Here is a 69,475-nt window from a genome sequence, read left to right on the forward strand (position 1 = left end):
CCCCCAGAAACTTCAGCCCGGCACACAGAGCTCATCGCACTAACAAAAGCCCTAAAACTTGGAAGAAACAAGTCAAAAGTGCCTTGGAGCTACCGATCTTCACAGAGCCCTTGCTTCCACCGGAGCCCAGTTACACTCCTAAAGATTTGGAGTGAATTTCAAGAAAAGGGGGAAGGAAGATGCCGGGACAAAAGTGGTTTCAGGATCCTGAAGGTAAGATACTCTTCCCCGTGGCACTCGGGTGGCGGGAGTGCTGGAGAAAAGAGAGACGCTCTCCTGCTCCAGGAGCCTGTAAATCCGGGACCATTTCAGACCTGAACCCACAAAATCCTTGGAGGAAGACAATGGCTTTCTTTGTTGAATTGGATGAAAGCTGTGAATGGAACATCCCTGCCCATCTGCCGAGCTTTTCATGACTCTAGGACACAGGTGGCTCAAATGGACAATCCCACAGAGTTAAACCTGTGTTCGGTTTGGGGTCATGTGTTGCCCTCAGTTCCCAGGGCAGCAGAGGCACTATCTGTCTGTCTGTGCCCCATCTCCTTCCTCCACCCCTTTGTCACCAAGAAGCAAGGAAAGAAAATCTCTGTGAAAGTTATAATGCTTCTAAGACTGTTGATGAGATGTGTGACTCTTTAAAGTAGATAAAGCTTGTGATTCCCACCCTCCTGTGACATCAACGTGCAGCCGCTGGTGATGAGGGAAGGAAGGAATCCAAGTTCACATACAGGCTGGGTTGCATAGGTCGCTGGAGGGAATGCCCACGTTGTGCCCAGGCCAGCCCAATGTGGCTGCATGTTTGGAGCTGCACGCCTGTGGCCGGCAGACGGTGGGCGTCTTAACTCCACTGCTAGGCACCGTCACCTACTCCCCATGGCTGTCCATGCCTCTACGCCAAGCCACCGAGGGCACTTTGTCTCAGGAGAGAAGGAGACGCTAAGCCAGGCAGGAAAAGTGTGTAATTTAGAGAAGGAACCAGAAAGTAGGAGACAGGTGTGTTGAAAGTAGAAAAAGAAAGATGGTGGACAAGAAAAGGGGCAATATGGAGGCCGGGTCTAATGTACTGATGCTGGGAAATCTTAAGTGGGCTGGGCTTCCGGCTCTAGGTAAGAACCAGGAAGGCTGGATTACCGAAGGTGCCATGGCTGGTGCTTAAATTTTCTGGGTTTATATAATGGTAAGTGTGGGGGACTCATGGGGGACTTTATAAATGTGGACACAGGGATCAAGAACAAAAACTGGCTCAGAGTTTACTCTCTTAGTCCCCCTGGCTCATATCACTGCTCACCGCCATAGCTGGGCCACTGCTATTGTTATTTCTCGGGTTAACTATTGGCCCATGCATTATCAATCGATTAGTACAGTTGTCAAAAGGCGAGTTGAGAAAATAAAAATTATGATTAGGTTCAACTATGTCCCCTTAGTTCCTAATGATGAATCAAGGGATTGATTCACTGACAAGAAAAGGGGGAAATGTAAGGATTACATTGTACTGTAGGGCTAACGCTTAGCTTGAAAGATAACAACTTTGTTCTGACCCTGAAGGTCAGAAGATAACAACCTTGCTTTTTACTCTTGTAAATCATACTTCATACTCTTGTGAATCAGGCTTTACCAATGAAGGAAACAAAACCTCAAAAAGAGCATCAGAGACAAGGTCAAGGAGATCCACTGGTTGAAACTTAGTGGCAAAAGTCTAAAATAATCAACTCATTCAATAACTGTTTCTGACTCATCTGGCAACTGTTTCTAACTCATCTGGGAACTGTTTCTCTGTTCTGTTCCCAGATAACGATAAAATGATGTGATCGGCTTTAAAAACTCTGTACCCCGGCTGTTCGGGGCAACGGTCTTGACAAGAGTGTTGGTCCTGATCTGTCGGCCCCACTCTCAACAAGAGTGTTGGTCCCGATCAGTCGGCCACACTCTTAGCAAGAGTGTTGGTCCCGATCGGTTGGCCACACTCTTGTCAAGAGTGTTGGTCCCGATCGGTCAGCCTTGCCTCTCGTTGTAATAAACTTTGTTTGAACTGTCACTGGTACCCGTAGCATTCTGTTTCAGGAGTCGTGTGGATGCAACAATTGGGCGAGGGAAACAAACATCCACATCCAGGAGACTAGAGAACTCCCATCAACATCAACAAAATCAGGCCAACACACAAACATATTGTAACCAAACTTGCAAATTACAGTGACAGTAAAGAAAAACTCTTACAAGCAGCAAGACAAAAGACCTTAACTCAGAAGGGAAGACCCAAAAGGCGAGCTACCCGATTTCTGAACAGAAACTCGACAAGCCAGAAGCTAGTGACATCACATATTCGAAGTGCTTCATGGAAAAATCAGCAGCCAACAATATTCTATCCAGCAAGGCTATCCTTCAGAATGGAAGGAGACACAGACTTTCCCAAACAAAAACTAAAGGAGTTTGTACCACTAAACCCGTCCTGCAAGAAATGTTAAGAGGGATTCTTCGAGTGGAAAGGAGAGACCAACAGTGACGGTTTAGAGACAGAAGACACAAATCAAGTAAAAAATGAATATGTCTGCAAAAAAAAATCAGTTAAGGAACTCAGAGAAATGGATTTGAATTGTAAAAACCCAAAGAGTCCACCCAATAACTGCTAGAACTGATAAATGAATTCAGCAATGTCACAGGATAAAAATCACTGTAGAGAAATCTGTTGTAAATGGAGAAAACAATACTGAAGCAGTAGAAATAGAAATTAAGAAAACAGTCCTATTTACACTTGTACCCCAAATAATAAGATGTCTATGAATAAATGTAACCAAAGTAGTGAGTGATCTACACTCTGAAAAGTATAAAACAGTGATGAAATTCAAGATGACACAAAGGCATGGAAGGACATTCCTTACTCATGGGTCGGAAGTACAAACATAGTGAAAATGTCTATACTTCCCAAAGCAATGGACACAATTAATGCAATTTCCATCAAAATACCAACAACATTTTTCACAGAACTAGAACAGTCCTAAAATGTGTATGGAACCACAAAAGACCCCAATCTTCAGAGTGAACAACCTTTATGGGAAGTGGTAATTATGGATGGCGTTATGCCTCTGGATCTTCTGCTCCACAACACGGTAACTCTGGCCTAAGCATTTGAACAAACGTTAGATATATCCCAACCAGGGATCATTCTATAAAATACATCCTACAAACGTACCCTCAACACTTTGCAGATTATGTAAAATATGGAAAAATCTAAAAATCGTCATGGCCAAGTGGAGCCTAAGGAGACAGGATGACTCTAATGTGCCAGCTGGGATGAGTCTGGGACAGAAGAGGTTCAAACCGAAGCAATCTGAACACAAATACAAACTTTAGTTAATACTACCATATCTCTTCGGGATACTGATTGCGATCATGTACCAACTCGTATGACATCCATAGTAGAAAACAGTCTGTTGTATGTAGAGACTCAATAATATCTTCCCCATTTTTCTGGTAGCTAGAAACCCATCACGAATGAAAAGATTATTAGTAATCATGGTTTTATGCTTGCAACACATGATATTATATGACTAGTTCTAATATTAGTTACTAGTGATGGCCATGTACCTATTCTTGTTGTTCTTACTCTTGTTTAATTGAAATAATAGCATTCACGGTAGAGAAAACTGAATGCATGACAAACACTTCATAGAAACATCTACTTTACATGGTTTAAGATAATAACGTATGTATATACCACTCTATTATGTGGTATGTAAATTAAGTGTTTTTCTGATCTTCAACGAGCATGTCATTGAAAGGCTTTCCATAAAGGTGGTTATCCTGGATAATGAATGATACTCAGATTTTACAGGATATACTTCACTTCATGCCTGAATGCTGTCAAAACTAAAAATGTACACACGGCCAGAGGAATCATTGTGACTGGCTCACTGATTGTAAAGAATCCTTGGTTGAATATTTTCACACATATTTTTTATCAGGAATACAAGAGAATCAAATGTTTCCAAATCAAAGAGATATTCAAAGACTGGAAGAACAATAGGGAATTCGAGGGGTTTCAGAAGGATAAGATGTGACCATGAAGTGGCAGTCACAGGCAAGCAGCTTTTTCTGGTCCACTTTGACAGGTTTGCATGAGGATATGTGACCCGCCAAAGGGTAGGTCCCGGAAGTACCAGAGGGAAAGACAACGCTTTAGGGAGAGGTGACTTGGAAAGGGTGCTTCTGTGCCTAAATGATGGCTCAGCAACCTTGCTGGCGGTCGGTCCCTGGGTGAAAGACCTCGAAAGGCCAACAGTAACCTAGACTCACAAAGATCTTAGTAACATAGATCAAAGTAACTTAGAGCCACAAAGATCTTAGAGCCACAGAGTTGATCTTCCTCTATGATTAGGAGATAGTTACAGTGTCACAGGATACGATCATCGGGCTGGCAGTAGATGGCTAAAATATTATTTAGGGCTACACATGTAATAAAAAATGCATACATAAAATTTGGCTTTGGAATGTTAAGAAAAATCACAGGCCCACCATGGAGTTACTTATGCTAAGGTCCCATGTCACTAAACCTAATTTCATTCCTGTAGGAATGTAACCTTTAACCAGTCAGCAAAGAATTTCCTAGCCAGTGCTGGAAGTACATCTCATAGATCCTTGCCATTCCCCTCAGAGAGGCAGTCTTGCCTAAATAAGGTATTCCATGCCCCTAATTTTTTAAAGTTTATTAATTCTGACAGAGAGAGAAAGAGAGCACACGCAAGGGAGGGGCAGGACAAGAGGGAAAGAGACAATCCCACGACCAAGAGGTCATGATCTGATCCAAGATCAAGAGTCAGACACTTAACAAGCCATCCAGGCACCCCGAGAATGTGGAGTTTCAAAGCTTAGAAGCCTTGGCTGGGACACAGCCCTGAGGGCACTGGCCTACTCCTGAAGAGAAGGCAGCCATCAACCTGCAGGCAGATGGCATGGAAACAGTGATCTGGACAAAGCCTGGTGCACACAGTGGGGAGATTATACACTCATCGTGGAGACCATCCCTGAGAAGCAGTGTTCACAACGAGGCGACAAAGAGCTAGGACAGAGGAGCTGCGTGGTGCCATTTCCCTGCTCTGCCCCCTGCCCCCTGTCCCCCAGCATAAACACAGAGCCATCTGCTGGAAACAAGGCAGTTCCCACACTGGCTGCCTAAGCTGCTTACACCAACTCCACCTTCCTGTGCTCTGGCGAGACTGGCCTTCTAGGTCATTCAAGGTTGCCTCAGTCCCAGTGGAGCTGGCCCCTTCCCCAGAAGACCAGGTGGACCCCATGACCACACCACCTCTCTTGACCAAAGAGTTGTGCAGGCCTTCACTTCTAGGAGCAGCCGTTTCAAGTCCATTTAGCAAGCAGATCAGAGCAGACCTAGATCAGACTCACCACATTCTGGCCAAGGACCCTACCTTTCCCATACAACTGCCCTGAAGGATAGTGCAGCCAGAACACAAAACAGGGCACGCAACACACACCACAGACACTCCATGAAGTGCCAGGCCCTGGACATTGGATGACCTCCTCTTCATAAAAAAATTCAACTCACAGGCAGGTAACACAATGAGCTTTGGTAACACAGAGATGGCAAATACTCAACCAAAATTCCAAGACAAGAGGAAGGCATCCCAAATGAAAGAACAAGATACGGTCATGGGCAGAGAAATGGAGGGAGCACTTCCAAACTCATTCTATGAGGCCAGCATGGCCTTGAGTCCAAGCTGGACAAAGACCCCACTAAAAAGGAAAACTACAGACCAATTTCCCTGATGACCATGGATGCAAAAAATCTCAACACAAAGTGGCAAACTGGATCCGACAATACACAAAAAGAATTATTCAGCACAATGAGGTGGATTTTATTCCTGGGATGCACAACCGATTCAATATCCGCAAATCAACTGATGTGATATATCACGTTGATAAAAGAAAGGATAACAACCACATGAGCCTCTCCATAGATGCAAAATAAACATTTGACAAAATGCAGCAGCATCCTTTCTTGATGAAAAAAAAAAAAAAAACCCTCATGAAACGAGGGATAGAAGGATCGTGCCTCAATATGAGAATGTCCAGATATGAAAGTCCCACAGCTAATAACATCTTCAATGGGGAAAACGTGAGAGCTTTCCCCCTAAGGTCAGGAACACGACAGGGATGTCCATTCTCAGCACTGTTATTCACCATTCTGTTGGAAGTCCCAGCCTCAGCAATCAGACGACAAAAAGAAATACAAGCTGTCCAAATTGGCAAAGAGGGGTCAAGCTTCCCCCCTCACAGATATGATGCTCTCCGTGGAAAATCCAAACGACTCCACCAAAAAACTTTTAGGACTGATACAGGAATTCAGGAAAGTCTCAGAATATAAAATCAATATACAGAAGTTGATTGCATTTCTATACACCAATAATGAATCAACAGAAAGAAAATTAAGGAATTGATCTCACTTACAACCGCACTGAAAAGCATAAAATACCCAGGGATAAATCTAACCAAAGAGGTAAAAGATCAGTACATTAAAACAATAGAGGGGCGCCTGGGTGGCTCAGTCGGTTAAGTGCCGACTTCGGTACAGGACATGATCCCGCCTTTGTGGGTTTGAGTCTTGTGACGGGCTCTGTGCTGACAGCTTGGAGCCTGGAGCCTCCTTCAGATTCCGTGTCTCCCTCTCTCTACCTCTCCCCTGCTCACGGGCTCTTGCTCGCTCACTCACTCTCTTGAAAATAAATAAACATTAAAAAAATTAAAAGAACAAACCATACAACATCTATGAAAGAAGGTGAAGAAGACACAAAGAAATGGAAAAACATCCCATGTTCATGGATTAGAAGAACAAATATGGTGAAAATGTCAATACTACCCAAAGCAATGGACAAATTCAATGTAATTCCTATCAAAATAACACCAGCATTCTTCCAGAGCTAGAACAAACAATCCTAAAATCTGTATGGAACCTGAAAAGACCCCAAAGAGCCAAAGTAATGTTGAAAAAGAAAAAAACAAAACTGGAGAGATTACAATTCTGGACTTTATGGTGCATCAGAAAGCCGCAATCATCAAGACAGTATGGGACGGGCACAAAACAGACACATCGATCAAAGGAACAGAATAGGGAACCCAGAAATGGACCCTCAAAATTATGGCCGAGTCATCTTTGACCAAACAGGAAAGAATATCCATAGGAAAAAAAGAGTCTCTTCAGCACATGGTACTGGGAAAAATGGACAGTGAGAAGAATGAACCTGGACTATGTTCTTAAACTCTGGGTCTCTCTCTGTCTCTCTCTCTCTCCCTCTGACTCTCTGTCTCTCTCACACACACACCTCAAAAGGGATGAAAGATCTAAGTGTAAGACAGGAGACCATCAAAATCCTAGAGGAGAAAAAGGGCAACCTACCTCTTTGATCCTGACTACAGCAACATACTGCTTGTCAAGACTCCAGAAACAAGGGCAATAAAAACAAAAATGAACTATTGAGACCTCAAGATAAAAAGCTTCTGCACAGCAGAGGACACAATCAACAAAACTAAAAGGAAACTGAATGGAATGGGAGAAGATATTTGCAGGTGACCTATCAGATAAAGGGTTACTATCCAAAATCTATAAAGAACATATCACACTCAACACCCACAAACCAAATAACCCCATGAAGAAATGGGCAAAAGACATGAAGAGACACTTTAACAAAGATGACATCCAGATTGGTCATACATGAAAAGATGCTCAACCTCATTCGTCATAAGTGAAATACAAATCAAAACCACAATGAGATATCCCCTCACACCTATGAGAATGGCTAAAATTAACATCTCGGGAAACGACAGGTGTTGGCAAGGATGCAGAGAAAGGGAACGCTTTTGCAACGCTGGTGGGAATGCAAAGTGGTGTAGCCATTCTGGAAAAGAGTATGGAGATTCGTTACAAAAAACAGTAAGAGAACTACACTACGACCCAGCAATTGCACTAAGAGGCATTTATCCAAAGGATACACTAATGCTGACTCGAAGAGGCACATGCACTCCAATGTTTATAGCAGCATTATCTACAACAGCTAAATTATGCAAAGAGCCCAAATGACCACTGAGAGATGAATGGATAAAGAAGATGTGGTATATTCATACAGTGGACTATTACTCGGCGATCAAAAAGAGTGGAATCTTGCTATTTGCAACACAGTGGATGGAACCAGACTTTATTATGTTAACCATAATAGGTCAGAGAAAGACACACATCATATGATTTCTCTTGTGTGTGGAATTTAATACACTGAAGAATATAGTGAAAAGAGAGCAAAAATAAGATACAAATAGGGAGGGAGTCAAACGATAAGAGACTGTTAAATAGAGGGAAGAAGCTCAGGACTCCAGGAAGGTTTCTGAATAGGGGTATGGGCTAAATAGGTGATGGGCACTCGGGCGGGGGGAGCACTTGGGATGAGTACTGGATATATTTTGTAATTGATGGATCACTAAATTCTAATCCTGAAACTGTATTCCACTACAAGGTAACTAACTTGGGCTTAAATGTTAACAAAGAAGAAATACAGAAATAAGTAAAGAAATGTACTACCAGTCAAAAGAAAAGAATATTTAAATCAGACTCTTGGAGTGGAAATGAAAGACCAAACGTGTTACAGACAAGAAAGGATCAGAGAAAACATCAAGAAACAATGGCGAAACAACTAGTAGAATGTCACTAAATATATACCTATCAGTAATTACTCCAAATGTAAATCGACTACATGCTCCAATCAAAAGACAAGGATAGGGTGTCAGAATGGACAAACAAACAAACAAAAAAAAAATAAAGAAACAAAAACAAAAAGACACAAGGCATATCTAGATGCTGCCTACCAAGCCTTATTTGGACGTATGTCACCTGCACATTTAAAAGGAGGGAATGAAAAAACATTTATCATGAAAACAATGTCAAAAGAAAGCCAGTAGCAAAACTTGTATTAGGCAAAATAAACTTTAAAACCAAGAGTGTAGTTTGGAACCCTTTGGGTCAATACCTAGTAGTAAAATTGCATGCACCCAATATTTATAGCAGCATTATCAACAGTAGCCAAACTATCCATCAACTGATGAAGGTATAGGGAACTTGTGGTGTGTGTGTGTGTGTGTGTGTGTGTGTGTGCATGTATACACATATGTACTCACGTGTATGCTCATATACACATACATATATACATATGTACATACAATGAAATGTAACTCAGCTTCAAAAAGAATGAAATCCTGCCACTTGCCACGATGTGGATGGACCTAGAATGTATTATGCCAAGTGAAATATGTCAATCAGTGAAAGACACATATATGATTTCACTCGTGTGGAATTTAAGAAACAAAACAGATGAAAACATGGGAAGGGGGCAGGAAAAGAGAAGAGTGGTGACAAACCACATGAGTCTCTTAACCGTAGAGAAGAAGAGTGAGGGTTGATAGAGGGAGATGTGTTGGCCCTGGGCTAGATGGCCGACGAGTATTGAGGAGAGCACTTGTTGTCATGAGTACTGGGTGTCGTATGTAAGGGATGAATCACTGGATTCTACTCCCGAAACCGAGAATGCACTACATGTCAACTAAGACTTATATTAAAAAAATAAATAAAGCTGTAACAAGAGATGAAGACAGACACTATCTCATGCTCAAGGGGACAGCCAAACAAGAAGATCCAATGGTTGTAAATTTTGATGCGCCCACTATGCAATCACCAATATATAAACACTTAACAAAACCATAAAGGAATGTATAATAATATAACGAAAATAGAGGACTTTAACACATCAGTCACATCAATGGACAGAACCTGTAAACAGAAAATCAACAAGGAAACAATGGCTTTGAATGACACACTGGACCAGATGCGTTTAACAGATATATTCAGAACACTCCATACTAAAATGGCAGAGTACATATTCTTTTCAAGCGCCCATGGGGGATTCTCCAGAAATGATCACATTCTACGTCACTAATCAGACCTCAACAGGTACCCAAAGACAGAGCTCAGACCAAGCATCTTTTCTGACCACAAAGCTAGGAAACTTGAAGTTAACCACACTCATACACACACACACACAAACACACACACACACACACACACACACACACACACACAAACACACACACACAGGGAAAGGCCACAAATAAAGGGAGGTTAAATAACATGCAACGAAATGAATGGGTCAAACAGGAAATCAATGAGAAAATACACTGAAACAAATGAAAATGAAAATACGCTGGTAAAAAACTTTGGAATGCAGCAAAAGCAATCTGAGATGGAAGTATATAGCAATACAGGCCTACCTTAAAGAGCAAGAAAAATCTTAAACACTCCTAACTTACAACTAAAGGAATGAGAAGAACAGCAGAAGGAAGGAAATAATAGAGATTTTTGTTTTTACTTTTTTTTTTAATCATCCCTTCAGTTTCAGAAACTCAGAGGTAATACTTTAAAACGCTTTCTGGAGGTTAGTTTTTTTTTTTTTCCAATATATGAAGTTTATTTTCAAATTGGTTTCCATACAACACTCAGTGCTCATCCCAAAAGGTGCCCTCCTCAATACCCATCACCCACCCTCCTCTCCCTCCCACCCACCATCAACCCTCAGTTTGTTCTCAGTTTTTAAGAGTCTCTTATGCTTTGGCTCTCTTCCCCTCTAACCTCTTTTTTTTTTCCTTTCCCTCCCCCATGGGTTTCTGTTAAGTTTCTCAGGATCCACATAAGAGGGAAAACATATGGTATCTGTCTTTCTCTGTATGGCTTATTTCACTTAGCATAACACTCTCCAGTTCCATCCACGTTGCTACAAAAGGCCATTATTTCATTCTTTCTCATTGCCACGTGGTACTCCACTGTGTAAATAAACCACAATTTCTTTATCCATTCATCGGTTGATGGACATTTAGGCTCTTTCCATAATTTGGCTATTGTTGAGAGTGCTGCTATAGACATTGGGGTACAAGTGCCCCTATGCATCAGTACTCCTGTATCCCTTGGGTAGATTCCTAGCAGTGCTATTGCTGGGTCATAGGGTAGGTCTAGTTTTCATTTTTTGAGGAACCTCCACACTGTTTTCCAGAGGGGCTGCACCAGTTTGCATTGCCAACAACAGTGCAAGAGGGTTCCCGTTTCTCCACATCCTCGCCAGCATCTATAGTCTCCTGATTTGTTCATTTTGGCCACTCTGACTGGCGCGAGGCGATATCTGAGTGTGGTTGGAAATAATAGACATTAAGGCAGAAATAAGGGATATACAAACCAAGAAGACACTAGACCAAATCAATGAAACCAGGGGCTGGTTCCTTGAAAACAGTAATCAACATGAAAAACTCCTAGGCAGAGTTTTCACAAAGAAGAGAGAAAGGACTCAAATAAATAATCACAAATAAGAAAGGAGAAACAATAGTCAACACTACAAAAATACAGTTAGAAGATAATATTATGACCTATATGCAACAGATTGGACACTCTGAGAAAAATGGACAAATTGCTAGAAACACAAAAACTACCAAAACTGAAACAGGAAGATACATAAAATCTGAAAACAGAAAGAAATCAAAGTAGTAAGAAAAAAAAATATCTCCCCCAACACAAGAGTTCAGGGCCAGAGGGCTTCCCTGATGAATTCTACCATCCATTTAAGGAAGAGGTAATATGTATTCTCCTCGAATTATTACAAAAAGTCAAAAAGAAGGAAAACTTACAAATTCATCTTCTGAGGCCATCATCACCCTGATACCAACACCAGATAAAGCCTCCACCAAAACCGAAAACTGCCGGGGCTCCTGTGTGGCTCGGTAGGTTTACTGTCCAACTCTTCATTTTGGATTAGGACATTATCTTGCGGTGCGTGGGTTCGAGTCCCACATTGGACCGTGCATTGACAGTGTGGGGCATGGCCAGGATTCTCTCTCTCCCTGTCTCTCTGCCCCTACCTCACTTTTATGTACTCTAAGTAAAGAAATAAACATTTAAAAAATGTTAAAAAATTTTTTAATAAAACTGCAGACCAACAGCCTGATGAGTATGTATGCACAAATTCTCATTAAAATACCTGCAAATTAAAGTCAACAATACATGAATAGAATCATTTACCATAATCAAGTGGGATATATTCCCGGGCTGCAAGGGTGGTTCCACATTCACAGATCAATCAACATGATGCACCACAGTAATAGAAGAAAGGATAAGAACAATATGATGCTTTCAACAGACGCAGGAAAACCATCTGACAAAATGTCACATCCATTCACGATAAAAACCCTCAGCAAAGTACATTGAGACTCAACCTACCTGCAAATCATAAAGGTCATCTAGGAAAAACCCACAACTCGTCTCATCCTCAATGGGGAAAAACTGAAAGTGTTTCCTCCAAGGTCAGGGACAAGACAGGGATGACCCCTCTCACCACTATTATTCCACATAGTACAGGAAGTCCTAGCCACAGCAATCAGACAAAAAGAGAAACGAGGCATCCAAATTGGCAAGGAAGAAGCAGAACTTTCGCTGTTTGGAACTGACATGATGCTCTCTATAAAAAACAGGAAAGACTCCAATGAAAATTGCTGGGATTGATATACGAATTCGACAAATCACAATATACAGAAATCAATGTACAGAATTCTATTCCATTTCTGTAGACGAATAATGAATTAACAGAAAGTAAGGGATCCATCCCATTGACAGGTGCACCAAATACCCCAAGATACCTAGAATGAACCTAACCAAAGAGGTGAAAGATCTGTACTCTAAAGGCTGTGAAACACTGATGAAAGAAACAGAAGAGGACACAAAGAAAAGGAAATAGATTTCACCCTCATGGATGGGAAGCAGAAAATACTGTTAGAATGTCTACACTCCTCAAAACAATCTGCATATGTAATGAAATCCCTTTCACACTAACAAAAACATTTGTCACAGAACTACAACAAATAATCCCAAGATTTGTATGGAACGACAAAGACTCCAAACAGCAAAAACAAAATTGAAGAAGAAAACTAAAGCTGGTGCATCACAATTCCAGACTTCAGGTTGTATTAAAAAGCTGTACTGAACAGAACAGTATGGTCCTGGCAAAAAACAACATCATCATCATCATCAACAACAACAACAACAACACAGACGCAGAGATCAATAGAACGGAAACGCAGAAATGAACTCACACACCTATATGGTCAATTAATTCTCAACACAGCAGGAAAGCATATCCAATGGGAAAAAAAAAGATAGTCTGGGGACTCGTGGGTGGCTGCAAAGTGTGTGATTGTGGGTTCAGCTCAGGTCATGATCTCAGGGCAGTGCAGAGCATGTGTGGGATTCTCAGTCCCCATTTCTCTCTGCCCCTCTTCTGCATTCTCTCTGTCTCTCAAAAATGAATACATAAAGAAAATCTCCTCAACATATGGTTTTGGAAAAACTAGACAGCAACCTGCAAAACAAAACAAGACCAACAACGGACCACCTTCTTACAACATACACAAAAGTAAATCCAACATGGATAAAGACCTATGTGTGAAACCTGAAACCAGAAAAATCCCAGAGGATGATTAACACAGGCACTATCTTATTTGACATTGGCTGTGCAAACGTCGTAAGTGGAGGGAAACACAAGCAAAAATAATGGGACTTCGTAAAAATAAAAAGCTTCTGTCACCAAGGAAATAATCAACAAAACTAAAACACCTACAGAATACTATTTGCAAATGACATCTGATTAAGGGTTAGTGTCCAGAACAAATAAAGTCATACAGCACCCACAAAAGGAGAAATCCGATTAAAAATGGGCAGAAGACACGAATGGACATTTTCCCAAGGAAGACATACACATGGCCAAAGCCATGTGAAAAGATGCTCAACAATACTGATCTTCAGGAAAATACAATTCAAAAGTCCAACGAGATAACACATCACATCCGTCAGAATGACTAAAATCAATGAAGGATGAAACAGCAGGTGTTGCCAAGGATGTGAGGAAAGAGAAACCCTTTTGCACTGTGGGTAGGAATGCAAACTGGGGCAGCCACACTGGAAAACATCACGGAGATCATAAAAAAAAAAAAAATGGAAATGGAACTACCTTACGATCCAGCAATTTCACTACGAGGTATTTCCACAAAGAATACAAAAATAATCCTTCAAAGGGATACATGCACCCTGATGTTTACAGCAGCATTTTGTACAACAGCCAAATTATGGAAACTTCCCGAGCATCCATCAACTGATGAATAAGTTGAGATGTAGTATATGGAATGTGATATTATTTAGCCGTAAAAACAGGAAATCTTGTCATTTGCCACGAGGTGGAGGAGCGACAGAATGTTATGCTGGGTGAAAAATGCCTGTCAGAGAAAGACAAATACCAGGTGATTTCACTAACACGTGAAAATGAAACAAAACAAAGGGGGGGGGGGAGTGAAGGACACAGTGACAAACTGGGAAACAAACTGAGGGCTTCCACAGCGAGGTGGGGAATGGGTGAAACAGCTGCTGGGGATTAAGAAGTGCACCTGGGATGAGCACCAGGTGACGCGTGCAAGGGTTACTCTATATTGCACACCTGAAACTATTCCACTGGGTCTTCACTCACTGGAATTTAAATTAAAGGATAACCTAAGGTTAATGACAGGTACGAACCAGGTTTTCTGTAGTTTTCAATCACTTCACTAGGTTGGAAAATAACCATGAAATTTTTAAAAAAGCATGTATGATGTGGGGGACAGTTGTGCCCTTACGTCCGTCTCTGGTTCCAGCAGGATGCAGAAACTGGGTCCCAGCTCATTCTTCTAGAAGGTCCTGAGACGAGCATTTCATGTGTTCACGTCCTAACGGAATGCAGCTCCCGTGCTTCTCAACTTCTGTCAGGGTTTCTTCCCGGAAACGAGCCTGAATCTGGAACAAACCATCAACTGCATCGATGAGGTGATGTCGTGGGACCCCGCAATCCACGAGTCCTTCAGTAAAATATGTCTTGTTCAAATACTGTCCGGGAAGGGGAGGAATGAAACACGGGAACAGCCCAGAAAATGCAAGGGCCTGTGCTGCCCAGCAACCAGCTTGCCCAGGGAAGCCACCCAGCGTCCCCTCCTCAGCACTCAGTACAACAAGGCAGCTCCTCTCTGGCGACTCAGGAGATGCCAAGTTGCTGCAAAGCTCCCAAGGTCTCCCCTGGGGTGGGCGGCAGAACGCGCTGGAAAGGCAGCTCTGCTCTCTGTCCTGAGGCAGCAGCAGAGGCCCTGAGTCCTCTGGGAGCAACAGCGACCCTTACTGCTCTGAGGTGTCCTGGGTCAGAAAAGCCGATGGTGCGCCCTCTGCTGGCCATCACTGCCCAGGCAGAGGAACCCGCCCCTCCGGGTCTGTGGTGCTCGAGCTCTCTCTGCTGGTCATCATGGGAATTCCTGCAATGTTGAAGGCCCTGGGGGCTCAGCTGAGGGACCGAAGGTACTCTGGGCAACCCAGACTGTTCTCCACATTGGGAAGGGTCTTAGTGACAGGGCCTGGGACACAAAGAAATCTTTTCCTTCTCCTTTCTTGTGAGTGAAGAATGAAACCGAATTTATTAACGTAATGACATCATTTGTAATGCTTTAAGCAATGTTCCCAGAAAAATAGACCGCCAAATTACACATGCTGAACAAGAGGTAATGGTGTTGACCACCTAAGTGTCTAGGTTAGATAAAGAATGGACACCTTTGAGAGAGAGATACCGGCTTCCAGCTATGGAATGAATGAGCCTAGGGATACAAGGGACAGCCAATGGAAGAGAGTCAATCCTGTAATAATACTGTTGCATGCTTTCACAGGATAGCTACACTTGTGCTTAAGGACAACATAATTTGGCCCCAGGGATGTTGAGTCTTAGAGTCATGAAACTATGATGCCCATGATACCAGCCCTTTCTGCCCCAACACTCAGAGCCACTTCACACATCCCCTCTCCCCTGGCCCATCTCGCCCCGTCCATGTACCTGGACCAGGTCTCCACTTTTCTCCTTGTACTTCCTCTTTGTCTCTGTTTCTCTCTAACCAACCTCTCTGTGTTTCTTCCTTTCACTCTCTCGGTCTTGCCCCATTCCCCTATCACTCATCCAGTTTCTCTCTCCTTACCTGTCTCTTTGTCCACCTCTCCCCAGGCTTCAGGCTATCTGCTCTGTGCATGCAGCCCTGTCCAGGAGCACAGGGCACTCCTGTCTCTCTCTCACTCGTCATGTTTTGTCCCAGGCCCTGATCACAATGGAGGAGAATCCCCCATACAGCAGCTGCTCATATTGACATTTGCTAAAGCAAGGCTGGCAGCATGTGGACAGCCAGACATTTAACTTGGTGGCCCAGCCAGGACCCCAAAGCTGCTGGAGGGCTGGCTGCTTCCCTAAGCTGGAAAGAAAAAGGGGCTCACAGGGTTCAGGGTCCCTGATGTAGATTGGATTCGCTGATGTAGAAGGAGCCGTATGCTTACACCCAACTCTCCTGGGTGGTGTCGAAGGAACCTATCTCAGACCATGGACCTCTGCCCTCCCCATGCCTCAATATGGCATCAGGGGGAGCTTTAGGGGACACCGTGTGACTCGCCACAAAAACTGCATCATTTGCCCCCTTGGAGGCCACCTGGATGGGTGCTATTGGTGGCAGCTGGGAAGGTGGGCTGTGAAGCCCGGTTTGTCCACTCAGGATGGGGCGGAGGCCAGGGGACGGGGACCCTGTGCCACGTGCGGGGATCCGTCCGTGGCCCTGACTGCCGGGCCAACGCTTGGGAAGAGACGTGACTGCACTGGCCGGAAGCGGGGCAGGGTGGGTGGACAGCGCCCCGGGCCGGGCCTGCCACGGGCTCTGTGGCCTCTGGTGCTCAGACGTGTCGTGAGAAGCGCAGTCAGCCGAGGGTGGGCGGCCAGGGTGGGAGTCTGGCCTCCCGGGTGTGTGATGGGGAACCAGCTCCCCACCCCCCTGAACACACTCTGCTGATGCTTGGCGGCCTTCTCAGAGGAGCAAAGGTCTCCCTCCTTCTGGAAGCGCCCGAAGTAGGAACGTTGGCCGGGGCGGGGGCGTCCTGGGCCCTGGGAGTCCGCCCACCCTGGGGGAGAAGGTCTGCCCACTGTGTCACCACATGCCTGAGTCCTGGGGACCCGTGCTCCGAGCTGGGGGTGAGGAGGGGTGCCTCCCCGGCCTCCGGGGGTGCAGGAGCCTGCCTTGGGGCGTGCGGGGATCTTCCTCTTTTGGAGACACTGGTGGGGGCCAGTCCGCGTGGCTGAGGGCGGCCGAGTCTCAGGTGGGGCTTGGGCCGGAGACGGCGTATCCAGGTGGCAGCCGCCCCCGGGCTCAGCCTGACACCCGGCTGCCTTTCTTCCCCAACCTCCACCCCCCCCCCCAAATGGAGCACTGCCCAAGTCGCCCGCCCACTTCCTGTGGCCAAAACATAAAGGACCTCGGGGGCCCCCAGAGCAGAGACCTGTGGAGCCTGGCAAGGTAGGGGCGCTGTCTCCTCTCGCACATCTGCAGAGGCCCCTGGCCCCCTCCGGCCCTGAGCTGTCCCTCCGTGCCCTCTCTCTTCGCAGATGCTGTGGCTGTTGCTTCTGACCCCCTTCTTCTCGGGGACCTGCGTCGTGGGGAGCCCAGGTGAGTCCTGATCCCACGGGGGTCCTCCCTTCCCAGAGGCTCTTGTAACCTTGTCTCCAGTTCCAGTCACTGGGGGGCCTTGGGGCTGCCTGTCCGTGCCCTCGGGGGAGGCCTAGGTGGGGACGGGGCTCGGCCCCGGGCCCCGAGGCCCGGCCTCCCTCCCCCCGTCATGTTGCTGCCTGGCCTCCTTCCTCCCTCATGTTGCTTCCTAGCCTCCCTCCCTGAAAACGAGTTGGTGGGCATCGTCGGGGGCCACAGTGCCCCCCAGGGGAAGTGGCCATGGCAGGTCAGCCTGAAAGTCTACGATTATAACTGGGCCTCCTGGGTGCACATCTGCGGGGGCTCCCTCATCCACCCCCAGTGGGTGCTGACCGCCGCCCACTGCCTCGTCCGGTGAGTCCCGCTCGCTGCCGTCCAGCTGTGGGTGAATCAGGAGGTGTGGGAATCCGGGCTCCAGGCCGGGTTTGACCTCCCCGCGGGGCGGAGGGGGTTGCCCTCGAAGGACCCGCCTCCGTGGCTTCTTTGCGACCCCAGGAAGGACGCCGACCCAGCAGCCTACCGCATCCATGCCGGGGACGTGTACCTCTACGGGGGGAGGACGCTGCTGAATGTGACCCGCGTCATCATCCACCCCGACTACATCTACGTCCATCTGGGTGCGGACGTGGCCCTGCTCCAGCTGTCAGACTCTGTGAAATACACGGCTAACGTCAGGCCTGTCAGGCTCCCGTCGGCCCCGCTTGAGGTCACCCCAGAGGACGAGTGCTGGGTGACCGGCTGGGGCAACATCATGATGCATCGTGTGTACGGGGTGGGGGTTGGGAGGGGTTCGGGGCCGCGCGAGGCATTTCCAGACCTGGCCACACGGAGAAGTCCTGGCGGGTGGGCGGCTGCAGGTTCTGGAAAGGAATCGCCTTCCGACACCCTCCCCCACCCACCCCGTGTGCGCCCCAATCGGGAGATCCGACCCCAGAGGCTGAAGGGTCCCTGAAGCACAACTGAGCTCGGGACCCAACACTGTGACAAGGAAATTCATATTCTTAGTTTTTTTCCAACTTATAGGAAGATATTGGGGGACGGGCAGAAACCCTCACCCCCCCCCCATTTTCTTTCCGGTCCTTCCAACTAAAGGCAGAATCCACCTTCCGGGTCTTAGGGATTTAGAGGGAGATGGGAACCCTGCACCCTGGGGTGCCCACGGTAGCGATCCGGGCGGGAACGCAGGCTCGCGGCCGACAGCGGGGGCCACGCTCCAGCCTCCGGTCACGTCTCTCCCCCAGAGTTGCTGCCTCCGCCCTACCGTCTGCAGCAGGTGGCGGTGAGCGTGGTGGAGAACGCCGTCTGTGACCAGCAGTACCACGACGCCACCAGCCACCACTTGGCGGGCAGGAAGATCATCCAGGACGACATGCTGTGTGCGGGGACCGAGGGCCGGGACTCCTGCCAGGTGAGCCCCAGCCCATCCCCGCCCCCACCCCGCGCTGGAGGCCAGCCGGGGCTCAGTGCTCTCTCTCCTTCCTCAGGGCGACTCCGGAGGCCCTCTGGTGTGCAAGACCACGGGTGCTTGGCACTTGGTGGGAGTGGTCAGCTGGGACCAGAGCTGTGCCCTGAGCAACTGTCCCGGGGTCTACACTCGCGTCGAGACGTACGTGCCTTGGATCATGCAGCAAATCGGGAGGGGCCTCTGACCAGGGCCTGCTGGCCGTCTGCCTGGCTGGGCCCGGAGGACCGACGCCTTCCTCCCCCCAGAGCCTGCTGCTTCAGCCTCTGCGCCCCCGTCCCTGGCCTGGGCTCTGCCTTCGCTTCTGCCTCCTCAGTGTCCGGGACTTCCCTGACTGCTGGGGAAGGAGTAAGAAGATGCCAGGGGGCAGGCGGGAAGTCCCTGGGCCCCAGGGTGCCTCGCTGTGCTGTCTGTCAAATTAAAGAGCTTGAGGAATGACCAGAGTGCGGTCAGTCTCTGTGGAGTGGGCTCTCCATGGGAGCGTGTCGGCCAGCCCCGAGGTACAGGGGGCCGCGCTGGGGCTGGTGTCCTACCAGGCTTGGCAAGGGAGAGTGAGGATCTCAGGGTTGGCTCCACTCTGCGGCCACAGCCCCCAGCTCTGTCCTGCACCGGAGGCCACCACGTGGTTCCAACCTTGCATCCATTCCTCCTTCCATCCCCCATCCTTCCAACCATCCATCTGTCCATCCCACTTCTCTCGTAAGGCAAGGTCTCTTCTGGGAATTAACCAGTTGCCACACAAAAGTGACCTGGATATGATGCCAATTTGTCCTCCCCTTTAGGGATGTGCTTGCCCATCTGGGTACCTTCAGGTGAGGGTCTTCGCTGGCTCCCCAGGGGGAGTTGGGTATGAGCTCCAGGTCGGGAGGCCCTGGTTGGGTATGAGCTCCAGGTGCTGGGCAGCAGCCGGGGAGAAATGCCCCGTAGGCAGCCGGGTGAGGGGCTGGAGGCTGAGAAAGGAAGCCGGGAGTTGTCTCGATAGAGCTGACGCTCAGACCCCGGGGAGCAAAGGGGTGACGATGCCATAGGATTCAAGGGGGGCAGGAGGAGGCCAAAACATGGGTGTGCTTTCCTGGGCTGCCCCAGAGCGGGCGGCCCGGCCACACTGGGGGAGTCTCCCAGGATATGCAGATACCCCCTACCCTCCCCCCACCACACGCTGGGTCTCCCACGAGGCACAGCCGGGTGAAGCAGGAGGCTACAGTGCCCCAGGGCCATGATGTGTGTGCGCTGCAGGGTTAGGGGGTGCCCTGAGCCCATGTGCCGGGCCTGGGGTGGGGCAAGGGCCCATTCACCTGCTGTGCAGCGGGGAGGAGGGAGGAGGGAGGAGCTGAGGGGCAGGCTCCGTGGCAGGCCCCACCTGCTCCTTCTGGGCACCGGCAGCTATGGCTGTCCCCACCATTTGTGCCCCGTGGATGCTGCCCCCTGGACTAAGTGGCCGGCTCTGGGCCGCACAGGCCACAGCAGGACCAGGGCGGCCCCGGGTGGCCTGTCTGTAAACCCACGTTTGTTTTTCCTCGTCACCCGGACAGGGGTGGGGATGGGTGTCCCCCACCTCCAGGAAGCCCTCCCCGGTTCCCGGGGGGCACACTGGCTCGTCTCCTCTGTCCTCCAGGAGTCGGGTCTTCGGGGCCGCCCCGGAGGGTCCCAGCTCGAGGCTCAGAATGAGCCAGGAGAGTCAGGCCCTCGTGACAGGCGTCTGTGCCAGCCCACGTTGCCCACGTCCCTGCCCCCGCGCCCGTCTCAGGGTCCCGTGGTCTTCACCGCAGATCAGATGGGCACAGCCCCAGCTGCCCAGCTCAGAGCAGGCGCTTCCTAACCGTGTGGCCAGGGCCTGATGACAGAGCCGATTAGGGGCACTGGGAAGGGGCTGGACTTGTCTGCACCCGGCCCCGGCTCCCGGCCCAGCTCCAAATCGCAGACCAGGTGGGAGGGTCCCTCTGAGACCCTCTAGGTCAGTGAACCCTTTAGGTGTGGGGAAACTGAGGCATGAGGGGGTTTGCCTGATGATCTGGCAGGATGAGGCTTCTCGGGGCACAGACTTGTGTCTCCTGCCAGCTCTTGGTTCAAAAGGCATGTTTGTCATCTGTCCTGATGAATGAGGACAGTGACACCAGCTGTGTGCTGGGGCCTTTGCTGAGGCCATCATGGCCACACGCCAGATGGTGAGCCTCGGGAAGGGGTGACCTGCCCATCAGCCTGGTTGGGGTGGGCGGCAGGGTCAGGCCCAGGAGGCCTGATGTCACCCAGTGCAGGGGCAGGTCTGGAGACACCCAGGCACCACCCCCAGGTCCCCCCAGGCATGACTTTGGGGCCGTCACCTGTGCTGGCTCCACCAGTGGGGACCCCTCTCCCCACCCGTAACCCCTCGCGTGGCTCCCCGCAGAGCCCTCAGCTTCCCTGGACACCTGGGTCTGTCGAGAGAGAACCTGGACACCAGCCTTGGAGCCCCCTGATGTCTCTGTGGCACCGTGCCGCTTCTGCCCCCATTTGACCCGAGAGCAAAGTGAGGCGCAGGGAGGGGTGTCCTGGCTCTAGGTGCCTCCCTCCCCTGGCCCTGGGGATACCCTCCCGGCCCGCTGGGGTCTCCTGTCGCCCGGCGGACACAGTGGCCCTCTGGGAAGGGCCCTACCAGCACGGTGGGAGGGCTGGACCCCCCACAGCTCCCTCTGCCCCTAGTACCCCCACCCCCTGCACCTCTCTGTCCCCCACCCTCTGCAAGCTGCAGGAGTCAGGGTGGGCTGTAGAAGGAACCTGGTGGACCATTCCAGAATCTCACCGCTAAGGACAGAGACTTTAGATTAAATGCATGTGTTTGTGTCTGACAACCGGAAGGAGAGAGGTGAATGTTGATCTAGAAAGCTCCTTCTGGCCCAGAGAGCCCAGAAGACTCCCCGAAGGACGGTGGTGATGTCATTCTCTGTGTGTTCGGGCACATGGCTGTGTCTGAACAGCCAGGAGACCACAGACTCAAAGGCAAAGGTTAGCGCTGTCTACCTCATAGAAAGACCCGGAAACGAGTAAACAGTCTGCGACTAGAATTGCTCAGTTGGGAGAGGACAGGAGCAGTCTGCTCGAGTGACTGTGTTCCCGGCGCGGCCGCGGGGCAGGGCCCGCGGGGGGAGGGGGGCGGGGGGGCAGGGGGCAGGGGGGCTGAGGATGGCAGGAACGGCCGGGGGCCCAGGGAGCCATCTCCGTGGGGGCGTCTGTGCTGAGCAGCGTCTGAACGGCAAGGCCGCTCCACCTAGAAGCCAGTCTGCGTGCTGGTGTGAGCGGTGACGGGGGGGCGGGGGGGGACCCCCAGGTGCCCAGAGGGAAGACGGGACGGGTCGCAATTGGAACACCCAGCAGTGGGGCCCTTGGACCCTGTCCGGTGTTGCAGGTGGACCGCCGTTCCGCCCCCTGTGCCGAGGCCGAGGGCTCCAGTCGCCCAAGGGACCCCTCTGGTCACAACTCACGGAGATGCGAATTAAAACCTTAACGAGGTGCCACCCCCGACCAGCACGGTGGTCTGCGGGGTGGGGTCGGCTGGCCACTCTCCCCGTTGCTGCGGGTGGGAGGTGGCCCACGTGGCCTGTCCAGCTCGGGCGTGCACACAGGAAGGGCCACAGCCGCCCGGCCCTCAGACCCCGGATGGGGACATCCCACGCCCCCCGTAGCAGCCTGGACAGCAGGGGTGAGCGCGGCCGTGAGAGGTGAGGGCGTGCAGGGAAACGCGAGGCTCGGGGGGTGTCTCACGGGGGGAGGAGGGGACGGGGGTGCGGGACGTCCCCTCAACCTCCACCTCAACCCCATCTCAGTACCTGGGGGTCCCCAGAAATGTCTTTTCAACGGTCCTGGTTGCTTTCTCTGTCCCCAAGTGCATGATGTCACTCACCAAAGAAACAAGCGAGTGAGCTGAGAAGCGGCCCTGGGTACAAGGGCCTGGGCAGGGCACGGTGGTTGGGGGCTGGGGACCCCACGGTGACCGCAGCTGCACCCGGCCGTGCCCTGCGCCCCCTTCCCTCTCCCTCAGTGACCCCCCCACAACCGGAGCCATGGCGACAACCACATGTATTCTGCAGGCACCGTAAGAGGATTAGCGCCCATGGCCTGCTCCCCGGGCAGGGCGCAGGGACGAAGCAGCGATCGGGGGCAGCAGAGGGCTGGCAGCTCCGGGGACGGCTCAGGGCTCTTCGGGGACATACCGGTGGACTCAGTCCAGGTAGTGGGTGACCCGGGTGTAGATGCCTGGCCAGTCGGCCTGAGCCCAGCCATCGCCCCAGCTGACCACGCCCACCTGCAGCCGGGTGCCCCTCACCTTGCAGACCGGGGGTCCTCCAGAGTCACCCTGCGTTGGGGGGGGAGGGTCAGCGGTGGCCTGTGAGGCAGGGCGTGTGGGGGCGGCAGGGGGTCACAGGGGGGCAGGGAGGCCGCACCTTCTTCTTAACCAGGAAGTTATTTTTATGACAAGTGTAGTACACGCCCCCTGGAAACTCTTGGCGGATATGGACGTGCTAAGATAAAAAACAGAAAAAACCAAGAAATCTGTCCTCCTTCCTCCTTCCCTCATCCCACCCAGGGGTTGTCACTGTCCGTTGTTGGGGTGATGAGTTCTAGAACTTTCTGAGGCCTGGGTAGGCCTCGGGCCGGATGAGGTGTGGAGGGAGGCGCGTCTCGCAAGGAAAGGCAAGGAAAGGCTCCGAGGGGACAGGGTGAGGGTGGAAAGACAGGACTAGGCTCCTTCACGCCCAGAGCTGCAGATCAGAGATGAATTGCACCTCGGGCGGCCAGGGGTGGGGGTTCCCGTGTGCCTGGAAACCAAACCCACACAGCCGAGACCAGGAAAGGTCAGGGCCGAGGGCAGCCAGAGCTGAGTCAGCGGCTAGTGTGGGCGTGGGGGCAAGGAGGAGGGGTCCCCCTGCAGAGGCCACCACGTGGGCCCACGTGACCCATGTCCCCTGGGCAACCAGAGACCCCAGCAGGCTGGGAGGGCATCCCCGGGGCCAGAGAAGGAAGGCACCTAGGGACAGGACCCCCCTCCCTGTGCCTCAGTTTGCTCTCCTGTCAAATAGGGGGCAGAAACGGCACAGTGTCCAGAGACATTGGGGGGGGCACAGATGGCCCTCAGAGTTTGTCTCAAGCCGGGGCCGGGTGCAGACAAGTCCAGCCCCCTCCCAGGGCCCCTAATCGGCTCTGTCATCAGGCCCTGGCCACACGGCGAACGGTTAGGAAGCGCCTGCTCTGAGCTGGGCAGCTGGGGGCTGTGCCCATCTGATCTGCGGTGAAGACCACGGGACCCCGAGCGGGCACGGAGGCAGGGACGTGGGCAGCGTGGGCTGGCACAGATGCCTGTCACGAGGGCCTGACTGTCTCCTGGCTCACTCTGGGCCTCGAGCTGGGACCCTCCGGGACGGCCCCGAAGACCCGACTCCTGGAGGACAGAGGAGACGAGCCAGTGTGCCCCCCGGGAACCGGGGAGGGCTTCCTGGAGGTGGGGGACACCCATCCCCACCCCTGTCCGGGTGACGAGGAAAAACAAACGTGGGTTTACAGACAGGCCACCTGGGGCCGTCCTGGTCCTGCTGTGGCCTGTGTGGCCCAGAGCCGGCAACTTAGTCCAGGGGGCAGCATCCACGGGGCACAAATGGTGGGGACAGCCATAGCTGCAGGTGCCCAGAAGGAGCAGGTGGGGCCTGCCACGGAGCCTGCCCCTCAGCTCCTCCCTCCTCCCTCCTCCCACCTGCACAGCAGGTGAATGGGCCCTCCCTGCCCCACCCTGGCCCGGCACATGGGCTCAGGGCACCCCCTAACCCTGCAGTGCACACACATCATGGCCCTGGCCCCGGGGAGGCTGTGAGCCCCTGAGAGATTGGGGTGAAGCAAGGAGTGGCTGAGCCTGAGGCCCTTCACTGTGTGTCCTCTGCCCACTGGGGTCAGTGTCAGAGAGCTTAGGTTGGACTGTGGCCCCAGACCGGGTGTTGTCCCCCTGGGTCACAGCACATAAGCTCTGTCGTCAGCCAGGAGGAGCCTCCCACCACACAGACTACCCTGGAGGCGGCCGTGGCCGGGGGGCCACGGTGGGGTCCTGCTTTGCCGTGTGGCAGGAAGGGCCTGGACCTGGCCCCGGGGCTGGTCTGCACTACCCTCAGCCACCAGCGTGGTCACAGCTGTCACCCACAAGACTCTGGAGCCATCCCAAGTCCTATCCTGTCCCGGCCCGTCTATACCCGCTCTCATGCTGGGAAGGAGCCCTGGGAGGCCAGCGGGGCACTGGGGAGGTGAAAGGTCAGGGCCAGAGTCTTCGGGGCAGGAAGAGGACCGAGTGGGCAGACGGCGCAGCCTCAGCAACTTGCCCCCCAGCACCCAGCCCTGCTGGGAGCCCTGGCAAAAACTGGCCAAGTTTCCCCAGAGTGTGAATGCCCACGTGTGAACTTGGTTCTCCTCTCGTGAGCCTGGCTCTTTCTTTCTTCCAGAACCAGAGGGGGGCCGGGCCAAGCCTCCATGGAGACTCCGAGGCCGGCCCGGGAGCATCACCCAGCCCCACTCTCGGTGAGGCAATGGGCCCGCCGCGCTCCTGGCAGCGGTGAGGGTCCCGAAGGCGATAACCCAACGCGTTTCTTAAATAAGTTAATATTTATTCCCCTTTGCTTTGCCCCCCACCCCCTTCCCCCTTCCATTAAGCAGCCAAATTTCCTGTATCAGATTATTGCAACGTTTAACCTGAATTTGTCAAAGAAACGTCCGCGAACCGCAGGGGCTTTGCTGCAACCTCCCAGCCCGGGCGGGGCCGCCAGCAGAGACGCCGGCTTATTGCACGGACCCCACTCCCTGTGGACGCGAGCGTGCCTCAATCGCCCCAACACAGATGCTGGGCAGCGGGCCCAGGAGCGGAGGCGGACAGAGGGGGACGAGGAGGGGGGACAAACAGGTGAGGACTCAGACCGTGAGCAACAGTGAAGCGTGGCCGTGGTGGCCTCGGGGACCGAGCTGCCACCAACCGGAGCACAGGTGGCCCCGAGCACGTGTTCCCTAGAAAAGTAAGTGGGTGTGAGGACGGGGCTCTGCTGGGCAGCCTCCGACTTCCTCTTTTTGGTCGTTTTCTGGTCTTTGTCCCAGGGATGCAGCGGTCACGAGGGGACCGCTGACCAGGCCTCAGACCGCCTTGGCGGAGCTGGGAAAACCCAAACCCGAGCGCACCGGCCGGAGGCTCCCAGGCCGACGGCTACCCCCTGTTCTGCTTCGTCCAGACCCGGCGTCTGCCTCCCTCTCCCTGGGCGGACGGCCTCCTGGGCTCCTCTGCCTCGGCAGGGCCCGAGCTGGGGTCCACGCACAGCCCTGCCCGGGGCCACCACCCTGCCGGGTGCGCCCCAACCCCAGTGCTAAAACCTGTGTGGCACCGTGCCCTCAGCTACACGGGCTTGTCTACGTGGTCACCCGGGATGGGGGTGGCCGGGGGGGACCCCGCTTTCTTTGGGGGGCTCTGGAGAACTTTGAGGTGCAGCCCCCGTCCCTTCTCTGGGGGGTCGCTGGAGAGCACGGGAGGCTCTGTTTTGTGGGGTTCAGGAGGCACTGTGGCCCCCGAAATGGAAGCTCTGGGTTCAGGGGCCACGCTGTGGCCGCTGTCCGCAAACAGGTCTCCGCCAGGGCCCCCCACGTCCAGCGGCTCAAAGGCGAAGCTGGGGACGGTCAGGTGCTCTGCGCGGCAGGCCGCCTGTGCGCGCCGCTCCCCCTTGGCGGCCGCGTCCGCCCCCGCCCCCTCCACGGGCTCCAGGGAGTCCCTGTGTGGCGTGGCCTCACAGGACGGGGTTCGCCGTCTCAGAGTGCCACTGCCCTCTGCCGCCGGGGGCCGCGCGGTGCCCTCGTCCTCTGCGGGGGGGGTCTACGGAGATGCAGGGGGGGCTCATCTTCTTCTTCCTGCGGGCCCCTGAGGGGGGCTCTGCCTCCGGGACCCGGGCCTTCACCTCCCGGACCTCTGAGCGGCCGTCCCCTCCTCCCTGCTCCGCCGAGGGCCGCCTCTGCTCATCCGCCTGGCCCGGCTGCCCCCGGAAGCCCTGGGCGTCGATGCCGCAGAACCCGTGCAGGTCCGGCTCACCGCCCGCTCCCGGGGCATCGGGGGAGGCCGAGGGGCTCTGCGCCGAGCTGGTGATGTGGCTGACCTCCTCGTCAGCAGGGTCCGGGGCCTCGGCCTCCTCCCCTCCTGGGGCCGGCGGCCTACCGGAGACGCAGCGCTGCCCAAAAGTGTGCTTGCGGGCGCGGACGCTGGCGGGCCTCGGGGAACGGGGTGGGGACCGTACGGAGGCCCCCAGGGACGCGTGCCTCACGGGGGTCTTCCCGCCAGGCTCCGCCCAGCCTGGGCCACCATCCCTGGGGCCGGCCATCTGCCCTTCCAGGGAGCTGGTGCGCACGGCCTCCTGCAAAGATACAGGGTCAAGTGACCAAGGAGGCCGGGCAGGACCCAGGCAGCAGCCAGGGGCGCGGGAACCCCCACCCCACCCGCAGAGTAGGACCGAGACTCCCCAGCGCGAGCGGACACGCCGTCCCCCGGCCCCACCTATGCCGAACGCACCGCTCGTGCTGGGGGCACAGCGAGGACAGAGGACTAAGGACCTGAACTCCCGTAGGCAGAGCCTGCTGTGGCCCGGGAGGCCCCGCTGGGCACAGAGCCCCCACCCTGCACAGCGCCAGCAGGGCCCGGAAGCCCAAGCACAGGGCACGTGGCAGAGAGAGGATCTGAGGCCGCGGCAGGTGGAGAGTGCTCTCAGGGTATGGGCGAGGCTCAGGGGTGCTGCGCTGCACGGGACTGAGACTAGTGCCCGAGGAGACGCGGTTCCTGGGCCCTGTACGTCGTCCCAGACTGCAGGGACGTGCCCCCCTCCCCTGGTGTCCCCGCTACTCATCTTTCAAACGGGAGAGAACCACGGTGGGGCCCCCAGGCCTGGGCCGCGGGACTCGGAGGGCTTCTCCTACCTGTCTGCGGAGCAGTCGGCTGAGGCTGGGGGAGCGGGTTGCGCCCCGAGGGGACAGGGCACCGAGGGCGTCGCTGTCCCTGGCTGGGGACGGTGCGGCCGAAGAGACCCGGAGGGAGGTACAGGGCTCCGTGGGCAGGGAGTGTGCAGAGGTGGACAGACCCGGGGCAGGCCCTGGGGCAGGAAGGTGAGAACGCTGCAGCCTCGGCCACCTGGCGGAGGCCCGGCCGCCCCGTCCCACCGGCCGCCTCCAGGGGCCTTACCTGAGCAGGTTTCCGCATCCGCTTCCGGCAGCGGGCGAGGGTGTGGGGCGGAGGCGGGCGCCACGGGCCGGAACATGTAGCTGTCGTTGGGCAGGGACAGCATCCGGGACACAGACACTTTGCGCACGACCAGGAGGCCGGGGGCGTCCGGGCTCTGTGGGGCCGCGGGCCTGGGGCGGGCGGGGGGGCCTCGCGCCACCTCCAGCTCCAGCTCGGCGTCGAGCTCGGCGTCCTCGCGGGCCTCCTTGTTGCTCTCCTCCAAGTGCTTCATGAGCACGGCCACCACCACGTTGACCAGCACGAACTGCGCCACCAGCACAAAGGTGACGAAGTAGATGGGGGAGATGGCTGGCAGGTACGTGAGGCAGTGCTTGTCCTCGCGGGCGCACTCCCGCAGCGTGTCCTGCGGAGGCAGAGCAGGCGACTGCAGGGCGCCCGCCCCCCGCCCCCCTCCCCCCCATCCCCTGGGCGCCCCACCCCACGCAACGGCTCAGGTGCTACCTTCATGATCCCGTTCCAGTTGTCCCCCGTGGACACGCGGAACAGCGTGAGGAAAGCCATGCCGAAGTTGGAGAAGGTGGCATGCCGGCTCAGGCCCTCGCAGGGGTTGTCGTCACTGCACTCTGCCGGGGAGACCCTCGCTCGGTCAGCCCGAGGGCTCTGCAGGGCGGTGTGTACCCTGGGCCCCGAGGCCACACAGGGCCACGCCGGACCCAACCGAGAGCCCTGCCCTCCCCCAGGGAGCAGATCGCGCTCTCTTGGGGAAAAGGACCCGCGCGCAGCTCGGGGGCCCTGGCAGGTGGGTGCTGGCCTCTGTGGGGGCCGTGTCCTTTCAAGGCCGGGGGAGGGGAACAGGGCTGCCTGGAGCCCCACCCCGACATGTGAGACTTTCCAGGTGGACACGGTCTGTGGGTACACAGGCCAAGCCTCCGTGGCAGCTGGTTCTGGCTGAGCCCCAGCAGAGGGCACCCCTGCTCCCCAGGCCTGCCTCTCAGGTCAGCATGCCCTCGGGCCCCAGGGCCAGGACGGACACGGCTGCCTTGTCGCAGGGCATAGGAAGCACCCCGAATAGGGGGCTGGGGGCTGGGGCACCAGCTGCCGAGTCCCAGGATCCCCTCTGGGCAGACCCTGAGCTGTGACGGCCACCTCCGCCGCCTTATAGACAAGTCCACACTGGCGGCTGCCGGAAGCCACTAAGCACTCAGTGACATCGGGTGTTTTTGAGGAGATCCCAAGGGACTGGGCTGTCCTGGAAAGCCCCACCTGCTCCCTGCCCACGCTGGCCAGAGCCTCGGGCCTGGGGGGTGGAAAGAATCCCCGGTGACCATTAAAAAGGACACGGGGCAGCGTTTGTATCCCGGGGACCACAAGAAGCGGGGAGACAGGTGCATGTGCCTGCGAGTGCGTATCTGCACGCGCACACTTCCTCACGCTCACGTATGGCCCCGTCCTCCTGGCTAGGCGTGAACACGTGTGTATCCGTGCACGTCCGTGTGTGCATGCGTGTCAGGGGTCTGGCACCACGCTCCTGCGAATGCGCGGATGCCCCTGTGTGAGGCCGATGCACAGGCGGGTCTTGGGCAGCGAGGGCTGATGGGGGCAGCGGCTGGGTGAGGACACAGATGGGGCAGGAGGCGGGTGGCCGGTGTCTGCCGGGCAGGCACCCGGTGCCCGGGGACTGCATGCGCGTGGGCGAGGCCGTGCACACTCACCGAGCCTCCCAAACAGCTCCACCCCCAGGGCAGCATAGATAAAAAACAGGAGCATGAAAAGTAGGCCGAGGTTCCCTACCTACACGAAGAGAGAAGCAGAGTGAGGTCAGGGGCAGCCTCAGCCCCCACCCGCTGGGCTCTCGGCGCCCCACCTCGCCGCCCTCACCCATGCTCCTGGCCAGGCTCCCGAGGCTGCCTTCGAGCCCGGTTCTCCACCCGTCCCTTCAGGCCCCGGAGCTCTGTGGCCCCCGGGGGCCCCTCTGCCAGCACCCCCACCTCGGTCCCTCCTCGGTTCAGTTCCTCACACCCACCCTGCACCCCGGGCCCCACCGCCCCCTGCTCCTCTGCTCCTCAGAGCCCCAGGCCACCTCCAGCCTCAGGGACCCCACTGGGGACTAGCTATGCAGACCTAGGGCGTCCTGCCCCCTGCCCAGCCCTGGCACATGCCGCATTCGGCAGGGCGCCCTGGCGTCCTGTGACCCGTGCCGCTCCTTCTCTAGCACCCATCCCCCTGACTCCTCCACCCCTGCCCCCCATCACTCCTGCTGGCACGGGCCTCAGGGGCCGCAGAGGGGACAGGAGGGGGCTGGCCGAAGGTGGGAGGGGGTGTGTGGTGTGCAGATGGCTGGAGAGGAGGGGCTGTGGGGGTGAGCGAGCGGCTGGATAGGAACGTGCTGGGCTAGCAGACGGACAGCTGGCTGGGAGCTGGACATGGACAGAAGGACACAGGGGTGGACGGACAAATAGCTGGTGGGAGGGCTGGAGATGGACAGAAGGACACAGGGGTGGACGGACAGCTGGTGGGAGAGCTGATGTACGGAAAGAAGGACACAGGAGTGAACGGACAGATAGCTGGTGGGAGGGCTAGAGATGGACAGAAGGGACACAGGGGTGGACGGACAGGTAGCTGGTGGGAGGCCTGCAAATGGACAGAAGGACACAGGCGGAGAGATGGCTGGTGGGAGAGTTGGATGTATGGACAGAAGGACATGGGTGGATGGACAGACGGACAGACGGACAGCTGGTGGAGAGTTGGGATGTATGGAGAGAAAGACACGGATGGACAGACGGATGGATGGCTGGTGGAGAGTTGGACGTACAGACAGAAGGACACAGGGGTGGACGGACGCCCTGGATGCAGTCCTCTGAACTCAGACAAGTCCTTCTGGTCCACATCCTCTGCCCACTGCATCCAGAATCGGACTGGGGGAGGTGCGCCCTGGTCTCCAGTCTTTCCCAGAGGAACCGAGGCCCAGAGAGACACAGCCCTCCTCTCTGCCAGCACAGCAGAGGCGTTCCCTGCACACGTGGGGCAGTTACCGTGGCTTTTGCAAGACCGCTGACCGTGTTAGCGAATGAATCGCATCGAGTGAGGCCCCCCCCCCCGCCGCGTCTCGTGGTCTTGGGGGCGGCTGTCATGCCCACCTCGGGGCCGTGAAGCGGACCCGGGCCCCGGGTCGAGGAGCTGCTGACCTACCTGGGGCAGGGCTTGAACCACCGTGTCCAGCAGGGCCCGCATGCCTGTGGCCATCTTGAGCAGTTTCAGCACTAGGGCCAGGAGCCGAGCATCAGTGGGGGGCGTGGGGCCTGGGCCAGTCTGACCCTCCCCTGCTGCCGGAGACCCCGGGCCCACCCCCATCCCTTACGCTCCCCGGCCCCCAGACCGAGCCCAGGGGGACGCCGCAGGGCGAGCCGAGGAAGGACGCTGGGCCCGGGCCGCGGACGCCACGGGCAGGGGTCCCCGGGCGGGACAGGCGGGCGGCCTACCGCGGGCGATACGGAGCACACGCATGATGCGGATGATGGTGGGGTTGATGGGCAGGGCCGCGTTCATCTCGATCTCCTCCAGCGTGATGCCCATGATGGACAGCAGCACTATGGCCAGATCCAGCTGGTTCCACCTGGGGCAGGAGGCGGGCGGGCTCAGGGCCCCCTTCCGGCGCCCCGGCTGCGTCCCATACCGCTACGCGGCAGGACCGCGTCGTCGGGCCTCGGGCCGGGACCACGGGGCGCAGGGCTGTGGCTCTCACCCGCCCGTGCCCCAAGGGTCCTCCAGGCTCCGGGGCCCGCCCCACACACCTGTCCTTGAAGAACCTCCGGAACCCAAAAGCCACCAACTTCAGCACGGCCTCAAAGACAAAAACGATGGTGAACACGTAGTTGCAATACTTCAGGGCCTCGTCCAGGGACTGTGAAGAGAGCGTCAGGCTGCAGGGCCCGCCCGAGGTGCCTGTGTGCCAGCCCCACCCCCCTCCGCCCCAGCAGACCCTCGTCCCTCGGGCCTGGCCAACAAGCCCTTGTATGCAGGGCAGCGCCTGGTCTGGCGGCGTGGACAGCCTCTGGGCCGAGGGCACCGGTCCCTCCCAAGCCCAGACCGCTGGCCCAGCCTCAAGTGGACCCCTACCCACATCCCAGGACGTGGCCATGCCACACCCGGCGTGGCTTCAAGGAAAGCCACGTAGGTTCAGGGTGGGAGGCTCTGTTGTTCTCGTCCCTTCCTCTGCAGGAGAAAGACGGCTGTCCTTTCTTTGATGAAATGGGGACGCAGACCAGATCAGGGTGAAATAAAAAGCCGACTGCCTTCCCCCTGCCCGTCCCCTTCCCAGCTGATGCCTGGGCAGCTGGATGTTCCCACAGACAGCACTACTGGGGGGAGGGCCCTCCTCATTTGCAGATGGCACCATGGAGGTAGAGGGGGAGGGCCCCCCAGGGCACACGGCCCAGGGAGGTTCAACCAGTTCTAAAAAAAGGAAAACAAGGACGCTTTGCTCAAACCATAGCTTCACGTACCCCACCGACCCCAGCGAGGGCTTGGGAAAGTCTGCAGACGTGGGACCCCCGCCCCTGGCTCTGACCAGGTCCACCCCGCTGAGCGTCAGACCCCACCAACGGCCCTCCCAGGGCTTGCGTCCTCGCCACTGGTCCTGCGGACGGCGGTGGGGGGCGGGGGGAGCGGGAGTCCCCAGGCACTGAGCCCCACCTTGGGCTGGTTGTAGTGTTCCATGGACATGGTGATGACATTGACCCCGATGATGAAGGTGATGAAGAGGTCAAGGTAGTGGCTGGTGCACAGCGAGTGGATGGACCGGCGGGTGGGCGAGTAGTCCGCATAGTAGGGCCGGCGCTGGGCCTCTGCAGGGAGAGGGTGCCGTGAGCTGGGGCAGGGGGCTGCCTGCGCCCCGCGGCACCAAGATGGCCCCGTTCGTCTGCTCGGAAGCTGCGGTGTGCAAGCTGCTGGGGAAGGGCCTTGGGCTCAGACACGGGGGTTTGCGCGAGCCTTGGGGGAGAGTTTCTCCCCAGAAAGGGGGGACCATTTGGGGCAAGAAGTGGCTCCCTGCGCGTCCGGCTCCTGCTGCCGGCTGGAACCACGGGAGGGGAGGCCTGGGGGACTGGGTCTCAGGAGCCTGTCGCCCATCTGATCAGGGGGCCCCAACCCCAGGGCAGGGCCTAGGAGTGGGCCTGGCAGCCGAGACCCCACCTGGGCCCTGCCCTGGGGCCCCGCTCAGTCCCCACCCTGCCGGGGGCTCCCAAGCTGGGCTTCGTCGTCGGCCCTCCTGGGCTGACAAACACCAGTGCAAACGCCCTGACCAGGAAGCCTGAGCAGACAAGGGTCTTCCCGGGCGGCAGGGTCAGTCCATCCCCGACCCCAGCCGCCACAGGGCAGGCTGGCCTACCCCCTGCGCTCTCTCTCTCTCGTTCCGGGCATGAGCTGGCCCCGGTCGCCAGGCCCAGAGTCCCTCCCTCCTCGTCCTCCAAGGGGCCAGTGGCCACCGCCTGCTGTCTGGGCTCTGCCGGACCTCTGGTCCATCTGAGGTTGATGGCCACGACCTGGGGCGGGGGTCATGCGTCCTCCAACGGTTCTGCCTGCACTAAATGCTGCCTGCAGTCACCCCGTTAGAGCTTATTGGTGTCGGCTGAGCACCAAGTGAAAGCACAGCTGCCCCCACCGCACACAGACACACTCCTGGGCCACAGCACCCTGCACAGGCATGGCCAGGGTGGCAAGAGCTATGGCGGCCCGAGCCAGATGGCCCAGGGCCTGGGAGAGCAGGGGCTGCTGGGAGCCGACCCCTCCCCGGGACCCTCATGCTCCCTGGGCTGGCGTGCAGTCACTAGAGAGCTTGGCTCAGCTCACAAAGCCAAAAATGCAAACAGCCGGGCGGGGCAGGCCAGTGCCGGGGACGGGGAGCGGCCACAGATTGGCAGGTGCCCCAGGACGCAGCAGAGCTCCAGCCATGCAGGCAGCCAGGTGGAGGGACGAACCCGAGCTTGGAGACCGCAACACGGACACCAGGCAGGTGAGCCAGCGGATCTTCCCTCCCGCCGATGCCTGGCGCCCACCCCCCAGCCATCCTGGGCCCACCCCGCGATGGACCCCAGCAGGCCCGGCACCAGCCTGCAATGTCCACCCGTCCCCATGGCAGCAACAGAGCAACGGAGCCCAGGCCAGCCCGTAGCCCCGTGCACTGGCTGGCCGAAGCGGGGGGCGCTAAGACATGCAGGGCGGGGGGCAGATACCTGGGCTGGGGAAGGTGCCTGGAAAGACAAGGAGATGGTCTGAGCTGGCCTCGGGGGGTGGGGCATGGACACTCCACACGGGGCGGGGCAGGTGGGGACACTCAGCAGGCCCCCTCCTGCAAGAAGCCCTCCTTGCTCCCCAGCTGGCTGGGACTCCCCTAAGACCCTGTCTGACTGACGGCTTCGCTCGCTCTTCCCTCGGGAAACGGACCTGCCCCTGTGGCGACGGGCGCTGGAAACCGGGGGTCTCGTTCGTGTCCTGTGCCCCTTGGGAGAAGACCCCCGCGCCACCTGTCCCCGGCGCCCTCCCCTGTCCTGGCCCCTCCTTGGGGGGGGGGGGGGTCCGGCCCCCACGCAGGCCCAGGACGAGGCGGGGCACTCCGGTCCCACCACGGAGAAGCTGCTGGGGCCCGCGTGGGAGGGAGACCCGGCCGGAGCCGTTCCGCAGTCCCACGGGCACGGGGCTCCCGCGGGTGGAAGGGGCCCACCCACCACCACCCGGAGCGCCTTACTCCTGCGTTTCCTCTCCAGGCGCCGCTGCCGCTTCTCCTCGCGCCGCCGCGCCTCCTCGGCCTCCTGGTGCTGCCGGCACTTGTGGAAGTTCTCCACCACGACGCCCACGAACATGTTGAGCACGAAGAAGCTGACGATGAGCAGGAAGGAGATGAAGTAGAGCAGCATCCACGGGTTGTGGTTGGGCACCGGCTGCGGCACACAAGTGACACATGGGTCCCCGTCCTCCAGAGGGCACCTGTCCCCAGGACGGCCCACGCACGGCAGGATCTGAGACGGGGCTGCCTGGGAGAGCTCCGGCCCCACACGGCCGCGAGTTCCGAGGCCAAAGGCAGCCTCTTGGGGTCATGTTGCCCGAGACAACCCAGAAGACACGGAGAAGTGGGTCCCGGGAGGCCAGGGCTGCCCCCCCGCCCCCCGCACCTGCTGATCTATGCCCACGGCGTCCAGCCCGTCATACATAATGTTCACCCAGCCGTCCTTGGAGGAGAGCACGAACAGGGACATCAGCGCCTGCGGGGCCGGAGCAAGGGTGGTCACCACAGCCCTGCCTTCACCCCGAGACACCCGAGGGACCACACGACCCCCCGCTGATGGTCTCCGGCGCAGACAGACCTGACCGTGACTGCCGTCCGGGGTTTCCGTTTTTCCCAGAAGGAGGAGGGCAGCCTGCACCCGCTGCCTGCACCCCATCCCTGCCCTGCCCATCCCCCACCAGAGCCCCGCCCCGCCCACCTGGCCTAGGTTGTCGAAGTTGTACTTTCGCCGGACCCAGCGGTAGCGCGCCGCCTGGCACTCGGCCTTGGTGGAGATGTTCCTGGTATCGGCGCCTTCGCAGTAATAAAACTTCCCCTTGAAGAGCTGACCAGGGCGTCGGGGTCATCCGGAGGGCCCCGCCTCCTGGCTCCCAAGGCGGCCGGGACTTCCCTAAGACCCTGACTCTGACGGCTTTGCCTGCTCTTCCCACCGGGTCGGAACTCACGGGGGCGGACCCACGAGTCCACCAGACCCGCCCCGCACAGCCCTCCCAGGGCTGCCGGGCTGCTGCTGACCACAGACCACTATCCCACAGCCGGGACACCCACGGGCAAGCAGGGTGCGCACCTGCACCCCCAGGATGCCGAAGATGATGAAGAAGGCACAGCAGATGAGGACGATGTTCCCGATGGGCCTGAGTGACGATATCAGAGTCTCCACCACCAGCTTGAGGCCTGGAGCACGGCTGATGACCCTGGACGCAGAGCAGGGGCCCATCCTTGAACCCAGCCCCCAACCCCCATCCCCCATGCCCCCCCTCCTTCCCACTTCCCTGACTCCAGGACCCGCCCCTCCACAACCCCACCCCCACCCGGCAAAGGCCCCGCCCCTTCCCCCACTCCTCCTCTCCCTGCCTCCTCCTTGACTCCAGGCCCCACCCCTCCCTGGCTCGGCCGAGGCCCCGCCCACCTCAGAGGCCGCAGCGTCCTTAGCAGGCGCAGCACTCGCAGGATGCCCAGGATCTTGGCGCCACCGGCGGAGGCCATGGCTACCACGATGTCGACCAGGGACACCAGGACCAGCAGCCCGTCCAGCACGTTCCAGCTGCTCTGCAGGTAGGCGTGATCGCCGGAGACCAGGCCCAGGGCCACCACCTGGGAGGCGCAGAGGAGGAGCCCAGGTGGGGGGCACATTCAATTGGGGGCTGGGACAAGTACAGAAACTGGACACTGCTGGGCCCGCTGGTACCTTCACCATCATCTCAGCCACAAAAATCGCCGTGAAGATGTAGTTGGAGACGCTGAGGAAGACACGCTCCTGCAAGGACAGGCTGGTGAGAGGGGCCGGCGGCACTCAGCCGTGCCCCCACCCCCCCGGGCCAGAAGGGCGCCTCACGGTGCTGCTGGGGTCGATGTCAGGCCTTTCCAGGGCGATGGTGATGCAGTTGAGGAAGATGAACACCAGGACGATGTGATCGAACATCTTGTGAGCGATGATCTTCTGGCAGGAGACCCGGAACCTGGGCGGTTGGGCACGTGAGGCAGCGTGACCCGCTCCAGGGACAGCATGGCTGCTACAGCCCCAGAGAAAACAGCTCCGGGCGCAAGAGACCCCGAGGCCCAGGGACGCTCACTGCGTAGAGGGAGCGCAGGAACCCAGGGGGCGGAGTCAGCCCCTCGCCGCGTGCCCCTCACCTGTTCTGCGGGGAGAAGAGGTACAGGGCCCAGGGCTCCCGCCTCCGACACCACGCGGGCTTGTAGGGCTCCAGCACCTTGCGCAGGCGCAGGCAGCAGCTCTGGGGGCAGAGGACGCAGGTCCTCAGGGCCCCTCCCAGCCTGCCCCCGCCCCCCACCGCGGGCCCTCCCACACTCAGGGCCCGCCTCCTCCTCAGGCCCAGCCCCATCCTTCTGTCTCTGGGGTCCCAGCAGTTCCAGCCTGGTCCTCCCCACCCACTGACAGAGACCCCCGCTGGGAGTCCAGGGGACCCCTCCCCCAGCTGGCCCCCATCCTGCAGAACCACCCTGAAAAAGGGCCTCACTGAGAAGGTGGCCCTGCCCTCTGCATCTGAGGAGCTGCCTGCCAGGGGCTGACCTGCTCAGGGCTCGGAACCACCCCTCAGGTGGGCGCAGGGTCGAGCCCGGGGCCAATCTGCTCCAGGGCTCCGGTGGATGAGCTGAGGCCGTGTCCCGGGACGGCATCAAGGGCTGCTCAGCCTGTCCTGCTCTCCCCACCCACTTGTCTTGGGGCACCAGGAGACCCCACGAGTGACGTGCCCTGGGTCCCCGCCTCAGACTCTGCTTTGGAGAACAAACCCAAACAGGAGGGAGGTGTGGAGGACGGCCCCGCTCACATTCTCCACGTCGTCGTCATACTCGGCCAAGTCCTCCTTGTGGCTGTCGATGCGCAGAAAGAACTCACTGGGCAGGGCGAGCACCTGCCCGTTGCAGTCGTGGAACTTGCTGGGCAGCAGCGCGGCTGGCCGCGGGGGCCGCAGGTCCAGCGTGCTGCGGTGGTCCAGGGACTCGGCGCGGCGCAGCGGGACGGTGCGCGTCCCCGGCGAGGCCCCCGCCCCCGGCCTGCCGTCCTCCGCCTCCTCGTCCGTGCTCCCCTTGCCCTCCCCGGACAGCAGCGACTCCCGCTCCCCGCACTGGCTCCGGCGCTTGAGGCTGGGTGCGCGGCCCAGGCTGTTCCAGCTGGAGCGCCGGCTGCTCCAGGCGCTGTTGGGGCCCCAGTGGGCACAGGGCGAGCTTCGGAGGCTGGACTGTGTGTGGGGGGGGGGGGGGGTGAGGAGTGAGCAGGGCCAGCCCCCCGCCGAGACATCCCAGGCCCTGGGCACCTGGCCACAGGGGCTTTTCCTGACCAGCTGCATTACTACTAACGCTGTAGACGGCATCTGTCTGTGGATCACCTCCTGTAACGCGCACACAACCCTACCAGCGAGCAGACTGCGTTTTCAGTGGTCTGCCTGTGGCACAAAGCCGGTCAACGAAGAGCCTGAGACAGCCAGTGAGTGTTGGGAGTGCTGAGTTGGGCTGGGGCTGGGGCTGGGGCTGGGACTGAGTTGGGGCTGGAGCTTGGGCTGAGCTGGGCTGAGGCTGGGGCTGGGGCTGAGGCCGGGGTTTGTGCCGGGCCCGGTTGGGGCTGAGGCTGGGTTGGGGCTGGGATGGGGCTGGGTTGGGGTTGGGGCTGAGGCTGGGGCTGAATTGGGGCTGAGTTGGGGCTGAGCTGGGGCTGGAGCTTGGGCTGAGCTTGGGCTGACCCGGGCTGAGGCTGGGGTCGGGCTGGGGCCAGGGCCGGGGCCGGGTTGGGATTGGGACTGGGCAACTTTGACCGTTCTGGCCTGGAGAGCAGGTAGGGGTGCTTATCAACAAGCCTGGCACCAGCACTGGGCCAGACATCCTCAGACACTGGTAGAGCTGCTCGGTGGGCCCCCAAATCAGCTCCTAACTGGCCACCGTTGGACTTGTACAACTGTTGAGCTGCTGTCTCAGAAGAGACAGGGGTTTTGCCTCTGCCTCCTCGCCCTCTCCGCTGTTACTCACTTCTACCTCCCGGGGCCAGCACGACGCTGCCTGTCCCCCTCCCTCGGTCCCCAGCATCCAGGCTGGATGAATCAGGCCGCTATGCTGCTGCTCGGCTGAGTGCTTCTCGGTGATGGCCACACTACGTCCCATCTTCCTGCTCTGCCTCGATGTTCCTGCGTGTACACGCCCCGCCCACCCCTGGCTTCCCCTCGGCGGCTAGCTTCTCCCACTCTGCCCCCCCTACCCGCCCCTCCCCTGCCTTCTGGAAGCAGGGTGGACTGTGTCTGCTGGGGCGGCGTTTCCTGGGTTTGCATGGGGAGACCCCGCCCAGCTTCTATCATGTGTCCCCCCTACCCCCCGGCTTCTATCGTGTGTCCCCTCCCTGCTGTCCCTTTCCTTTGCCCTCCAGAGGTATGTCCTGTGCTCTACCGGCTTTTGTCTTTCACTTCGGTCGGGAAGATGAACTGCCGGGGAGGAAGGGATCGCCACGCGCTCCCACGTGTGCTCCGCTCCCGCTCCGTCTGCAAGAGCTGCCGCTCTGGCTCCACGTACGGGAAAACGGAGCGCCTGTCTCCTCCGCTCGGGGATGGGGACCCACAGGGTGGGACTGGACCCACACTCATACTGGGAAAGGCCCCAAGGACCCGCGTGGGTGAAGCCTGGAGCCGGGGCAGGGGAGGGTCCCTACCAGTGACTTCTGGTCGCCTAGCTGGGGGTCCACAGAGCTGCTGCTGCCGCGCCTCGACTCCAGGAGGCCGGGGGCCGGGTCCAGGTGTGGGGAGCTCTTGGGGGTGGGCATGGGCGTGGCCGCTGTGCGCATGATGAGGGGAGGGGGCAGGCTGCCTCGGCCCTCCAGGTGCCCGTTGGGGGTCACTGCCAGTGGGTACATCTTCACCTCTGCAAGACAGGAGGCGGGGATTTGCACCCCCAGAGCTTCCAGGAAGCGAACGTGCCCCCTAGAACTTGCCCACGGGAGCCCGTGCTAGGCCAGGATGGGGTGAATGGCACCCCCTCGACCCCCATGGTGCAAACGCTCACCCGTCGCCCGGGCGTCTGGGAACTTGTCAAAGTCCTCCTCCAAGTGGGCGGATGTCTTGTCCTCGTCCGTGTCGGATCTGTTGGCGTCACCCTGTGCCCGCAGACAGAAGACACACGTGAGGCTCCCCTGGGACAGGAACCATCTGCATCAAACACCCCCACGCAGGCCTCCTCCCTGGGCTAGGCTGGCGTGGAGTTGGGCATAGCCGGGAGGGCTCGGCCCGAGATTACTGCCAAGGGCAGGTGTGGTGGCAAAACGACGCTCGCTCTCCATGTCTGTCTGGTGGGATGCCCGCCCCTCACCTCTGCCTGAAAGCCCTCCACCAGGATGGCCACCAGGAGGTTGAAGAGTACATAGTTGCCGAAGGTCATCAGTGCCACGAAGTAGAGGGCCGCCCAAGAGGAGGTGGAGGCCATGCCGTTGTAGAGGACAACATTCCAGTCCTCCTGGGTGAGGATCTGCGGAGAGGGGCCGGTTGGGGCTGGAGATGCCGGGGAGCCTTGGGGGGCGGCTTCACCGCACTGGCCTCAGACAGACCAAGGCACATGCTGGGGCTTCCCCGAGCAGGGCGGGGGGTTCTCCCGGGGACCGCCGTTCCCGTCAGGGGATGCCTGCCCACCCCGGCTGTACCTGGAACACGGTGACGATGGCCCACAGCAGGGAATCAAAGTTCTTCCTGTCGGGGACCGTGTCTCCGGTGTCTGTTGTCAGGCTGAACTTGCACCCGAAGAGGTGCATGCCCAGGATGCTAAGGGCAGGACAGGATGGCAGGGAGGCGGGCAGCAAGTGAGCAGGTGCAGCGCCACGTGGCCATCCCTGCCCCCAGGGGTTGCCCTTCCACGCCTTCCCCATTGGCCCAGTCCCCAGCTTCCTGCTTTACAGGGGCCTCCCTGCCGGTGCCCATGGCCTAGCCACCTCCATCCTACAGGTGGGAAGACGGAGACCGGGGTGGGAGAAACCGGGGCCTGTCTCGCTCAGCCTGCCTGGGCCGTTCTCTGCCCCAGCCCATCCTTGAGGCTTGACCCCACGCCAGGCTGGCACACAGTGGGTACTCAGCACACAGCAGGTGAAGGCTGCCCCCACTCCTTCCCTGATTTCCTTGGGACACAGATCCTCATCCATCCATCTGGGGGTCCTGCCCATCCCCCCACCCGGCTGCGAGCCTGCAGAGTGGAGCCCACTCTGGGGTCCCACAGGTCCTGCCAGCACACGGAAGGCCAGCCAATGAAGTTTGAACAGAGAACCAGTGACGGAGCCTCCGCAAACAGGGGGCAGAGCGGTGGGCGGAGCGGTGGGCAGGCCGTGCCCGGCACGCGTCCTGCGCTCCAGGTCCCGACCACGCAGCCCCGCAGAGGGGGAGGACGGCTCCCCGGCAGCCGGCCCACCTGAAGATGAAGATGAAGAGCATGAGCAACATGCAGAAGGTGGCCACGTTGTCCATGGTCTTCATGAGCACCACCAGCTGGCGCCGCAGCGCGGGCATGAAGCGCACCAGCTTGAGCACCCGCAGCAGCCGGAAGGTTCGCAGCACCGACAGGCCGCCGTCCGCCTGCCCGACGATCTCCCAGACGCTGCGGGCCGGGCGGCGGGTCAGGAGTGGCCCGCGTTGGGACCACGCCCCCGCCCCCGCCTCCCCAGCGCCACGCCCCCTCCTCACGAAGACCACGCCCCCGCCTTGCCCCCCCCCCCCCCCCCAACACACACCCCCTGCCATGCCCCCCGGCCCCTACTCTTCCCAAAGCAGGAATGCCAGCCCGGGAGCCTCAGTGGCTGAGGAGAAGTTAAGCTGTGTCAAGGCGACTAGAGCCCCGCGGGGGGGGGGGGGGGGGGGGGGGAGTGCGATTCGCCATCTAAATAGCTGCTGTCGCTGGTGGCTGCCCGCCCCCAGCAGCTGCCAGAACTTGGGCTCTGATCTGGTCAGAAACTTCTCCATCCGGGGCCCTTTCCCCATCCTGTGCCTCTCACAGCGAGCTCTGCCTACCTCGTCTGCTCCCACTCAACCCTGTCCCCGCCAGGGGGGACCCCCTTGACTCCCGAAGGCCCTGCTTCCTCCTGGGGGAGACAGGTATCCCCAGATTCTCCCACTCCTTCCCATGTTGACGCCATGCAGCAGATATCCCAGAGGGAAGCTGGCCTTCCTTGCAGGCACGGAGCCCTGAGTGGACTCCAGCCAGGAGGCAGAAGGGCCGCCGAGGGTCTACGCTGTCCCCACAGGCAACGGCTCCACCACATTCTGGAAACATTCTGAAACGTGGTGGACTGCGTGCAGCTGGCAGCGCCAGTAGGAAGGGACCTGGTCCCAGGGAGGGGACCCCGCCCTGCGCACGATGTGTGACCCTGTAGCCTGCCAGAAACACTGCCAGCAAGCCCTCTCCCTCCGACTGGGGCTCTGCTCTCGGGGCGGGGCGGGGGTGCGGTCCCGGGCCCCGTGGCCCAGGCGGGAGACAGGGGACCACCTGATGACCACGATGATGCCGTCGAAGATGTTGTAGGGGTTCCGGATGTAGCCCAGCGGGCCGCAGGCCAGCAGCTTCAGCAGCATCTCCAGGGCGAACACACTGGTGAACACGATGTTGCTGATCTCCAGGGCGTTGGTCAGCTCGTCAGGCTGCGGGCAGTGGGGAGGCCGTCACGCCCCACCCACGGCTCCCACCCCTCCGAGGCAGGAAGGCTCCCTGCCCCCAGGAATCTGAGCGCGGGCTCAACTACACTGATGCAGCGGCTTGGAAGCAACCTCACTGGCTGCCATCTGGAGGAGGAAGCGGATCCCAGCCTGCCTGGCCCTCCCGCCCTGACCGTCTCTGGCTCCCCTAGGCCCTGCCAGCATGTCTGAGACCGGAGCAAAAGGAGGCCACGGGAACGTGGGGACACCAGCTCCAGGGTAGGCGTGGGGGACCTGCCTTGCACCTGCTTCCCTGGCGTCTGGGAGCCTTGCATACCCCTTCTTGCTGGCAGGAGGTTCCAGAGGTCTTCTTACTGGGGACCTGCTGACTTATCTGTGTGTGTGCCTGAGCTAATGTATATGTTCCCACGCACGTGAGCACGCCTGTGCACACACGACACGTGTCTATACCCGTGTTCCCATCTGCACGGGTAGGTCTTACACATGTCCACATGCACTCACATAACCACACACACCGGCGTGTGCACGTGTCCACGTGTGCAGAGGCTCTTCCTTACCAAGGAGTCCCCTGAAGTCTGCTCACGTCCCTGTCCTTGGCTCTCACCCTCCCGAAAAGAGCCTCCCCACACGGGGCCTGCGGAAAGCCACCACTGCTCGGGTTTTCCCTAAATCCTCCAGAACGAGAAAAGCCGTGTAAACCCCTGGAAAAGCCTGAAGGATGGGACACGAGGAACTCCATTTGGTCACCCTGAGTGAACCAGCCTGGTCCCTAAAGAGGACGCCTTCTCCCTGTCAGACCCGGCTGCCGCCCTTCCTGCAAAGGCCTCGGTCCAGGGCGGGGGGGGGATGAGGAGGGCTTCAATGGCTGCTGAGGGGCCAGACAACCCCATCACAGGCTCCCAAGGGCCATTCTACACTTTGGGCTTCCGTGGCCACGATGAGCATCCCAGAGGGCCTGGCTCACGGAAGGGGAGCCCTGATCTGCGAGAGCTGAGCCCATCCTCAGACGAGCCACCAGGTGGCCTGGGGAACGCCCTTGGCCTCTGCTAGGTCTGTGGTGCTCTCCGCGGACCCCAGATGGGTAGAAGCTCCACACGGGAGGCACGGCGCGTGTCCGTGCTCACTCGATGAGGACCCAGTCCCAGACAGGGACAGGAGCGTTTGTCAAGCGACTGAGCAGCCACCGTCCCTGGCCCCGCCCCCACCCTCAGGTGGGCCCGCGGCCACCTGCCTGCTCGTGGTACTCGACGCCCATGCTCAGCGTGTTGGTGAGGATGGCCACCATGATGCCGCGGTTGAAGTACTTGCTGTCCACGATCCGGCGCAGTTTGCCACCGAAGGCGGCCCAGACGCGGCCCGGCCCGCCCCGCTCGCCCGGGGCCGCCCGCCGCCGCGCCCGCTGCCGCGCGCTGCCCTGGCCTGGCGCGTCCACCGCCGCGGGGGGCCGCATGGGGTCACGGCGGTCCCCGTGCCGCACGTCCTGCGTGAACTCGTAGACCCCGTTGCCTTCCGAGCCTCCGCTCTCAGAGTCGCTGAGCTCGAAGTCAGGGTCCTCCGGCGCGCTGGCACAGTACGGGCAGCTCTTCAGTTCACAGGTCAGCGTGCCCGCCTGGGGGCTGGGCAGGGGGCAGGGCACGCTCAGGCCCGACAGGCGGCTGGGGGCCCGGCCCAGTCCTGCGGGGGGAAGGACGCGGGCGGGGTCAGGCTGCCGGGCCGCCCCTGCGGCGGAGGCCTCCGCGGGGTGAACGGCGCACGCGCGCACACCCGGGTGCACGCGCGCGCACCCCGCGCTCACTCCGCCCACACCCAAGGGTAGGGGCTCGAAGGAGCAGAGCGGCCGATCGGCCCCACAGCCACGCCACCCACGCAAACAGAACGCGAGCCACGGTCTCAGACTTCACGAGACGTAATTCATCGAAGCGTCCCGAGTCACTGCTATCTGAACCTCCGTCACTCTGACACAGAAGAGTCACAACTGTCGCCAAGAAGCCGTGACACCGCTCTCCTGTGCTGAGTCTCTGGGACCCAGGGCGGGCTTCACCCCGACTTCACCCTGCAGCTTCAACCGCAGCTCACACTCCCGGGAGGCACCCGGCGGCCCTGCCCTGCCTGCTCCGGATGTGCCGTGGCCCGCACCCTGCACGCACCCCCTGGGAAGGCCCTGCAGTCTGCAGGGGACCTGGTGTCCCTCCACCTGCCTATCCGAGGTGGGTGCCGCGGAGCTCCAGTGGGGAGGGACCGTGAGTGTGTCGGGGGACATCCCCGGGCCCTCGGGGGCTCCATGATCTCTCCCTCCCTCCCCCTGCCCCAGCACCCCCACCTAGAAGGGGACCAGATGCTCTTCCAAAGTGGTCAGCCCTAGACATGGGCAGGTGGTCCTTCCTGGGGCCGGGGGTGGGGGAGGGGGGCGGCAAAAGGACACAGGCTTGAGGTTTGAGGAGTTCTGTCAGCCTCAAATTCTCACACCCTCGTGGGCAAATGCTGGTGTGGCACTTGCACTGAGGCTACGTGGGGCTCGCTATAGACCAGGTGCTGTCCCCCTGCCACCGGTCGTGTCACGGCCCAAGGGGCCCGGGGCCTCCCCGGGGAGCACATGGGCAGGGCAGATGTGAGAGTCCCGCCTCCTCTTGGCTCACCGGGCCCAGGTCCCACCTCCTCTCCACAGGCCGGGCCCGGGGTCCTTACCGTGCTCCCCGACCAGATGCTGGATCTTCTCGTAGGGATCAGGGCCCCTCAGGCTCAGGGGGCTGTGCTCTCCGGCGCCCGGAGGCCCACCGGCCCGCTTCCCCTTGGGCCCGAGGCCGGTGCCGCCTCTGTTGCCGCCCACCGACGAGGGCAGGATGGTGGGGTAGTTCATGGCCCCCAGCCCCGTGGCCAGCTTGAGGCCGGCGGCGGCCGCGGCCGCGGTGTGCGCCACCCGGGCCCTCTCCTGCGGCCCCTCCACGTGGCAGTCCGCGTGGTACACGCTGTGCACTGACTCGGCATCGGGGGGCCCGCGGCCCGGCGAGGGCGGCGACGGCAGCGCTCCGGCCCGCACCAGCCTGGTGTCCTCGGGGCCGGGCCGGCGCGGGCTGCCGTGGCTGAAATGGTAGTGGTGGTGGTGGTGGTGGTGGTGGTGGTAGACCAGGTGGTGGACGGAGGCCGCGTGCCTGCCCGCGCGCCGCGGCCGGCGCCCGGGACCCTGGCCGTGCAGGGCGCCGCCGGGGTCCACCTTCTTGCGCCAACGGCTCTGCCAGCGGGCGTACAGGCGCAGGCCGCGCCTCTTGACCTTGCGGCAGACGTGGCCCACGTACTTGAGCAGCTCCTCGTAGCAGCTGCCGGGCTCCGAGAAGCTGGCCAGCGTGCTGTCGTTGGACAGGTAGCGTGCGCGCTGCTCCCGCATGAGCTGGTTCTCCCGCTGCTTGGTCTCCGAGAACTGCGTGGCGATCACCACCAGGCACAGGTTGATCATGAAGAAGGAGCCCACCTGCAGCAGGCGGGCAGGGGTGAGCCTCCTGTGGCCCGGCCGCTGACCCAGGCCGTGGGGGAGGGGGTCACGGGCTGTCGGGGTCGGGCGGGGTGCCCCTACGACAGAGACCGAGCCCCGGGGGGAGACGCCGGAGAGCCACCGCACGGTGGCCGAGGACCCAGCTGTGAGTGAGGCTGGTGGGAGCGCCCCAGGATGGGTGGGGTCCTTGCTGATGCGACGCCGAGACCCAGCACCCACCGCGGGCTGCACGGACCCTTGCCCCCATCTGCGCACATGTGGAGGACACGGCGGCTGGCGGGGTGGGAGAGACCCCCCCTTCCCGTCACCTGCACGGCTCGCCCCCTTCCCCACTCGCTCTGTTCCCGACGAGACCCTCTCGACCGTGGCCACCGCCCGCCTCTCCAGGGCGGACCTTTCCAAACCCCTCAGCTTCACTCCCTCCGTGGCAGGGTCACCATGCGATGCTCTCCTCTGCTCACACTTGTGGTTAGAAACGAGGCAGGGCGTCTGCCTGTCTCTGTGCACAGCAGGGTCTTCACAGACCCTGCCTCGGACACCACGATGTCTGGAGGCCCATCTCCACCGTAGGGAGCTGTGCCTGGTGGGGCACCTACGCTCCAGAGAGCCATGCCTTTGGGGCAACCTGTTCTGCGGGGAGCTGAGTCCGGAGGCTCGTGAACACCGTGGAGGGCCGTGACCCCAAGACACGGTCCAGAGTCTTCTGCAGCCTCCAGACGGGACCTGGCCGTGGGAGGGCCTGACGAGGCCTCCCGGAGGTGCGCTTTCTCCTCCGACCACCTCCCGCCGGGAGCTCAGCGGAAGCCCCCCGGCCCTAGCACGGGCAGCCCTGGGTCTCTTTTGCTCTGGCCCGCCCTGCAGCTCGCCTAGTGCAGGGTCCCCGAGGGAGTCAGCAGAGGCTCGGATGGCGCAGCCTGGGGACGTGGCGACGTCCACCGAGAGGGGAGTTGAGGGGTCTGCGGTCAGCTGTCACGACACAAGGGCACCTCCACCCGCTAGCGCTGGCGGCCACAGACATCCTGCCCAGCCCCCAGGACTCGCCCCGTCGCCCACACTCACGATGATGAGCAAAATGAAGTAGATGAAGTTGTAGAAAGAGTGGGCGTCCATGACGTAGTACATGATGTCCACCCAGCCCTCCAGCGTGATCACCTGGGGGGGCAGGCGGCTGCACACACGGATGGCCCTGGGAGGGTGGCAGGGGCCTCCTCGCCTGCGTCCCCTCGGGGCCCACCGTGGGGCCGGTAGGGCAAGTGAACCGACCCCCTGGGGCCCCCCCACGCTCGGTGCACCCCCTCGATGGGGAAACCAAGGCCCAGGCCCTCGGCCGCAGAGCCGGGACCCACCTGGAAGATGGCGATCCAGGCGTAGCCGATGTTGTCGAAGTTGATGGCGCCATTGTGGGGGTTGGAGCCGCCCGAGCGGCACACGTTGTAGTACTGGTTCCAGTTGATGCAGGCGTTGCGGCCCGCGCCAGCCACGCCCTCGGCCTGCGGCTGCCCGTAGGCCTCCCAGCCCAGCGTGCACTCCACGCGCAGCTCACGGCGGCTGGGGATGTGCGAGCACTTCTGCATGCCGTTGTCCCGGCGCGAGGAGCATATAAAGGGATTGTCCTCGCCCTCCTCTGTCTGGTAGTACGGCCGCAGGAAGGTGAGGTTGTTGTTCCTGCGGGCGGGCGGGCGGGAGGCGCAGAGGCAGAGAGGGAGACACAGAGAGATGCGGAGAGATGGGGAGAGAGAGACCAAGATACGCAGGAACACACACAGAGACAGACACAGAGAGAGAAAGACACAGAAACAAGAAAACAATGAAAGACAGAATTGGGAAACATGAAGGCAGTGAAAGAAAACAGGCGGACAGAAACAGTGAAACACAAGCGGATTAGCAGAAAAACAAAACCACACCTAAAAACAAAGAAACCAGAACCCCAACCAGAAGTAGTCTAGAAAGGGCAAGTTCCTAGAGCTTAAGGCTGGAGAGGAAGAAGCCCTCTGGGGGTGGAGCATTGGGTGCTAGACTGGAAGCGGACTGGGGGCGGAGCACTATCCTAGGCTGGGGGAGGAGCCTGCTGGGGGTGGAGCATCAGGTGCGAGGCAGGAGGGGGCGGAGCCTTCTGGGGGCGGAGCATCTGGGGCTGAGCTGGAAGGGGAGGAGTCTGCTGGGGGCAGATCACTGTCCTGGGCTGGAGGAAGGAGCCTGCTGGGGGCGGAGCATCTGGGGCTGGGCTGGAAGGGGAGGAGCCTGCTGGGGGTGGAGCATTGTCCTGGGATAGGGGCAGAATGTCAGGTTCTGGGCTGGAGAGGGAGACGCCACCTGGGGGTGGAGCATCAGGGGGGGCCGGGCCACAGGGGGAGGAGCCTGCTGGGGGCGGAGTCTTATCCTGGGCTGGGGGCGGGGCACTGCCCTGGGCTGGGGGAGGAGCCTTCTGGGGATGGAGCATCAGGTGCCAGGCAGGCGGGGGAGGAGCCTGCTGGGGGCAGAGCATTGTCCTGGGCTGGGGGAAGGAGCCGGCTGGGGGCGGAGCATCTGGGGATGAGCTGGAAGGGGAGGAGTCTGCTGGGGGCAGATCACTGTCCTGGGCTGGGGGAAGGAGCCTGCTGGGGGCGGAGCATCTGGGGCCGGGCTGGAAGGGGAGGAGCCTGCTGGGGGCGGAGCATTGTCCTGGGCTGGGGGCAGAACGTCAGGTTCTGGGCTGGAGAGGGAGACGCCACCTGGGGGTGGAGCATCAGGGGGGGCCGGGCCACAGGGGGAGGAGCCTGCTGGGGCGGAGTCTTATCCTGGGCTGGGGGCGGGGCATTGTCCTGGGCTGGGGGAGGAGCCTTCTGGGGATGGAGCATCAGGTGCCAGGCAGGCAGGGGAGGAGCCTGCTGGGGGCGGAGCATCTGGGGCTACGCTGGAAGGGGAGGAGCCTGCTGGGGCAGAGCACTGTCCTGGGCTGGGGGAAGGAGCCTGCTGGGGGCGGAGCACTTGGGGCTGGGCTGGAAGGGGAGGAGCCTGCTGGGGGTGCACCACCCACAAGAGCCCTTAGGGCCACCCACCTGGCAAAGGTGCTATCCAGAAAGCAGCGGTTGCGAAGCAGACCAGCCCAGAGCTGTACGCCCACGATCCCGAAGATGAAGAAGACAAAGAAACAGAGCAGAAGGACGTTCCCAAGCATGGGCAGTGTGTCCAGCAGCAGCGTGACCAGGATCCGCATGCCTGCAGGTGGCAAAGAAACAAGTCAGCAGGGCGGTGCTCTCCTGGGGTTCCTTTAGGCGCCCACCCCTCCTGTGGGCCCTGCACCCTCCAGCTGTTCATACATGGGTATCAGCGACTCGGGGTCCGGGGAACCTGCACTGTGTCCCTACACATTCAGCGGGCGAGGCACAAGGACCCCCGCGGATCAGACCTACATAAAGGACGGTAGGGCTGTGGGCCTAGGTCTCGAGGCTGATGGGTTCCCCCCACTCCTCCTGAATGACTGCCAGAGCCCCAGGGGCCCCAGCAGCTCAGGCTTTGGGCTGCCTCCAGCCCTCAGGAGCCTGGGGTCTTGCAATGGGGACAGGGCTGGGAGCATTTCTTTCCGTGCTCTGCGGGAACCATGCAGAAATGGGCCCTGCACTGGAGGGAGGTAGGGGGGCCGCACGGACACCCAGGGCACGTGGTGGTTTTTCCAGAGAGAGTTTTGAAGCCCTTGTTGCCTGGGTGCTGGGGGCTGTGAGAGGGTAAGTTAATTAATCCAGTCACCCAAGCCCTGTGTGCCCTCTACTCACTTACACCTGTCCCCTCCCAGACCTGAACAAGGGTAAGACAAGCAAGGGCCAAGGCTCAGGCAGCAAACAGTACCCTCGGTCAGGGGGTGGGGGAGGGGGCAGGTGCCGAGGCCTCAGAGCAGCACCTGTGAAGTGGCAAATGGCAGAACGGGCACCTGGGGTCACAGGGGGTGAACCATAGCCAGGAATGGCATGGAAGTTTCAGAAGTGGCAGGGAGGAAGATTTTTTTAATTTTTTTTTTTTAACATTTATTTACTTTTGAAAGACAGAGAGAGAGCACAAGCAGGGGAGGGGCAGAGAGAGAAGGAGACACAGAACCTGAAGCAGGCTCCACGCTCCGAGCCACCAGCACAGACCCCGACGCGGGGCTCAAACTCGCGGACCGCACGATCATGACCTGAGCCGAAGTCGGCCACTCAACCGACTGAGCCACCCAGGGGCCCCAACGGGGAGGAAGATTTGTGGGACACGCAGCCAGACATGAACTGGCTCAAAGGGCCACAGATGTGATCCAGGGATCAGAGTGGACCCCAGGAAGCCAGTGAGATGCAACTCCGCCTAGGGGAGGTGTGCAGTTTGGGACAGGGAAATGTCCCCAGAGGGAGGCCAGGCTGCTGGGAGCAATTCTGGACACTGCAGACATTTAGCCTGAAAAGTGAGTTCTGCAGAAATGGGCCGTGTTGTGGCTTCCCTGCTCTCAAAGGTGGACCCAGGTGAGCAGACTGCGTGGTGGATGCCAGGCACCGAGCTGAGAGCCACACACACCAGCTTCCCTCACGCTCACAGCCACCTGGAGGGGGGGGGGGGTACCACTAGTGTCCTGCTGTTACAGTTGGGAAAACCGAGGCTCAGGGAGGTCAGTACCTTTCACAGGCTCACACAGCACCTGAGCCCCACCTGAACCCTGAAGACAGAGCCAGCTGGGCAGGCAGGAAAAAGACCCAGGGGTCCCCCAGCACAGCACAACTCCGTGACACCTGCCCTCTGGTGGAGCTGACGGGCCCGTGGCAGGGGGGGTACTGGTCCCTGGCGGGGGGGGGGGGGGGGGGGGCACACCCTTCGGGGGGCTGTGGGACAGGCCTGGGTGCCGAGGCCGCCAGGACTCAGGCCTCCCCGCTGGAGAGGTTGTGTGCACACGGTACGCGCAGACCCGTGCACACACACGTACACACACGCCTTACGTGGTACCGCGGGCACTGCCCTCCTGCCCAGGAAGAGGAACGGCTGAGTTCAGACGCGACACCGGAAAAGACTCAAACCATTCCCCCGCATGGGCAGGTGACCTGTGTAAGGGCGGGCCGCTTTCCAAACAAGCACCCACGTGACTTCCCGGAAGCTTCTCTACGCTGTCCTGAAGCACCAGATGCCTCTGGCAGAGACAGGACCAGAGAGAGTCAGTGGCATGCCCCCAGTGTGACCCAAATGTCGTGCACATGAGAAGCCCGAGGCCCAGAGCGTCCGGTCACCCCGCCACACTGTGGGGAGCCAGGACCCCACACTGCCTGCCTGTCACACCCCAACATGGTCCAGGACGGCTCTGTTCTCCCCAGAAGGGGCAAATCCTCCAGGGCCCTCCTCCCCCAGGACGAGGGTCTGTGCTGGGGCCAGAGAGTCCAGAAGCAGGCGGTGTGCCCTAGGGGACCCTTGAGAGCTGTCAGTAAGGCCGGTAGGACACCCAGTCCCGTCCCACGGAGGGATCACTTACTGGGCACACGGTTGATGGCGCGGAGGGGCCGCAACACGCGCACCGTCCGGATGGCGGAGAGGCTCACGTTGTGTCCGTCCAGGGAGTACTCCATCATGCTGGTGGAGGGGCAGCAGGACACAGAGGCTCAGGGGGTGCCCACAGCCCCGGGGACAGAGGTGAGCACAGCCCTTCTCCAGGGCACCCGCCAGCTGAGGCCAAGAGGCCCAGGGCAGGTTGACCACACGTTGGGGGCCCGGTTCCTGAGCTGTACGCCGAGCCTCCCCGGGTCACCACTGGGGCCCCTTACCGCTCACCCCATCTGCCTGTCCTGCCACCCCCACTGCCAGCACAGGGAGCCCCAGGACCGCGTCCCACTCCCTGGCAGAGGCTCCCCACCCTCAGCCTCCTCCCAGATTAGGCTTTGCGGGGGGGGGGGGGGGCCTGCAGAGGGCACCGCCCATCCCCCTTCCTGGTGGGCCCCAGGGGCTCCCAGCCAGGCTCGGTCAGGCACTGGCGCCACCGCGGGGCAGCCCTAGCTTTGGGGGCCAGGGGGTCCGTACCCCGCCATGACGATGAAGAAATCCAGCCTGTTCCACGTGTCGCCCAGGTAGCACTTCTGCCCGAACAGCCCCAGGGCGACCATCTTGATGATCATCTCCACCGCAAAGAAGGCGAAGATGAAGTCGTCGAAGGCCTGGCGGGAGGCGGGGCCTGAGAGGCGGGGCCTGGGAGGCGGGGCCTGCACGCCCGCACCCAGGGGCTGCCCCCGCACGCCCGCACCCGGGGATGCCCACCACGGGCCCACCTCCAGGATGCTGCAGCGCTCCGACTGGCACTCGACGTCCTCGCAGGGCCGGAACATTCCCAGGGTCACGCAGTTGAGCATGATGACCAGCATGCTGACGTGCTCGAACCACGTGCGGCAGGCGGTCGAGTTAAGGGTGGACGCTGGAGGCGGAGACGGCCGCGGGGCGGCAGGGCAGGGGGCGGGGGCACCCCTACGGCCGCCACGGTGCCTACAGGCACGTCACGTGCCGAGCCCTCAACAGCCCCCGCGCCCACCCCGTCGGCCAGGCCTCAAGGGGCAGAGCCCTGGCGCTGGCCACTGCGCGCAGTGACCGCTGCATCCCCGCGTGGGCCACTGCTGCCACCCCCGCGCTGTGGATGACGGCTGCGGCCCCTCTGCCAGGCTCTCCCCCGCCCCCCCCCCTCCCCCAGCTCGGGTGTTCCAGAGTGAGGCCACACACTCGGTGCCCAGCCGGGACACCAACACATGCTGCGGACGCACACGAACCATGAGGGGGACTCCACGCTAAACCCCACGTGATGCCAGCAGGCGCGGGGTGCCCTGACCACAGCAGCTGGGATGACGGACGCGGGCTTTAGCTCAGCTCAGCGACTGTGCGTGGAGGACCCGCAGCCCTCCTGTGCGCCTGGATGGATGGGGGCCAGGGAGGCCACCCCAAGCGGCCTGCAGCGACCGGCCACCTCCAAGAGTGTCCTGCTGGCAGGAGAGCGTCCAGGTGGCGTGGGGGCCTCGGGAGCTGGGTCAGCAGCCACCCCCAGGTACTCTGCACCTCGGCCACCCAGACCGGCGAGAACTCCCGGGCATTCTCAGAGCAGCCACCAGGTGGCGCTGGGGCCCCACGCAGGCTGCACAGTGGCCTGGCCCACCGTAGCTGTCTCTGCGAAGGGGTGCATCCCTACACCCAGCCCAGCTGGATCCCCAGGAACTCAGGGAGCCCTGTGTGAGGCACGGGGAGAGAGCCAGGCAGCACAGGGGACGGGGGCTCCACACAAACCCTGTGGACGCACGCACGCAGTCCTCGTGGCCCGGAGGGCTTGGCTGTACTCTGTGCACCGCCCCACCCCATGTCATCCCCACGTCACGAATCCCTGGACCCACCTCTGAGGTGGGCTTTCTGTGGGGCTGCCTGAGCTGGAGAACAAAGGGAGGAGAGCAATGGCCTAGGTGCTCAGAACCTGGGGCATGGTGGGGATAAGGCCTGGGGAGCTGAACGGGGTCAGAGACACGGGGCATGGAGGAGACTCTTCTGCAGGGGCTGGAAGCAGCCCGTGCCCTTGTCTCCCCCAGCCTCCTGGGCAGGGGCAGAGCCAGCAGGGCACAGTGCAGGGGCAAGAGCAGGTCAGGGCCAGCAGGGCACAGTCCGGCACGGTGCCAGGCCACCAGGGTAATTATGTTCCCGCCGAGAGCGCCATAATTACAGTTAATGGGTTCAGCAGTAACAAGTGTTTCTGCTGTGGTCTGGCTGCAGAAAAACAGAAATCAGCTTCCTGCTAAGGCGGCACCCTGGCCCCCAGGCCCCATGATGGGTTGTCCGGGAAGGACAGGCTGACACCCTGGGGGGTTGGGGGGGGGGGGTTCAGACAGCTGGGCTAACGGCAGCACCAAATAGCCAGGGTGCACCTACTGTGCATAAGCCTGGATCCATCTGGGGATCTTGGGGACCCCCTGCACAGATTGGGTCCCATGCTGTCACAGCGTGCTGAGGCTGCACATGGGTGCTGGTCCTCTCCACCCCTCAGGCACCACTCTGCTGGCCTCCCGACCCCTCTGTCCCTCCACTGCTGCGGTAATAGCTCTGTGGAGAGCTCACGCGTGGATAGGACGCGCGTGTGTGTGTGTCATGGGGACAGGGCTGTGGTCAGTGACACAGAATGGCTCAGCAGACCGGCCTGCAGGGAGACAAAGCCCCACATCCCCAACAGGCACGGCAGGTTGCTCCGGGCAGGCGACAGTGGGATGGTGTGAGGGAGTGCATCCCACCCCACCCCTCCTCCCTGACCCAGGTAGACCCTGGGTCTTGCAGGTGCACGCCCCGCCCCCACCTGGCAGGGAGGCAGCATACACGAGCCTGGGGCCCCCAATGTGCGTGTGCAGCCACCCGTGCAGGTGTGGGGACTGTCTGCCTCTTTGGAACCGGGAACCCCCTCTCTCTGTCCCAGCACCCCAAGCTCTCCCAGGCTGGGCTGCCTCCCCAACCTGGGAATCCTGCTTCTCCAGCCTGCTTGCCTGACTTCTCCCAGGCTTGCACCAGTGCTCACTCAAGATCCCCCTGGAGACCCCCCTGTAGGAACATCCAAACCAGGGAAGGTGTCCTCAATGAGGTGATGAATGTGCATGGTGGCCCTGCACCTGTCCCAGAACAAACCCACCGGCTACCCCCAAGCCCCTAATCAGCACTGCCACAGCCACTCCCACCAAGCTGTGGTGTGGCCCCCGTTCTGGACCCTGGGGCACAGGGCCAGGCAGGGAATGAAGGGGTAGGTACAGGCATCTCCTGGCCTGGGGGATTCTTGCAGGGGACCTGATCTAGACCCCGGAGCTGGTATCAGGCAAAGCGGAGGACATCTACCCTCAACAGTGGGCAGGAGGCAGACTATTCAGTCCAGGAGCTGGGAAGGGCCCTCACTCCCCAGGAGGAGACACAAACCAGGCCCCCAGGAACTTGAAAAGACAGCTCTCCTGGGGGCCCCTGAGCTGGGGTCCTACCTCCCCTGTTCTTCCCAAACTGCTGGCAAGCCATGCCCGCCCACCCGCTTCAGGTTCCTCCTGACGGTGCTGCTCCTGTGGGCCTTGGCCCGCCTGCCCCACCCATGAGGCATGTCCTGGGGCTCAAGACCCCTCGGGCAGGAGTCTGGGTACCCATCCTGGAGGGCATGAACACAGGTTCATCCAAGAAGTGGGACACTATCGGCGTGTGTGTGCGCGCGTGCGTGTGTGGCTGGGATAACCACGCCGGTCAGCATGGCTCCAGCACCTGGAAAGTTCTCCATCCATCACTGAGATCGCTCGCCCTTGTGGGGCTACTATGCTAGTGATACAGCCTCTATAGCCTCTGCCTCTCTGCCCCACAACCCCAAACACACACCTGGGAGGGAAGAGATCCTAGGGTCCTGCACCGGGGCCCTGAGACTTTGCCTCGGTCCGTGTAAAGCAAGGTGCACAGGAGCGTGTGTGGTCCTCACAGGCAGCACAGGTCCCGTGGACAGCCAGGAGGCTCCCCCGAGACAGGGGTCACAGGGATGAATCAGCCCCCCGCAACAGCAAGGCCACCTTCCTCCCCAATCACACCTTAGTGGGTAGCTGAGGACAGGCAGTGCCACCCAGCTACCCATCCAGAGCCCAGTGACTTCTGGAGACTTAATTACACAGATGGGTTTTCTGGATTTTAATTAAAAATCCTTTAGGTTTGGAACCAACTTCTGCAAATTAGAGTCAATTTCCACCATGGGTCCAAGGAAGCCAAGCTGATGCGCAAGCAGGAGGCGGCAGCCACTCCTGCATAGGGAGGGGCCCACAGTGCTGCCCGGGGCCTGGCCACAGAGGCTCCGGGGGCTCGAGTCCAAAGCTGAAGGAGATGGTCTTGCCCACAGGATCCCAGAGCCAGCAAGGCTCTGTCTGGCCAGCAGTGAGCCCTCTGACCTACACTCTTTGAGCGCCCTGGTCCCAGGGCCTCCCTCAGGGCTGGAGACCCCACCAGCAGCGGGGGCAGAGGTCCCGTCTGTCGGGAGACCCCTCAGGCGCCATGCCCACGCTGTGAGCCCCACACTCCGCACTCAGAGCCCTTCCAGTATATTCTGCCCAGCCTGGCCTGACGCCAGCCTTTCATACCTCCCCGCTCCCCTTCAGGCCTTTGCTGAACCAAGGCTGCACCACCTCCCCACTTCTGGCAGCCACGCCACGGCTGGCCCCCCACCCCTGGCGGGTGTGGAGGAGGGGCCCAGTCCTGTCCTGAGGCTCTCGGTGCCAACTTCCTGACCTCTCCGACCATGGCTCCAGTGCACCCCACACAGACACCCCAATGCGAGGCCGCAGTGGCGAGGAGGTGGTGGCCGCTGTCCGTGGTGCTGAAGCGGCCCTGCCGGGGCTTGCTCAGGGCTGGGCCACTTGCTGGACAGCCCGGGGGATGCTGCTCGCCTGAGGGACGGAGGCTTTGCTGGGAACCACTCCATCAATCCAGCCTTCCTCATTCTCAGACTCCCAGCTGGTTAAGAAAAGCACACCAAGAGAGTCTTCGAAGATGGCACTAGCCTGTGAGCCCCATCTCCTCCTGTCCCGGGCGTGGGCACTGGGTGGGAATGTCCCAGAAGCGGGGGTGACCCCAGCGGGGGTGACCCCAACAGGGCTGGAAGCCAGAAGGGGCTCATGGCCACTCAGCCCCCCACTTTCACTGCCATCAGGGACCCTGATAGTCCGTGACACTGCCCCTCCCCAGTGACCGTGGTTTCTAGGGTCCCGGAAGCAGGTGGAGTTCCCCGCAGACGCCTGCACGGCGCGGGGCAGTGTGGTCCAAAGGGTGGTCCTGGACCCCCGAGCCAAAGCCTCATTGTTAACATGCAGCTCCCCATGGCCACCCAGCTGGCTCAAGGCCCCAGACCCAGGGGGTGGGCCGTTTCTGCCCGTGCCCAGCTCTGAGCCAGAGGACGAGAGCCTGACGCCGGCAATACCACTGCTTGCCCCTCCTCTTTTCTGAGCCTCGGCTTCCCCCCACCCCCATACGATGGGAGTGTGGCAGCTATATTTCAGGGGCTGAGGGAAGCACCCAGATTCCTTACCTTCTGTGGGAGCATCCAGCAGGCTCCATGTCCCCCCTACCCTCCCTCATCCTGAGAATGCCACTTCAGCTCCCCTGCCCGGCCCCACACACGAGGAGGGAGGGGATGTGGTGTTTTCACCAGAGGGACAGGGACAGGGGGCTGGACACCCCTCACTGAGAGACACACACCAACGGGGAACCCAGCAGCTGGAGGGGCCCCTCTGCAGGGCATGTGGGGACCAGGCCCTGATCCCACAGGCTGGGCTCCCTGAGGGGCTGTCAGGAGATCACGCGGATAGATCTGCAAAGCTCTGTCTCCGGAAGATGAGAAAGCCCCGTGCAGCCCAGCCCCGCCCACCGCCCTCCAGAGCAATCTGCTCAGCCAGCTAAGCTCCATTAGACCAAATCCACGACAGCTTGGCGTGAGTGTCCTCGTGTCTGGGGGGAGGGGGGGAGGGGGGGGCAGCGGGGCAGGAGCAGCAGGAAGCAGGGGGCCCAGGGTGGGGTGGGCCAGAGCCCCCTCCTCACCATGGCCTCAGCCAGGTCAGGTCCCCCGTCTACCTGTCTGGGACCCACAGCAGCCGCCCCCGCAGCCGAGAGGCGGCCTTGGGCCGTTGTGATCCCCCCCGTACACGGGGAGTGCTCAGCCCAGACCCGCACGCGAGGCCCTCAGACACCAGCCTCGGACCCCGATGGGCCTTCAGTCTTCCTGGGTAGTGTGGACAAGTGGCCTGCACGGGCACATGGGGCGTAGGGGTCAGCTCAGCCAGTCCAGGGGCTCCACAGGTGCACACGCCTGCCGCAGACACACAGCGGCCGATGGAGGTCCCACATGCTGGGCCAAGGGCCCCACTCCGGTTGGACCACTGACGGGGCAGGCCCTTCCCAGCCCTGGGGGAGGTGGTGTGGGGCCTTCCGTGCCGCTGTGCACACAGGGCCTGCCGCCCCCGCCCCCCAGCCTTCATTCTCCTGAGCATTCAAGCTTGCTCTTCCATTTTGCTCCAGGAGAAAAGCGTATGTTTATTCATGGGGGAGAAAGCCCATCCTACAAGGGAAAACAATTCTGGGCCACTGAGAGCAGACGTCTACTGTACCCCACACGGCTGAGTGGGTGGCTGCAGACAGAACAGCTGTGGGGCCGGAAGAAACACCCCACGCAGGCCCGAGCCAGCCGCAGACCAGACCCTGGGGCCCCGTGGGCAGCACGGGAGACCCCAAGAACCAGCCCACGTCTCAGTCACGGCGTGGCCTTCCCCGAGTCCAGCCCCTCCCGGGCGCTCCACCCACACACCCACTGAGAGCCGGGCAGTTCCTGGGAACCAGTGAGGCTGCGGGCCCGGCGAGCCAGGAAGCACCACGTGGGGCCCCTGAACATCAGACCGTGTCCACGGACAGGGTGCGAGGCTGCAGCGGGGCCGCCGGCACTGGCGCAGAAACACATCCTGGGCAGACGGAGCGCCACCATTCATGAAAACAGCCACCACGTGGAGGCTCGCTCCTCTAGGACGTGGCTTGACACACGTGTACGAGAAGACACGGGAAAGTTCCGGCAGAAACCCTCACGGGGAGGGAGTGAGACAGGGTCCAGGCCGGGGCCGGGCTGATGGGGCTGGCAGGAGTCGAGAGGCCACTTTTGCTGCCCCCTACCCCCGCCCCCGTGCCCTCTCGGTCCCCCCAGTTCAGTCTGTGTGATTACGCATCTTGCGTGTTCTTACCGGAGATACACGCATGACGGGGCTTCCCCGACGCTTCCCTGCAGCCCCCATTCCTCTGCACCACACGCGGACACCATATCCAGCCCTCCAGGCGGGGCGGGAAAGACGGACAAGGGCTGAGCTTGGCGTCAGGGCCCTCTGGAGACGGCCAGTTCCACATGGAGCGTAGATGGCTGCTGGCAGCACCACGGACCCCATGTGGGCGCAGCTCCCACCCAGGCGCACCCCAGTTCCTCAGACCATCAGGTCCCCACACGGCTCGGCACACCCCGGAGAGAGGAGGGCCCTCTGACAGACATGCACGGGCTCACGGCTGCCCACAGGAGGAAACAACCCAAACGTCCACTAACACACACGCGGATAAACAAGGGGTGGCCCATCTGTACAGTGACACATCCCTCTGGCGGAGAAGAGGAGTGGAACCTCCGCACCTGCTACCACGTGGGTGAATGGCACGGGTGGGGCGCTCGGGGACAGAAGCCAACGGAAGAGGACGAGGGTTGCGGGACCTGGTTCCAGGACCTGTGTTGCCTGTGTCCACAACAGGCAAATGTGGACAGACCATGGACTAGCGGCTGCCAGGGGCTGGGGGAGGGGGGCAGAGAGTGAGAGCTAGTGGGGACAGGTTCCCTGTGGGGTGATGGAATGTTCTGGAACTAGGAAGAGCGGGAGGTTGCACCGCACCGTTAACACCCTGAACTCCCCAGGACGTGTGCGTTTCACCTCAGTGACTGAAACACACAGGGTTCTGGGGATTCTTTTTGACCACTCCATCTTGCTGGAGCCTCCAACCTGTCCTTGCTGTCCCTCAAATCCAGGCGGAGACTCAGGACCGGCACCTGGGCGGGCATGGAGGGAACCCCCCCCCCCCCCCGGCTCCTCCGCCACGTGTCCTCCCTCCCTGCAGGGCGCAGCAACCCCCCAGCTCTGCGCAGATGGGCTCCCCAGCACTCCAGGGTCCCCCTGGTGGCTTCCCATCGTGGGTCCAGCTGCCCGTGGGGATGGCATTGAACGACGCCTCCCAGAGCTCACAGCGGACCAGGGTAGCCGGGCCCCTGGGACCCTTCAAAGGCAGAGCAGGAGCTCCAAGTAGGGTACTAAGGCAAAGCCACTTGCCATCCGCCCTGGGCTGTTGTAGCCCAGGGACACCCTTGACTCTCAAAAACCTGGCCTGGCCACCCCTGGTCCCGGCAGGGTCCAGGGCTCCAGCCCCACACCGCAGGGCCTCAGCAGGTCCACACCTGTGCACCTGCTAATGAAGCCCAAAGCCTGTGGGGACTCAGGCCTGGCGGGAGCCGCAGGCAGGGGTCTGCTCCCTGGTCTCAGGGGTTTTGGCAGGGCCCCTGCCCTTGGGGGACCCTGGTCTCCTGGGACCGACTCCTTCTCTGAAGCCCTGAAGGCCCCCTTGCTCAGCCAGCAGGTGTGGAGCGGAGACCTTTGGGGGCCCCGCCTGCACCCTATGGTGTGAACCACCCTGTGGTGGTCATCCATGTTCCTGCCGCCAGCATCCACCTTGTCATCAGTGGGTCCCCCGGAGTCTTATCGCTTCTGCCCCAGCCTGGGGGGTCAGGCACCACCTGAAGGGAGAGCACGCCCCCACCCAAACCCCGGGCAGATGTACCTTCCCTGGTTCCCGGTGATGATTATTCCGTAAACACTCCTGCTTAATTAACTAGCGATGAATCAACTGATTAAGGCTTCAGCCGCCGTGACGGGGCCCAGCCCAGGGTGGGATGTTCAACTGCAGATTAGGGGGCCTCGGGGTGGTGGCACCGAACAGGAATGCGGGTGTGCCCGGGCTGGGCTGGCACACGCTGGGCCCCCAGGGAACATCTCGGTCATCTCAGCAGTGCTCGGGCTCAGCCGCTCAGACCTCTGCTGCACAGGCCCAGCACCCCTCACCAGGACTGACGGTGAGTGATGAAGCCGGTGTGGCCGAGACCCGTGGAGGACGGGGTGGGGGGGGGGTGGGGTGGGGGGGGGGCCTGATGCTCTGGACAAAGCAGCTACCCGGCACCTGCCACCATGCCAGGGCGCCTCGTCTAACAGCTGTGGGAACGGACGATGCCCCCGGGGCTCCTGGAGCAGGGCCTCTGTGCCACCAACCCTGATGCCCACAGGGGCACAGACCCCGTGCTCCAGTCTCACGTGGGGGCCTCTCTGAGGAGGGAGAAGCAGCCACTCCAGATCTCACCATGAAGGAAGTTTGTCTCCTGCCTGAGGTTGTTGCCATGACAACAGGCTGCTGAAAAGGTAAGGAGGGGGCTCTGGGAAGGGCCCCCCCCCCCCCAGCTCACTCCCTCCAACAGCCCCCGGTCTCCAGCCTCCCCACCCACCCCTTAGGCCACCACCGCAGAATTTTAAGTGAGGGAAGGGGGTGGGGTCCCGAAGATCCTGTCAGCTTCTGGGAAGAAGGGGACGATGAGGGGAGGGCCTAGGGGCTCAGGCCAGGTGCGCCTGCAGGCAGACTATTTCGAAGTCAGAGACACAGTGGCCTTCTCAGCCTGTCCCCACCACACACGTCCACGCTGCACAGGAAGGGCCCTGGTTCCCTGTGGCCAACTCCCATTCACGCAACCCGTGGGGACACAGGACCCCTGCCCCAGCCAGCCACACGGGCCCTGGGGAACCACAGGTCTGCCGGCCCATCAAGAACTCCCTGGACGTGGCTCACCCAGCACCTTGGCGACAGGATCTGCCACAGCCACTGTGGGGGGCAGCGGTACCCGCCCCCCGAATCTGACATGGGCCCTGCCAGCCTCTGTGCCCGCCTGTCCCTTGGCCTCTCCCAAATGGTTCCTCTGCTCCGAGCCCCAGCCCCCTGCTGCTTCCCCTCCGGCCAGACTCAGGCTGCAAGGAGCCCTCCTCCCCACTCTGTCCCCGTCCTCATCCGCTCGCCCCGTCCCTAGGCCGGTGTGACTCATGCTCACTGAGCTTCAGCTGGGGTGGGGAGCCAGGAGAGCTGGCCAAACATGGAGCTGTTTGCTCTGGGCCTGCGGCTCAGGGTCACGTGGGGGGAGTTCAGGGGGGCCGGGCCGTTCCCGGGAGATCGCCTCCCCTGGGAAGACAAGAGGCTGTAGGCCCCCTCCCCATCGGAGCCGGCCGCCCACCCCGGCCACCCACCCCGTGATAGGAGCTCATCACCCCACCCGTGCACACCTCCGGCCACTGGAACATTCTTTCTCTGTTCTGAGAGCTGCTCCCTGTACCGGCGGCCCTGGACACTTCCGGAGCTGTGCTCTGGGACTCCCCAGGAAGCCAGCTCTGACCCAGCAATGAACCCCCTTCCCTAACCCCTGGGCACGCCTGCCCCCGCGAAGCCCAGGGCATCCAGGGCTGAGGCCCACGTCCTGCCCAGCAGAGCCCAGTGCCTGGTTCTGTTCTGAGCAGTTCGTGGCACCGACGCCCCTGCTGCCGGCCTAATTTCTGAGCTCATCTGGGCACCGTGTTGTCCTCGCCCTAGCGGCATCCACACCCATCTGCCGCCGAAGCAGCCCCCTGGACCCCGGCCGAGTAGGGCCCAGGGCAGCCAGACCCTGGCAAGAGACCTAGTCTGTGCCCGTGGCGTGCCTGTGCGCTGAGCACTGGAGACCAGCGTCTGGGCATGCGTGTGTCCGCTCAGGTGCGTGTACTACCCATTCCTGTGTGCCGTGCATGCCCCACACACGTGCATCGGAGCAGAAGATGTGCGGGCAGAAGATCGGAGCAGAAGATGTGCTAACACGATCGGACACGTACAGCCGAGCTCACCTTGCCAGGAGGGGGGTTGGAGGTTGGCTTTTCTCCGGAAGAAAGAGCGCCCCCACCCCAGACAAAGCGAAACGCTCATTTACACAAACATCCTGGAGCCCGAGCACATGCCCACAGCTCCCTCTAATTGTGCACGATTTTAAAGACCATGCTAATTAGGAAGCGCGCTAATGTCTCTGCTTAGCTCTTAATAAGGAGCTTGATTTCGGATTTTTTCAAGGCATAATTGAGTGGAAAAGCACCCCGTCTCCACTTCCAATTATCATCCCGCAGGAAGCCTGACTGTGCTGGCCACGGACCCTCATGGAGACCCTGCCAGCCACTTGGTGGCGGCATGTGAGAGTGAGTTGGAGGCCCACAGCCCCCCTCCCAGGCCATTTTCCCGTCTGAAAGGGGAGCTAGCCCCCAGCTCTGTTCCTTTCCTGTATCTCAAGCTCTCCTGATGGATCTCCACATCACAGCTCTGGCTCGGTTCCTGCTGGAGCAGCTGAGGGCTTGAACACTCCTAGGACCCGGCCATCCCTTCGGGCTGGCTTTGTCCTGGATGCAGAAGGCGGGTGGACTGGCCTTGCCACGTGAAGCCTCCTTCCCAGCGAGGCTCCTCTGTGCAGGCTGGGGCCCCCTGCAGGGGGCTGTGCATAACCACCCCCCCCCCCCGACCTTGGAAGGGAAAGGCGTGGGTGGGGGGGGGGCACAGAGCCAGGAGGGCCCCCGGGGAGGAGGACAGACCGCCCATGGGGACAGGGCTTCGGGGCCTGCTCTGGGCAGGAATTCTCCAGGCCAGAAATAACTGCCTCGGCACCAGTGCGCAGCTGCCCAAGGCCCGAATTAGCGACCCCGGGGGACTGGACGCTCCTTCCCTGGGAACTCGGCCTGGGGAACGCGCCTACCCCACCCCCAGCCGGCAGGCCGCCCCGAGACCACGGCCCCAGGGTGTGTAGGGGCTGAAGGCAGCTCCCTCCAGCAAGAGCCCGGGGCCACACCCCAGCAGTGACCGACCCGGAGGCCGGGAGCCCACGGGTGGGGCCTGGCTTCCCCAGCTCTGCCCCACGGAGGGCAGGGCCAACCCCTCACGGTCCCACGAACACCCGACACGTGCAGTGACCACGGCATCACATGCAGATATACATCTCTGCACACATGGGAGTCTGGCAAAGGGGCCCCCGCAGCAGGACTGTCCCCACGACCCTGCCCACGCCAGCCGGCCCCTCCCTGAAAATCCCAGCCTCCCCCCAGGCATTGCCTGGCAACTGGGCATTAAGAAGGAAGGGCAGGGGGCGCCTGGGGGGCTCAGTCTGTTGGGCATCTGACTCGATGTCGGCTGTGGTCACCATCTCATGGTTGGTGGGATTGAGCCCCGTGTCAGACTCTGCGCTGACTGCAAGGAACATGCTCGGGAGTCTCTTGTCTCCCGCTCTCTGTCCCTCTCCCGCTTGTGCACGCGCGTTCTCTCTCTCTCTCTCTCTCTCTCTCTCTCTCTCAAAATAAACAAACATTAAAAAAAAAGGAAAAGATGCTCCTCCATGACACCCCCCCCCCCCAACAGCTGGGCAGCCAAGGCCTCCTTCGGGGGGGGTTGGAACAGGGGAAGGGCCCCCAGACCTCCCACCCGAGGTCAGGGACCAAGTCCAGCTCCCCCCCCCAACAGACACGACACACCCTCTCCAAGGGCCCACAGGGCACCTTCCCCAATGTGCTGGTAGCCAAGAGCCCCCAGGCACAGGACAGTTAGGAGGCCTGCAGGGCACGGGGGCTTTTAAGTCCCTGGCAGGTTTAGGAAGTAGCCCGCCAGCAGGAGGGCTGAAGTGGGGACAGCCGCGGGGGCCACCCACTCTCCTGAGCCGGTCGTCCACTCAGTGACTCATCCACCAGCACTACCAGGCATCCCCGTCAAGCCGGGACCCCTCGCACGGCACCAGTCCCACTGGATGGGGCCTGCCTTCTCGTCAGGGGCCCCGGGGCTGCCCAGAGGAGGATGTTTGGGCAGAGCCCCAGGCTCGGGGGCTGGAGGCCCCAGGACTGGGAGCAGGATCTGGAACCAGGACCGTGGTCCTGAGAAACCCGCCAGGGTGCGGACTCCCATGGTGATCAAACACCCGCCGTGGGAATCGTCCCTGAGTGGGGCAGAGGCTCAGGCTGGCCACTGGCCAGAGCCCACGACAGAGACCCAGGCGGGCCCTCCGTTCTGACTCCTGGAGAGAACCCGGGGTTGGGGCTCCTGGGGTAGGAGTCACGAGCATGTGCTCCCCACACAGACCTCTAGGGGCCCCTGTAGCCCCTGCTAGGGACACACCTGGTGGCAGACTGCCTTCCCAGCGCCTGGCCCGGAGTTCAAATCCTGCCTCTGGAAGCAGCCCGAGCTTGGTTCCTCCCCCAAGGGCACCAACAGTCCAGAACCCGCCCGTAGGGCAGCCAGAGGGACCCCCGAAAAGGCTCACCCTGGGCGGAGGGGCAGAAGTCCATGGACTCTGACGCCTTGTTTCACGGTGGAGCCCAGAACCCAGGGACAAGAAAGCTCCTGGTCAGACAATAAGGTCAAGGCCCAGTGGGGTCGCCCGTCTTAACCGGGCCACCTCTTCTAGAGCTTGGAGAGCCCCCTGCACCCAAGCAGACCTCCCAAATGTGCTGCTCAGCCAAGCATACGACTGCGGGCCCCAAGCCCTCAGGAAGGCCCAGGCAGCCACTCCTTCCTCCTCACGGAGAGCCACTCCCCCAGCCCCTCAGCCCGGCACCGGACCCCAGAGGCCCTCTGGCCACGGAGGCTGGGGTGCTGGGCCTCGGGCCTCAGACCTGGCCCTCCTCCCACCACGTTATTAATAGCGGTGACATTTAAAAAGGATGGCCCAGAACCTCAGAATGCAGATTTCAAAGTGAAACCAGCTGAACTTGAGCTCAGCACCCGGTGCTGCCTCCATGCCTCCAGAGACCCCTGCCGACCCCTGCCCATCGCCTGGCCCTGACATTTCCACACTGCCGTCACCGCCAGCGTCCTCACAGAGCCCGTCCCAAGCCCAGGGCCGACGTCCCTTTGAGCTTGGAGGAATGGACAGAGCACAGCACGGTTCTGACCGTGGCTGAGGGTCACGGACATTCATCTCAAATAAGAAGTCACGTTCCAGCCTGGGCCGAGGGGAGGGCAGGACGCGCTCATTTGAATTGTCCTGGAGTCAAGGTGCAAAGTGTCCCCGGTGCCAGGCCATAGCCAGCTTCCTTGCTCAGCCACCAGCGATGGGCCATTCACTCCCACGCTAGACCTGCCCAGCCCCGTCCCCCGGCCTTCCTAGGGGCTGAACTGTGTCCCCTCCAAATTCCTATGTTGCAGCCCTAATCCCTAGGGCCTCAGAACGTGCCTGCATTTGGAGACAGGGCATTTTAAAGAGATGACTTATGTAAAATGGGGCCATGCGGGTGGGTCCTAATCCTACCCGACTGGTGTCTTTACAAGAGCGGCTCAGGATGGACACGAACACAGGGACAGCCACGAGAGGACACGGGGACGGGTCAGCCACTGCACGCCAAGAGAGCAGGCCTGCCACGCCCGGATCGCAGACAAACTTCTGCTCTAGAGCCACACGATCAGTGGTCACTGGTAGTCATTACAGAAGTGCTGAGCACACAAACACAAGTCCCCAGGCGCTGTCACTTACCTGGGGGAACTTCCCTGTCCCCTTGGCCGGTCCTGGCTCACCCTGCAGCTGACCCCGATGCCCCGGCCCCACCAAGCTCCAGAAATCGTGGTGAAGAGACTTGGGGAGTGGCATTGGGGATCCTGATGCCCAGACAGACGGGACGGTTGGGACAGTTCAGTTTCTGAGCTCTTTGGCCCCGTCTGTCCCGAGGGGTGGGGGAGGGGCCCCAGCAGCAGCCAGGTTCTGCCACGATGGGTGTGGTACAAAGGGCTCCCGGGGACCAAGGAGGACCACCGGGGACCAAGCTCGTCACCACTTCCCACAAGAAGACCCAGCAGCCCAGGTCGTGCACGGAGAGGCAGGCTCCCTGAGCTGCCTGAGGGCACAGATGGCTGGCCCGCAGCTCCCTACAGACAGGACCCCCCCAGACCCAAGCCCCCCACCAGGCGGGCTGCACGCAGGGTTGGCCTCCGAAAAGCCACCAGGGTAGGCAGGTGGGGACAGGTGCCCCATCGCCCCGCGGGCCAGGACTGGGTGATTCTGAAATGTCAGTGGCCATCCTCGGCACAACACGGGAGGGACACGTTCCCACGGGTGATGCCAGCTCCCAGTCAGGCAGCAATGAGAGTTCCGTGCAGCGGCACACGGGACGCCAACAGCCAGGGCAGCGGCGGCACAAATATTTCAAACAGCACGGCGTTGATGCTTCAAGGGCTGAAATCCTTTAAGTCGAGAGCCCCGCTGTGCCGTTAAGCCGGCCGACCTGCAAGAAGTCAAGGCCACCGCACGCAGAGACTGCTGAACGAGACGCACCCACGTGACTGGAGAGGAGGCTCGGGGGGCCAGGGGCCTGGCCACAGGGGCACCACCCCCTTAGAAGGACACCAGGATGTCCCCGAAGCACGGCAGCCCCGGGCCAGCTGCGGACAAGGACCCGGGGGCAGAGCCCAGGCGGCCAGGGGTGGTGATGGCGGGCGAACTGGTGGGAGACGGGGGCCCAGATGCTGCTGACACAGGTGCGTGTCAGTGGGGCCCGCCTAGCTGACGTGACCACCTGGGTCTAGTCCTGATGGGCCCCCCACCTGCAGCGCACCATCGGCTTTCCGCCTCGGGAACGCTCCTATACATCCCTCAAAACCCAAAGCGAGGGCCCATCCTCCAGAAGGAGAGGCCTCCTCTCTGCCTCACTGAGCACCTACTGTGTGTTAGGGACTGCTCCGGGTCCTGGATGCGGGAGGAGACGAGGGCCAGGAGGAGTAGTAAATGCGGTGGGCACAGGCCCACTGGGGGGGAGGGGTCCTCCGGGGCCTCCTCAGGGCACATGGTGCTCACACCTCACAGAGGAACAATCTCAGGACACCTCTGCACACACAGTAGGAAATCGCACCCTCAACAGGCTCTAGTCACGTGTGGCTCGGGCTCACATCTGCACACACGGCAGGCTCTCATTCAGCGGACCCCACCTCAGCCGGGGCTGTGGACGCAGGCTTCTGCACACAGTAGGGCTTCATCTTCCAGGAGGCGCACGCGTCCCCAGTGCCCCGTGACCCAGCCTCCCCCCCCCCCCACCAACGCAGCAGACGACCCGGCCGGGCCTGCCCACCTGCCCCAGCCGCAGGCCGGCCCTGGGGAGTCTCGAGGCTGAGCTGCGTGCCACTCGGCCCAGCCTGGCTCCCCTCCAGCTGCCCGAGTCAGAACTGACCCCCTAATAACTCGATCCATTATGTCGGAGCAGAGTTCCTGGAAACCAGCAGGAAGGGCAAGGCTTCTGTGAATCATCTGAGCCGTTTCTTTTAAAACCAACAACGGGATGCCTCTCCCCTCCCCGTTGGCTGCTGCTGCCCCTTGCCGGGAGGCGGTGGGCGACCCGCTGGGTGGGGGCCGCAAGCAAGGCTGGACCCCAGCAGCCCGAGAGGAACCGGGTCATCCCTTCCAGAGCGCCAGGCCCCACCCCTCCCCCTCTGAGGCCTGGCCGAGCTCCTCCCACCCCGAGGTCAGCCTGCCTGGGGACTCGGGCTGCCCGCCAGTGGCAGTATCTGCATGATGGCACCTGCCCCCCACCCCCCTCCAGGAGACAGATGGTGGAGAAATCAAGGGTGGGCCCCAGGAGTGGGGGCCTGCCGGTGGCTGCAGGGCCCAGAGCGACCCACCCAGACTCATGGGCCCAACAGCCCGCTGCTGGGATGAACAGACGGGCCTGCCCCTGGTCCGGGCGGTGGTCAGGCCCCTGGGAACGCCGTCCACGTCCTCAAGGACGCCCGGGGACCCAGGCATTATGTCCATCCCAGGAGGCGGCGTCTGGGAAGGGGACCACCACTGTTCCAGGCGGGCGGGGGTCCTGATCACCCCCACCCCCATCCCCCGGGGGAGCAGGGCTCCTGACCTAACCCCACAACAGCAGGAAGGAGCCCGGACTCCTCTCTGGAAGCGGGCAGTCGAGACTCACCAAACGGTGCAACGCTCTCTTCCCGCTAAAGCTCTGTGCTGTCACAAAAGAAACGCTATGTTAACACGTAACGGGTTTTTACCGTTCTACACGGATTCCTACGTGAGGACTTTCAGATCTGTTGCTTCTGAATCCGAGGAAAGCGAATAAGGAGACCACGCGCAGCACAGAGGCTCCCGGGCCGGTCCATCTGCAGACCCCGCGGTTTGGGACCTCCCGCTCCGGAGGGTGGCTCCGCTGTCGTCAGCTACCACGCTCCGCAGTATCTGGGCCTGAGTCACCTCGAGCCAAGGGCTCCCACGCGCCAGAGGACATCTTCCAGCGCCCAGCTGGGGGCTCGGGCCCAGCCCCACTGCCTGCTGGGTCCCACTGGTCGCGCTGCCCCCAGGTCCTGAACCCCTGGTCTCTCAGGGACCCTCCCCCTGACGGTGGCCGGCCCCTCCACAGTGTGAGTTCCGACTGGCCTCCAGGGGCGACCACGCCACCACATGCCTCCGACGTCCACAGGGACAGAAGCTACATGAATGAACGCGTTGCCACACAAAGGGGTCCCCACGCCTCCAAGGAAGGGTGGCCCCGTCCCGCCAAGACCTGCCCAAGGTTGAGCAGGCACCACAGGCCTGGGCCTGAGGGTTCAGGTGGGAACGGGTCCCACCCTTCCCGTGGCAGGCCCTGGCTGTGCTGGGCCCTGAGGCGACCCTTCCCGGGCA

The 69,475-nt window shown here is 60.4% G+C and overlaps 2 protein-coding genes across 2 annotated transcripts; one reads left to right on the forward strand and one right to left on the reverse strand.

The window, feature by feature from the left end:
* The first annotated feature begins 17,455 nt into the window (after positions 1–17,455).
* LOC122209802 (serine protease 29-like) lies at positions 17,456–19,433 on the forward strand. The gene is made up of 6 exons (XM_042922001.1): positions 17,456–17,469; positions 17,559–17,619; positions 17,832–18,012; positions 18,154–18,419; positions 18,900–19,066; positions 19,143–19,433. Exons 2-6 carry the CDS (start codon positions 17,559–17,561, stop codon positions 19,305–19,307), a joined length of 840 nt encoding a protein of 279 aa, XP_042777935.1. The 5' UTR covers positions 17,456–17,469; the 3' UTR covers positions 19,308–19,433.
* Positions 19,434–25,778: 6,345 nt separating this feature from the next.
* On the reverse strand, positions 25,779–52,567 carry CACNA1H (calcium voltage-gated channel subunit alpha1 H). The gene is given in 34 exon segments (XM_042921846.1): positions 25,779–26,978; positions 26,980–27,513; positions 28,070–28,242; positions 28,332–28,734; positions 28,833–28,954; positions 30,044–30,122; positions 31,521–31,591; positions 31,811–31,944; positions 32,123–32,232; positions 33,024–33,175; positions 34,562–34,579; positions 35,074–35,266; positions 35,498–35,587; positions 35,810–35,935; positions 36,179–36,305; positions 36,521–36,705; positions 36,800–36,868; positions 36,947–37,070; positions 37,246–37,346; positions 37,902–38,312; positions 39,764–39,972; positions 40,114–40,204; positions 40,417–40,572; positions 40,745–40,862; positions 41,500–41,685; positions 42,571–42,722; positions 43,969–44,411; positions 45,423–46,203; positions 47,284–47,376; positions 47,571–47,889; positions 49,263–49,422; positions 51,683–51,780; positions 52,225–52,358; positions 52,470–52,567. Coding segments are annotated over 34 exon segments (6,723 nt in total). The 5' UTR covers positions 52,563–52,567; the 3' UTR covers positions 25,779–26,510.
* Between the last annotated feature and the right edge of the window lie 16,908 nt (positions 52,568–69,475).

Source organism: Panthera leo, chromosome E3, assembly GCF_018350215.1.
Source record: "Panthera leo isolate Ple1 chromosome E3, P.leo_Ple1_pat1.1, whole genome shotgun sequence".
In the NCBI taxonomy this organism is placed as follows: domain Eukaryota; kingdom Metazoa; phylum Chordata; class Mammalia; order Carnivora; family Felidae; genus Panthera; species Panthera leo.

Excerpts from the sequence above, each read along its gene's own strand:
- LOC122209802 (XM_042922001.1), top strand. The coding sequence starts at position 17,559 with ATGCTGTGGCTGTTGCTTCTGACCCCCTTCTTCTCGGGGACCTGCGTC. Across the intron at positions 17,620-17,831 it reads CTGCGTCGTGGGGAGCCCAG|CCTCCCTCCCTGAAAACGAG; the intron begins GTGAGTCCTGAT and ends GTTGCTTCCTAG. Across the intron at positions 19,067-19,142 it reads AGGGCCGGGACTCCTGCCAG|GGCGACTCCGGAGGCCCTCT; the intron begins GTGAGCCCCAGC and ends CTCCTTCCTCAG.